This window comes from Sorex araneus, chromosome 4 (genome assembly GCF_027595985.1).
Source record: "Sorex araneus isolate mSorAra2 chromosome 4, mSorAra2.pri, whole genome shotgun sequence".
NCBI classification, from domain to species: Eukaryota; Metazoa; Chordata; class Mammalia; order Eulipotyphla; family Soricidae; genus Sorex; species Sorex araneus.
In genome coordinates this window covers 176,903,317-176,975,405 of record NC_073305.1, presented here as the reverse complement: position 1 = coordinate 176,975,405, position 72,089 = coordinate 176,903,317, and the positions used below count along the sequence as shown (strand labels likewise).

Here is a 72,089-nt window from a genome sequence, read left to right as displayed (position 1 = left end):
GGGAAGTTATAGCCTGGAAGTTGTGAAGACCAACCTTGCAGAAAACAGGTACTAAGGTCAGATAAGACCCTCATCTGGTACCTGCAAGAGACCCAGATAAACGTCTATATTGTTTTCCAAAAGGGCTGAACCAGTCGGCATTCCCACCAGCAACGAAGGAGGGTCCCCTTCTCCCCACATCCACGCCAATATCAGTTGCTTTTGTTCTTTTGGATGTGTGCCAGTCTCTGTGATGTGAGATGATAACTCATTATTTTCTTTTCTTGCTGTTTGGGTCACACCTGGCGATTCACAGGGGTTACTCCTGGCTCTGCACTCAGGAATTACCCCTGGTGGTGCTCAGGGGACCATATGAGATGCTGGGAATCGAACATAGGTCTGCCGCATGCAAGGCAAATGCCCTACCCGCTGTGTTATTGCTCTAGCCCCGACATCTCACTATTTTTTTTATAATGTATGAGCACTGCTATTTATTCAGCCATTGATTAAGCTTATTTCAATAAGTAATGTGGGCATGAACTCCACATTACTTTTTTTTAATTTTAAAATTTTATAAGTTAGTTCACAATGTTTGATTACATTCAATTTTCAGACACAAATCCCACCACCATTACACCTTCCCAACCACCAAATTTGGGATGTTTCCATCCCAAACCCCAATCCCTGTCCCAAAGCACAACCGAAATAATACATTTCGTATTGTCTGTTATGAAGAACTGCCGAACATGCTTACAAAAAAGTGTTCATATAGGAAACAGTGTGAAGATTGATCTATTTTGGCAGGAGCCATTAAGACATTCTATAGGATACCACTAACATGTTAAAATTTGGGTGATGTGAGCTTTGGTATATATATCTGAAAATATGTATATATGCATATACATATATATATTTCCCTCTATGATTTGTTGCCTACTATCTGAACCCCATCAAATGTAGTGTGGTAATTATGGAGAATGGATAAGGAGTATCTTGTGTGTCCAGGAATATGTTCACTCATAAGTGAGGTTTGGCCCCAGCATATGGGAAGCGGGTTTGAGCATGGTGGTGGTTGGGCTGTGGAGGTTTTTGGCTGCCAGATCTGGGTCGTTGGGGCGGGGAGGGCTCTCACCCGCCTCCCTCTGGGGTGCCCTGTGTGAAACAGCCTGGCACAGAGTCCAGTGGCATGATTATGGGGGCCTCATGTTATGCTCCCTTTCGGGAGAAGCAGCTGTGTGATTTGGACAGTGGCCAATGGCGAGCTTATCTGGTGCCCACAGGAGATGGCTTATGGGCGGGCGTGTCCCTTGGGTCACCGGAGACTAAGGAAAGCGGGCAGGGGATCTCTGCTCCTGTTCCCATTGAGCCCAGAGTCCAAGGTACACAGAGTTCTTCGCTGTCTGGGTTCCTTAGGACTTCACTTACATGTGAAGCTCAGCCCCTGGGGAGTAGCCTTGAGCATGGCAGCGGTTTTTAGTTGCTGGAGCTTGGTCCCTTGGTGCAGGGAGGGCTCTCACTTGCCCCACTCTGGGGCGCCAAGCTGAAGACAGCCTGGCACAGGGTCAGGACATTCTGCAGTGCACTCTTTCGGGAGTTTTAGTTTATAGTCCCTGGGTCTTGGCCATTGATGAGATTACATGGCATCAGGAGCAGTTTGTGGGTGTAACTACCAAGCTACTGGAAAACTGGGGACCTGGGGGGAGGAGGCCCAGTTCCAATCCAAGTAGACCTGGAGCTCTCTGTCATGGGTTCCTGGTTACCTCTGTGCTATAGGCCCTAACTGCATCTTTTGATCTCTTTTGATATTTAATGGGTCTCTGAAATAAGGCCAGTAAATGAACTTATATAGCTGAGCTGGAGGTGGTTTGTGGCTGTGTCTCCCACATACCTAACTTTTGGCCATTTAATTTCTTGGTTGGGGGCTGGAGCGATAGCACAGCGGGTAGGGCGATTGCCTTGCACGTGGCCAACCCGGGTTCGATTCCCAGCATCCCATATGGTCCCCTGAGCACCGCCAGAAGTAATTCCTGAGTGCAAAACCAGGAGGAACCCCTGTGCATCGCCAGGTGTGACCCAAAAACAAAACAAAACCAAAAAAATTAAAAAATAATTTATTGGTTGTTGGGGTCTGCCAAAGGCACAACAGCAATTTTAAGGTATCTGGAAGTTTGAAGGCACCATCACTACTGATGAACTCACCCCGCAGGTACGGTACAGGTTGACCTGCTGGCGGCACCATACCCCCTTCTCGTTATTGTTTTGATCTGCATCTCCCTGATGATTAGTGATGAGGAGCATTTTTTCATGTCTTTTGGCCATTCGAATTTCTTCTTTGAGAAAGTTTCTATTCATTTTATTGCCCCATTTCCTGATGGGATTGGATGTTTTTTTCTTGTAAATTTCGACCCATGCCTTATATATCCTTGATATTAACCCTTTATCAGATGGGTATTGGGTGAATATCCTTTCCCATTCTGGTGACTTTCTTTGTATTCTGGTCACTGTTTCTTTTGAGGTACAGAAACTTCTTAGTCTAAGATAGTCCATTTGTTATCTCTATTCCACTTGCTTAGTCAGTGGTGTTTTATCTTTGAAGATACCTTTAGCTTCAATGTTGTGGAGTGTTTTGCCAATGTACCTTATGGATTCTGGTCTGATAGTGAGGTCTTTTTATTTTTGTTATTCACACCTGGTGATGCACAGGGCTTATTCCTTTATTCCTGGCTCTGCACTCAGGAATTACTCCTGGCAGTGCTCAGGGGACCATACGGAATGCTGGGAATCAAACCCGGGTTGGCTGCGTGCAAGGCAAATGCCCTGCCTGCTGTGCTATCACTCCAGCCCCTGATAGTAAGGTCTTTAATCCATTTTGATCTGACTTTTGTGATATGGTGTTAGGTAAAGGTCTGAGCCCTTTTTTTTTTTTTTGCATGTAGCTGTCCAGTTTGACCAGCACCATTTGTTAAAGAGGCTTTCCTTGATCCACTTCACATTTCTTGCTCCATTATCAAAGATTAGATGATCATATATTTGGGGGTGTGTATAAGGATATTCAACCCTGTTCCATTAGTCTGCAGCTCTGCCTTTGTTCCAATACCATGCTGTTTTAATTATTACCGTCTTGTAGTAGAGTTTGAGATTGGGGAAGGTGATGCCTCCCATCTTCTATTTCCCAAGGATTGCTTTAACTATTCGGGGGTGGGGAGGTTGTTTTCCCATATGAATTACAGAAGTGTTTCATCAATTTCTTTGAAGAATTTCATGGGTATCCTTATAGGGATCACATTGAATCTGTATAATGCTTTGGGGAGTATTGCCATTTTGACAATGTTAATTCTCCCAATCCGTGAGCAGGTGATATGCTTCCATTTCCTCGTGTCCTCTTTTATTTCTTAAGTAACATTTTGTAGTTTTCTTTGTACAGGTCCTTTACCTCCTTAGTTACGCTGATTCCGAGATATTTGATGTTTCGAGGCATGATTGTGAACAGGATTGCTTTTTTCATATAGCTTTTTTCTCTTTTATTATTTGCATATAGGAAAGCCATGAACTTTTGGGTATTGATTTTATACTGCGAGTTTACTATACAAGTCTATTGTTTCTAGGAGCTTCTGGACATTTCTCAAAAAAATTAGAAAATGAGTTCCCATTTGACCCAGCAATTCCACTTCTGGGAAATATCCCGGAAATTCAAAAAAATACGCTAGAAATGACATCTGCCCTTGTATGTTTATTGCAGCACTATTTACAATAGACAGGATCTGGAAAAAACCTGAGTGCCCGAGAACAGATAACTGGTTAAAGAAACCCTGGTACATCTACACAATGGAATATTATACAGCTGTTAGGAAAGATGAAGTCATGAAATTTGCATCTAAGTGGATCAACTTGGAGAGTATCATGCTAAGTAAAATGAGTCAGAGAAAGGGACAGACATAGAATGACTGCACTCATTTGTGGAATATAAAGTAACATAGGGAGACTAACACCCAAGATAGTTGAGTTAAGGGCCAGGAAGATTGTTGTATGGCTTGAAAGCTCACCTCACATGCTGGGGGAAAAGGCAGCTGAGATAGAGAAGGGACCACAAGTAAATGATGCTTGGGGGGCTTGCTCAGGATGGGATATGTGTACTGAAAGTAGACTATGGACCGAATATGATGGCTACTTAGTACCTGTATTGTGAAGCATAGCACCCAAAAGGAGAGAGAGTAAAGCGAACTGTGCCAGCCACAGAGGCGGAGTGGGGTGAAGGGATGGAGGGAGTGTGGTAGGGATACTGGCAACATTGGTGGTGGAGAATGGGTACTGGTGGAGGGATGGGTACTCAATCATTGTATGACTGAATAATAATCATGAAATTTTGTAAATCTGTAACTATATCTCATGGTGATTCATTTAAAAAAATAAAATTTTTTAAAAAGACCAGAGCAGCTCTAGCAGCAACAAAAGACCAGGAAAGGAATTTCAAAGAAGACCATCACCATTCCCAACCCCCTTGGTAACATCCTTATTAACAGATTTTGACCTAGGTAGAAACCCCACGTGGGGGCAGGTTGGTAAAACCCTATCCAGACCACCTTGAACAAAGGAAGGGCCTCATATGCTGCCCAAGCCCATGTGCTGCTTGCACCCATGTGGCTGAGCACATGTGGCGTCACATCGCCCCTCTTGAGATGTGGACTTTCATGCTTTCCTGTATAATGCCGGGATGTGTTTGAGGGCTCTCTCTGCCCTTGGAGAAGCCTGGTTTCTCTCATGAGCATGTTACTCTCCACTCTCTCCCACTTCCTCTTCCTCCTTCCCTTCAGAAAAACTCCAAATAAGTCTGTTTTACTTCACTGCTTGTCTAGTCCTAAAATTCTTTTCTTCAAGTCCAGATAAGAACCCAGTAACCTGGGTCTCAAGTAGCAGATGCGGATAGGGAGAAAGTGACTGTCTTTCTCCTCTCCACTTCACCTAAGCCACCGATGGGGCCCACCAACATCATCACTGCAGAGTAGATAAAACTGATAACGGAATCAGTGAACCCAAAGATGCGGTAAATCATGTCAGAGGGAAAGAAAAGGCAGGAGACAAATGGAATTGGAGAAATGAAGAGACTCTGAGGCATGTTATGGGCAGGAATCCTGTGATTCTGAAGGGAAACCTTCAGCATCTTAGGAATCGTGGAAGGAAAAGAAAGCGGAAGAAATAATAGGTGAGAACTTACCCCACCTAAAGAGAGAGATGGAAGCACTCGTCCAGGAGGCCCAGTGAGTTAAAACCAAACAGAAAAACATCAACACACATCATAATCAAAACACAGGAACCAAACACAGACTCTTTAAAGGAGCAGGAGAGAAGTCAAACCCAGTATAGAATGGGGAAAAGCGTAAGATTCACGGAGATTGTACTTCACTATCATGGTAGCCCTCACCCAACAGTAATTCCATAACCAAAGATTTATAATAGCTAAATAATTGACAAATAACTAATAGCACATATGTTAACATATAACTTAAATGACTTTTAAGCGAAATATCTTGTAAATAATTAAAGAGGCTATCATGAGGCAAATAGAAAAGCTGAATGTTTGGACACAGAGACAGGGACCCCTGGGACAATTGTGATCTGGTCCCCATGAACTTAGTAACAGAAGTTATGATGATGCTCCAGATTCCAAAAATTATGTTAACTCACACCCTAGTCCAATATGAATGTGTGGAAGCTTCTCCTTCTTAGGGTAACCCCCTCTCTCTTTTTCTCCTTTTTGGGGCCTAACCCAGCTGTGCTCAAGGCTTACTCCTGGCTCAGCACTCAGGGATCACTTCTGACAGATTTTTATGGGGTGCTGGGATGGAACCTGGGTCAGCTGCATGAAAAACAAGTACTCTAACCTCCTGTACTATCACTTGGCTCCAACCTTTATCTGAGCACATAACCACACTATTGTTGGAAGTTTCATTTTAGGGTTCCACCTGGTGGGGTCTTCTCAGCAGTGCTCTAGGGACCACATAGGCCAGTGAAGGAACCTGAGGATCCAATGTGTAAAGGCAGCCCAGTGACCTAGATCCCCAAGTCTGGAAGAAATTTAGCATTTCCTGGGGTGTTCAGAGATTCCTCTGAAGTGAAACCAAACCTCCCCTACCTTCTCTTCTCTGCATCTTAGTAGTGACTCAGTTCTTGAAACTTGGCCAAAAAAAAAAGTTCAGCACATTTAATTTAGAGTCAGAGGGCTAATACAGAGGTTCAGATGCTAGCCTTTTAGGCAGCCATCCCTATTTGGTCCCTGGTGACACCACATCCTAGAAACTGGGGCCACAGAGATAGAAGAGCAGACAGGGCACTTGGCTTGTATGCAGTTTATCCAAGTTCAGTTTCGGGCACTGAATATGATCTCACAAGCACCATCAGGATTGATCCCTGAGCTCAAAGCCAAATATAAATCGCAATGTGGCCCAAGACCAAATCACTGTCACTGTCACTGTCATCCCATTGCTCATCGATTTGCTAGAGCAGGCACCAGTAACGTTTCCATTGTGAGACTTGTTACTGTTTTTGGCTTATCGAATATGCCATGGGTAGCTTGCCAGGCTCTGCCATGTGGGCGAGGTACTCTCGGTAGTGTGCCAGGCTCTCTGAGATGGGCAGAGGACCCAAAACCAAATTAAAAAAATTAAAATCCTAGAAACAATAATGCAGCAAAAAAGCTGGCTAAAAAAATATTATACAAAAATTAATTGCAGAGAGTTCTGTTTAAGTTGCTGGTGACGCAGTGGCATGTGCCAGCTCTGGGGAAGGATGGCAGCTCTCCTTGCTCTAAACAGTCCATGGCATCATAAAATTTCTGCGTGAGTGAATATGGGTGCCCGGTGGATATTCTGTCTCAGGGAGAGCTCCATGAAATAAAATCAAGTGCCGTCCCAGACTGGCACACACAGGTGGCACAGTTCCTGCAGCCTCGGGCGCTATGGGTGCTGGCTATGGGTGTTAGAATTTGCTCAAGAGGGTAAAGAATCCAACAAGTAGAACCTAAATGCTGCTGCCTCTCGCAGGAAGCCCCACAGTGCTCAGCTGCCTCAGTTCCCCCTCCTCACCCACCCCCGACAGTGCCCCCTAGAGTCATTTCTATGGGTAAATAATGAACTAGAGGAGAAACAGATCAAAAAAGACTAATCCAAAATAGTGTCCAAAACAGCAAATGCCTAGGAATCAACTTCACAAAATATGTGAATGTCCTTTACCTTGAAAATTGTAAGCTGTTCATGAAAAGAATATTTTTTTAATTAGTGAGTCACCGTGAGGGTACAGTTACAGATTTATACATTTTCGTGCTCATGTTTCCCTCATTATTTATTTTTTACTTAGTCAACTGAAGTTACAAAGTGACTCTTGTCACCTCCCAAGACTATGGTACCTATTACAGTCGGGGGGAGCGCCTAGCCCGGGAGGAGGAGGGGGGAAGTGCATGACGCGCTGGGGGGTGGGGGATGGGGGTGCGGCCTCTGCCCGCACCCGTGGGAGAACAGCTTCTGCCAGGTCCTTCCCGCGCTCCCTCCCGCCGCCCCGCCTTCAGTTCGGCTCCCCAGGGCCTTTGTACCAGGGGCGCGACCACCACTCGCCAGGGCGATGGGAGCCAAACAGAAGGCGGACCCGCAGGTGCGCGCTGAGGCCCCACCCGCATCCCACACCGCGTCCGGCACATTCCCCCGAGATAGGCGCTCCGGGTCCCGGAACCCACGGGGTTGGGGGCGCTCAGCGCGCCCCTCCTACCCCTCCCCCTTCCCGGTCCCTTCTCCACGTGTTTCTCTAGTTTCTTTGCAGCCCCCATGGAGAGAACCCCCACCCAACACCCAGCCTCCGCACCCCCAATTTCCCCCCCACCCCAGCCGGTCGGGAACGGAGCAGGGGCTCGGGCGCCGGGCCGGAATTCCCGACACCCGCGCCCCCTCCCAGGTGTCCAGCAGCCCCGCTCCTGCCCCGACTCACCGTCAGGGACCGGCGCTGCCCGCAGGAGCAGCGGGACCAGGAGCCAGAGCAGGAGCTCAGAACCCAGCCTGGCCATCGGGGTTGGCGGCGCTACCCGCGCGTAAGCGACCCTGCCGGCAATCTGGAGGCGGCCGAGCTGGGTACCCTGTCACCGTGAGCGTCTCCCCGCCCCGGCCTTTGCGTCAGCCAGACAACAGCCGAGGGAGGAGGGCAGACCGGCCCTGGACTCCGCCCTCGGGGAGGAGGAGGCAAAGACAATCCGCCAAAGGATGATGATGATGATGATGATGATGATGATGATGATGATGATGATGATGATGATGATGATGATGATGATTAGTGAATCACCCAGAGTTACAGACTTACAAGTCCATGCTGGCGTTTCAGTCACACAATGTTTGAGCGCACCAAGAATTTTTGCACATTCCTGGGGAATGCCCGAACCAGCCCACACCCCCACCGGGCGCTTGAAATCCTGGCGGGTCATTGCGGTGGCGCCCTGCCTAGGGCGGTGGGAGCCTGCAGGCTGCAGTGAAGCCGGCCTAGGCGCCGGAGAGTGTTTGGGGAACCCGCCTCCCCGCAGAGCCGAGAGCGACCTGCCTGGCAGAGCAGCACCCTGCTCAAGGCGAGAGTCCCGTTTGTATCTGTTGCACTTGATTGGTCAGTGGCGTTTTATCTTTAAGGATGCCTTGAGCTTTCATATTGTGGAGGGTTTTGCCGACCTTTTCTTCAATGTACCTTATGGAGTCTGGTCTGATGTTGAAGTCCATTTTGATCTGACTTTTGGGCATGGTGTTAGGTAGAGATCTGAGCCCCCCCCTCTTTTTTTCCCCTGTATCTGTTTTTTCCAGTTTTGCCAGCACCATTTGTTAAAGGGGCTTTCCATGCTCCACTTAACAGTTCTTGCTCCCCTATCAAAGGTTAGATGATCATATATTTGAGGGTGTGTATAAGAATGGGCTGGAGCAATAGCACAGCAGGTAGGCATTTGCCTTGCAGGAAGCCCACCAGTGTTCCATTCCTCCGTCCCTCTCTGAGAGTCCCGCAAGCTACCAAGCTGCGAAGAGTATTGCTCCCGCATGGCAGAGCCTGGCAAGCTACCCGTGGTGTATTCCATATGCCAAAAACAGTAACAAGTCTCACAATGGAGACGTTATTTGTGCCCGCTCGAGCATATCGATGAGCCACGGGATGACAGTGATACAGTGACAGTGACAGTGTAAGGATATTCAACCCTGTTCCATTGCTTAGACCCTAGCCTCAGCCTCTTCCTACAAGCTGCTTTTTAAAATATCTGTATTAAAAAAAAATAGCTGTATTAAGCGAAACGATTTACATGTTTCAGCGGAAGCATGCAAAAAGTGTCCCATTGCTTTTAAAAGCTTGAAAAAATACTAACCTAATAGTGTGGTATTCATCCTTTCTTACATGAGGACATTTTCTGACTCGTTGTATATCAGTTTCTATTTTAGTTGACGCCCCCAAATCAACTCTCTTAAATTGGGAAGGGGCTTTTCTTCTTCAGACTTATAGGAGAGTGTAGAGTGAGATGTTAAATCCAGCCCTTAATACCTAAAAACAAAATCGCAAATGTCTTTGTAGCTTCAAATAATTTTATGAAAAAGGAAATAAATGAAGTTGTCATTATGTAATATAATAAGAAAGGTTTTAAAGCCAGTACCTAATTAAATCTTTCATTTTGGGCAGAGCTAATTAGTTGGTCATCTTTCTTTTTTGAATCTTTTTCTAATCAATCTGTAACTTGAGTTTTCCTTGCCCTTTCAAGGTAGCACTGTAGCACTGTCGTCCTGTTGTTCATCAATTTGCTCAAGCAGGTATCAGTAATGGCTCCATTGTGAGATTTGTTGTTACTGCTTTTGGCATATGGAATACACCACGGGTAGCTTGCCAGGTTCTGCCCTGCGGCAGGGATACTCTCCATAGCTTGCCAGGATCTCCAAGAGGGACAGAGGAATCTAACCCGAGTTAGCTTGCTGGGATCTCCAAGAGGGACGGAGCAATCTAACTCAGGTCGGCCCATGCAAGGCAAATGCCCTACCCGCTGTGCTACCGCTCCAGTCCCTTCCAAAGTACTACATTAAATTAGACAGGGGTGTGCTACTTTCATTCCTGTCCTATTTTAAGTGATCATGGTTTTCTAGGAATTTAAGGTTTGTTGTCAGCTAATTTGTCAAAAACTAATCTAGGCAGATGGAAGCTGATGCTCTAAGAGTCGTAGATTGTTGTGCTTCAGAAGGTCGTCAAACATGATCTATTTGAAATGCAAAGTAATAAATTGAATTCTTCAAGCTCTCCCCCTGTCTTTCTCCTCTGTCTCAGATGAAAACGACTGAAATACATGTTTACCGGAGGAACTTTCCTCGTCCTGCAGAGGCATCAGGAGACACATGTGTTGCTGGCCCTTGCGCGGGGACTTTGTCATTATCGTTCTGCCTTGATTTCCTTTCAAGTCGCCAAAACAGAGCTGAGCTGAGGCGCAAGGACAACACGCTGGGCTGCCAAGTAAGCAGGGAGCAGTGGTGGCGGGGTGGCCAGGAGCGAGGGGGCGAGCAATCAGCGGCCAGCGCCCTTGCTGTGTGCTTCGGGTCTGCTGCCTTCTTGGGAGCCCCGCCGCGGCCACCGGAGCAGCACCCACTGCGCTGCAGACAGCTGGGTCCCTTGGTCCCACGCCAGCACTGACAGCCAGGACGCCCCTCGCTTCCCCGGACTGCAGCATGGTTTTCAATGGGAACAAGGGGCTTCGCAGAGACGGTGTGTAATGACGTCTTTTCTTGAACTACTTTAAATTTAAGCTCCCGGTTTTCTGGAGCTGTTTTACAGTTGTGGTGTTTGCTTTGCATGGACTGCTAAAAATAGGGCTAGAAAAATGATCTCACTTCGAAAAACAGCGTACGCAGGGCATTTGCTTTATCTTCGTATAAGCTGTCTTAACTATCGCTAAAAAGATCATTTAAAAATATTAAAAATTAAGGGGCTGGAGCAATAGCACAGCGGGTAGGGTGTTTGCCTTATGCGCGGCCAATCCGGGTTCAGTTCCCAGCATCCCATATGGTCCCCTGAGCACCGCCAGGAGTAATTCCTGTGCATCGCTGGGAGTGACCCAAAAAGAAAAAAAATATATATATATATTATTAAAAGATATATTTTATATTAAAAGAAAATTAAGATGCCCATCTGAACAATGAGAAAAAGCAGATAAGAAACTGAAATACACTGTTTTTACTTGGGGGGGAGAGAAGATTAAAATGGAATACCAGAAGAGAATGGGGATTAGCCAGATTAGCCTTCTATTTGGGGGCTGTATTTTTGTTTTGGTTTGGTTTTTCCAAACACTGTTTGAAATGTTTGCTTTGGTTTGATTTGGGGGCCATAGATGGTATTGTCCAGGGACTACTCTTGTAGGTTATGCTCAGGGGTCACTCCTGGTGGTTCTCAGGGATGCTCCTATGCAGTCCTGGGGTAGATCTAGCCTGGCCTCCTGCTTGCAACGAGTACTCCAGCCCGTTGAACACTCTCACTGCACTAGTAAAAAGTATTTAAAATAAATTTCAGCTTTAAAACTGAAATTTATTGTTTGTGAATTTGACAGATTGTCAGAATTTAATAAGAATATTGACACAGTTAAAGGAATAGATGTGTTATTTTTAAAAAAGATTTCTGAAGATGCTGTCTTAAATTGGACAATCCCTTAATTGTTTGATCCATTTACTAGTTCTGTGCAGTTTATATAAAGGATGCAAAAATCTAAGTAAAAATTCAGTACCGTTATAGTGATGTAGGCAGGTAGATAGGGAAAGGCCCTTGGTGATGAAACTTAGATTAGCGAAGTCTCTGAGAAGGAGACAAGACTGGATGAGACCTTGAACAGTGGACCTGAGGAGATTGGACCCCTCCCCATGAAGAAAATTCCTCAAATTCCCTCAGACTTCTCCCTTAATCTGATTAACTTTAGTGATTCAGCCCAAAGAAGCCCATCACCACTTCCAACCTCCCTGGTAACCTCCTTAGCAAGGAACTTTGGGGGCAGGTTAGAGAAACCCTATAAAAGCCACCTTGAACAAAGCAAGGTACAAGGCATAAGGCACGTGCCGTGCACACACAGCTCACCCCAGTTTTATTCCCCAGCTTGGTCCCCAGCCCTGCACCCGGTCCACCAAGCACTGCCAAGAATGATCCCTCAGCACAGAGCGCGTCTTGGTGTGTTTGGTTTTTTGTTTGGGGGACACAGCGGTACTCAGGGTCTATTCTTGGCTCAGGGACCTGCATATGCAATGCAAGGGATCAAACTGGGGTTATTCACATACAAGGAAAGAGCCTTAACTTTTGGACACTCTCTCTAGCACCCCACAAGCGTTCTCCTAAGTCTAAACTAAACTTTTTAACTTTTCCTCTATTTATTTTTATAACATGATTGACTCCTAAATATCACAAGCTTCTTAATCATTATAATTCATCCTATCTCAAATACTATCTCAAAATACACTCTCAAAATCACATCAGTATGCATTATACAGAATAAAAACATTCTCAATTAAATTGGCATGTTGCCAACTATAAGATGCATTAAATTATAAAATGTAAATATTAAAAACGAATGAGAAAAGGGTTTTTTGTTTGTTTTTGACCATACCTGGCTATACTCAAGGCTGACTGATACCAAGGCCCAGGGATCACTCCTGACAGGGTTCAGGGACCCATACGGGGTGCCGAGGACTGAACCTGGGCTGGCCATTTGCAAGAAAAGCACCCGAACCTCTATGACTATCTCTCTGGACCTGTAAAACGTCATTTCTACTTTGTGTACCACCGTTGTCCAATCTCAGAATCTTATTTCCACATTTCCTTTCATTCTGTGTATTTAATGCCATGGTCTTTTTCACCTTAATGGCTTCCACTTTATATTGACAAAGACCTTTATCTATACAAGCTGTAAACAGTGAATTATACTCACAGAATTAGAACTAATTAGGGAAAACCTGAATCTTGAGGATAGATGCAAAAGAATAGCAAAACTAGAAAGCACCAGAATTTTGTGAAGAAAGAAAGAGCACATATAATTGAAATGAGAGACTGAGAAAAAGTGACTGGAACAGAGGAAGGGACAAAAACAGGGTCATGTAAACTGCCCTGAGACAAATGCAATATGAACAGCTGATTGAAGTTTTCAGCATGGAATGGCTTATTATTTAAACATTCCCTTGAACTTCTCTCCCTGCTTTAAGAAGATGTATATTTGGTCTGACTAGACTAACATGACATGACATGACATGAATCTAGCCTGAACTAACAAGCACTATCAAGAGAAATAAGCATGTTTCCTTCCTCAAAAATCACACACTGGGGGACCCTCTGCTCCTAAAGACTTTGATTCCAGAGGTCTTCTAATCATTTTGGCACCCAGAGCGGCTTCTTACAGCAATGCATTGGGACCGTGAGCTGGGCTGCAACTCCGCGCTGCCTGGGGATGGGTTTTTCCTCTCCATCCTGTTTTTCTGCATGGAAAATGGCGGCGGCAGCAATATCCACATGGCGAGAGCCACCTTCTAAGACTCCTAACCCAGAGGTACGGTTTTTGCAGTTTTGTGGCTCATAGGCAATCATGGGAAGCGGGCATTACCAGCACGCCCTCGGCCCAGATAAGATCCGGAGCTGCTGAGCGCGAAACGGACCCTATGCTTCAAAGACTTTGATTCCAGAGGTCTTCTAACCCATTTTGGCACCCAGAGCGGCTTCTTACAGAAATGCATTGGGACTGTGAATTGAGCTAAACTATCAGAAATCCAAAACTGCAAGGCCGCTGTCGTGGCCGTGTGAGTTTATGGTGTCTTCATTCTCTGCAATGAAAAGAAATTATTAAATGATGCCTTTTCAGCAGGCCTGATTGTTAGGGGAAATTCCAAACAATAATAGTGAGTTCTCTATTAAAATATTGAATGTATTCAAAGTATAGAGAGAATGAAGTGAAGATAATCAGCCACTTAGGTGGGGGCTGGGTGGGAGGGTGATATTTTGGGGTGTCTGGTGGTGGGACATGTGCACTGGTGAAGGGATGGGGGTTCAATCATTATATGACTGAGACTTAAACTTGAAAGCTTTGTATTTTTTTTACAGTAATTTTTTTTATTTTAATTTTTTTGGTCACACTTGGCTATGCACAGGGATCACTCCTGGCTCTGCACTCAGGAATTACCCCTGGCGGTGTTCAGGGGACCATATGGGATGCTGGGAATCGAACCCGGGTCAGCCGCATGCAAGGCAAATGCCCTACCCGCTGTGCTATTGCTCCAGCCCCTTCATGGTGATTTAATAAAATAAAAACTTTAAAAAAAATCACACACTGAGGCCGGAGCGATAGCACAGCGGGTAGGGCGTTTGCCTTGCACTCAGCCGACCCAGGTTCAATCCCCGGCATCCCATATGGTCCCCCGAGCACCGCCAGGAGTAATTCCTGAGTGCAAAGCCAGGAGTGACCCCTGAGCATCGCTGGGTGTGACCCAAAAAAAAAGCAAAAAAAAAAAAATCACACACTGGCACAAACTACCATGACACCTTCATGTCACCACCATGACACCTTCCCACCACTATATTTTGCATGTTTTCATCCCAAACCCCAATCCCTGCCCCAAAGCAGAACCAAAAATATTTATTTTGTATTGGTTGTTATGAATCAACCACGAAAACTGCTCCAAAAAACTTCTCCATTTTAATGTTAGTCTTTTTTTTTCCCTTCCTCCTACCAATTGTCTTTTTTTCATTTCTTTTGAGCGTCTCAGGTGGTGCTCAGGAGGCCCGGGCCATTCCTGGGTGGACGGTTGTCCACTCCCCGCACTGTTCAATACTAGTCCTGCTTGGGACCCGCGCACTCTTGGGCTCGGGGCCCACACGTGTCGATGCTCAGGAGGCCTGCAGCGCTGTGGATGGAGCCCTTCCCCTGTGCTCTCTCCCAGGCCCTGATGGTCAGCAATTAATATGTGCGTGTGTCCATCTTCAGAACGCTGTAGAGGCGCCGTGAGATGTTCCCCTGCATCCCAGTGTTGGGGTTTTCCTGTCAGAGCTCCCTGGCCATCTTTGAAGCTGAGCTCTTGCTGGGGGAAGCCCAGTCTCTGCCTGGAGGAGGGTACACTATTGTCAGGGCAGCTGGCATTCCCCAGCGATTAGCATGGCTCAATGGCCTTGCCACTGCCTGTGGTTGTGGTTTGAGATGAGGGAGGGTGACCCCTGTAGTGTGTGTGAAGCTTATTGCTGCACCTCTGCAGTTAGCTCAAGAAAACCCGTGACACCGCATAACACTCCGTCCTGTCTAGTCCATGTAAAGCACAGATTTTACCTTCCTCTTCCCACCTCATGATCCACACATAATGCACCTCTTTCTGCTCACATATAAGCACTGTCCTAACACAATAAACTTTATCAGATGACTGAGTCCAAGGCCCATGTGGGGACTTGGTCTTGGTCGCACCGCACGCATGCGTGCACGTGCACAGGTGCACAAGTCTTTGAGCGTTTGTTGCCCTGAACCAACGGACTGTCTCCTCTTTCCCAAAACTATATCCGAACACAGCACTGCTGGTGTTAAGAGATGCCAGCAGCATCGGAGCCCAGCCCAGTGAGTTCTGTGACCTTAGGGCACGTTGGCCACTCACGTAAGCCCCAGATCACTCTTCTCTCTCAAGAAACAACGGCAATCCTTTCCTTCCTGGTTGTGCTGAGCATAACTTGTTTATTCACATCCTTGCGCAATGCCCTTGGTTTTTATCACTGGTGTTCGTTATTTTTCCAAAAGAACTAGGCCACCCTGAATATTTTGTCACTGGATTCAGGTGGAATTTTAGGTTGTTAATTCAGGTATCTTGCCCAGGGAATTTGTTCCTTTCTGTGTTTCTCTCTTCCTTTGGGTTGAGTTATTATGGTGGTGTTTTGTTTTGTTTTGTGGAGATGGTGGTGAGCCACACCCAGCACCTCTGGAATCCTGGTTCTGCGCTCAGGGATTACTCACTGGTGCTCAGGGACAGTGCTTTGGTGCTGGGAATTAAACCTGGATTCTTTGTGTGAAGGAAAGTGCTTATTTTCTGTACTATCTTATTATTCCCTAAGGAGTATTTATTTATTTTTACTTTTTATATCTAAAACTTTGTTTAAACATTGTGATTTACAATGTTGTTCATAATACCATTGTCTCAGGCATTCAATGTTCCTACACCAATCCCACTATCAGTGTGACCGTCCCTCCTCCAATGCCCCCCCCATTTCACACCCATCCCCAAGACTTCCCAGTTAGCAAGCGCACAATAATTTACTTTGTATCACTTGCTGCAAAATATACAGTATAATTTACTTTGTATTGCTTATTACAAAGTAGAGGTACAATGATGGGGGTGTCACACCTAGCGATGCACAGGGGTTCCTCCTGGCTCTGCACTCAGGAATCACTCCTGATGGTGCTCGGGGACCATATGAGATGCTGGGGATCTAACCCCTGTCACCCGCGTGCAAGGCAAAGGCCCTACCCACTGTACTATAGCCCCAGCCCCTGATCTCAATAAATATTGTCATCTTGAGGCTTACTGAGCTGCTTGGTGCTAGTTGAAGCTTCCGTGTAATTGTTTTCGCTCCTTTGGCTCACCGGGCTTCTATGCAACTTCCCCAGCTAATTTTCCTGTGCGCCTCCTGGGATGTTAATACTGTGAAATTTGGAGGTGTCATGTGCTCCAGGAGCTAGGACCCGAGACAGACTCAGTAGCTTCAAGATTAGTGCAGGAGTGCTTTGCTACATGTGAGAGGCTGGCAGGAGTTAGGAGATGGGGCACATGAGAGAGGCTGGCAGGAGTTAGGAGATGGGGCAGCGGGTGAGTACTGTTGTCTGTCCCTGACGCCGTCTCTTTTTTCCCCCTTTATTTATTTATTCATTTATTTTTGTTTTTTTTGTTAATTTATTCTTTTATTGAATCACCATGTAGAAAGTTGCAAAGCTTTCAGGCTTAAGTCTCAGTTATACAATGCTTGAACACCCGTCCCTTCACTGGTGCACATGTTCCACTCCCCCTTTATTTAAATACCACCGTTTACAAAGTCGATCATGGTGCCTTTGTTACAGGCATTCAGTGTTCCACACCAATACCACCATCAGGGTGAATTTCCTCCACTGCTCACCCCATTTTCGCAAACTGCCTCTCAAGCCTGCCTCTCAATAAATATAATTTATTTAATATTGCTTATTACCACTGAGTGGCTAACGAAATTATTTTTTCAAAATACTCAAGTAAAAAAAATTTGTAAAAATTGTATTATCACACCATGGATGAGGATGCTCAGTCCTTGTCTGAGGGGTTGCTAAGCTGCTGCTGCGGGCTGAGCCTTCTGTGCTGGTGCTTTGCTTACAGAGCTTAGTTGGCGTCTGTGTTGCTTTCCCCTCTAATCTGGTGTGCCCCTGCTGGGGTGTCAGTACGGTAGAGTCTGGAGCTCCAGAAATTCCAGAATATTTAATCATGGGCAGTGAGTGTACATGCCAGCAGTTGTGGGATGTGGGTGTAACCACTGGGGGTCCTGAAGTATGGAGGGCTGGGAGAGACTGCCCGCCTCCACTTCTAGAACACTCCAGAGTTCTCAGCTTGAAGAGTTTATCTCTTCAAGAGTTTTTTTTTTCTTTATTTTTCATCTATTTATGTATTTTTAATTTATTTATTGAATCACTGTGAGAACAGTTACAAAGCTTTCAGGTTTAAGACTCGGTCATACAATGATGAAACTCCCGTCCCTTCACCAGTGCACATTTCCCACCACCAAAAACCCCAGTATACCCCCCCCAGCCCACACCTTCCCCCTACCTGTGTGGCATATGATGTCCACATTACTCACTCTCTACTTTGATATTTCAGTACTTCAATATTTCAACACCGGCCCCACCATTGTTATTTGACTTAGATCTGCCAACTTAGATCTGCGGAAAAGGCAACATTAGACACTTGGTTTTCTATTGCTGATTATGAAAAGCATATGATGGCATTCTGGAATTTTAATAATTAAATCTTGAGGGATTTCTGCCAAAAGCCACTGGATTTTGAGATTTGTTTCTTAGTCTCTGGGATCATGTCAGTTCAGCAACTCAATCAGGAGCCAGAGAGGCCCTTCGAGGGCAGACACTCAGTGTCTCGTTTGGGCGGGGGCGGAAAGGGCCGGCCCCACCCCAGTCCTGTGAGGCCCCACGTGCCTCCTCACAGCGGGTCCAAACCTGTCTGCCCACTGGCCTCTGGAAGATGGCGGCCCCTGAGCCGCCAGGGGGAAAAGGCGGTGGATTGGCACCTTTTCCCACTTGGGGTGGCCCAGGGCCGAAAACCTAATTCAGAGTCCAGACGCATTTCTGCCAAAAGCCGCTGGGTTCCAAGATGTTTCTCAGTCTCTGGGATCATGGCCATTCAGCAACTCGATCAGTAGCCAGAGAGCCTTCAAGAGCTATCTTGAGGAGTTATTAGAACTGAGATAAATATCAAAGGACACCCAAGGCAGACAGATATTTCAAATGCCTGGTACAAGTCCAGGTTTTCAACTCTTCTGACCTACCAGCTATATAGGTTGGACTTTCTAACAATCCTTTCTAACAATTCCTTGAATTCCATTACTTTGCTGGCGTGTTACTAAAGAATACCACAGACCAGAATCCTGCTGCAAGGAGGGCCCAAGTTAGGTTTGTAGGACAAATGCGCAGGGTACTTTCGAATCCACCTGCTGACATATAAATTTGGGCATTTATCACTCTTTACCTGTTTTTTTTTCCTGGATTTTTGGGTCACACCCACCGATGCTCAGGGGTTTCTCCTGACTCTGCACTCAAGAATCATTCCTGGAAATGCTGGGGGACCATATGGGATGCTGGGAATTGAAGCCAGATCGGCCACGTGCAAGACAAATGCCCTACCCGCTGTGCTATCGCTCCAGCCCTGATCTTGGGATCTTTTAACAGGATTGTTACTAAACTTCCTTGCACTCAAAAAAAAAAAAGGACAACTTTCTATCTTTTGAATAACTTGTCATTTTTTACTTCTCATTGATATTTCCCAGTGATTTGGGTAATCAGACATTCCCCAAACAATTTGTAGAAGTCCTTCATCAAGTTTATATACTCATTCTTTGTCCATGACGATACAACTATAGAGAATTTTTTTTTTTTTGGTAAAGACTCCCATGCATAGAAAAGGGTGAGTCACTGGGTAGAGAAAGGATAGGAAAACAATGACTGGGACTGAGGTATCTGTGGAAAGAACAGTAAGTGTCTCATGTGTGTATCGGGGTATCAGGATAATGTTGGAGAGAAGCAAATAAAAGCCGGATTGTCAATTCACAAATGATCCTTAAGTTCCATTTCTATAGGAAAACAAAGGATTTAGAAGTACATTTACTCTATAATATGGAGAAAGTGTGAACACTACATTAATATTGACTTGAAGAACAATCTGAAACAGCTTAAAAATTTTATTGATATTATAATTGAAATATTATATACCTAAACGTTTAACATAATTAATCTAAGATATGGGCTGGAGCATAAGCACAATGGGTAGGGCGTTTGCCTTGCACATGGCCAACCCAGGTTCAATTCCTCCGTCCCTCTCAGAGAGCCAAGCAAGGTACCAAGAGTATCTCATCCGAGTGGTAGAGAGTGCCCAGCTCCCCGTGGTGTATTCCATATGCCAAAAACAGTAACAACTCTCACTTAGAGACGTTACTGGTGCCCGCTCTAACATATCAATGAGCAACAGGATGACAGTGATACGGTGATACAGTAAATCTAAAATATACAGTATAATAATGTGTTAGTGCATTATTGAGATACAGTAAATCTAAAACATACAATATAATAATGTGTTAGTGCATTATTGGGATACAGTAAATCTAAAATATACAATACAATAATGTGTTTGTGCAATTTGAAAAATAAAAAACATCACAGAGATTTTGCTTATTTAGAATTTGGTTGGACTTGATGAGAACATGGCATCCTCAGGTTCCACAGATTCACATCAGGCTTTACTGGTGACACCATTCCCAGTAAACAAGGTCATGCTGCAGAGACATAATCTGATTTCCACAAAATGGAAATGGTCTTTTCATTCTCCACCTTCTCTTTCCTTTTGTTATTGCTTTGTTGAATGGATCACACACTTGATTGTAATGCTAAGGCACCTGAGTTGTGGTGTTCTCCAGGGGGTTCACACTTAGTTGCTGAGCTTAATTACATGGTGTGACTCTACTGCAGAAAGACAGGTCTCAGGCCAAAAATGTTGAATTTTTTTGTTCAAGTAGTAGGAAGTCTAAGTGAAAAATTTCCAACAGCACCCAAGAGGAAAAAGGCACAAAAAAGGAGGTGGTGGAAGGGAGGGGAATCGAGGACAAAGGAATCAAGTGCATGAGATGCTACATTAGTTAGGCCATCCACATCTCCCAGAGGTGAAAACATCTGCTAGGATGGAAAGTCTTCATGGTCAAGATGGGGATGGAGCCCCACCAAAGGAACGGTTGTTGGAGACCATACTCTCTGGAGCTGCATGGCAAAATCTCTGTCAGCAGAAAAGAAACACATGTCTGTTTCAGTGACTGAGGAATCCTGTGTCAATTCTTCTGGGCTATGCTGATCCAACACCACCACCATCTCCAAGCCCCACACTGTATTTGTCCCACCCTGTGTCCTGCAGCTCTGACTACCCCTTCCTCCTTATCTACATAACAACTTCAGCATCAGGTCCTTGAGCTCAGGAGTCAAGGTGCAGTGACTGGTCTATCCTGATTCCAAAGCTCCAAGGAGAACGTCTGGCCCCTGGTTCCTCTCACCTGGGAGAGGGCTGTAGACAGAGGTCTTCTCTGCCAACTCTGTGCGACAGTCCCTGAATTCCCATCATTCCTGATACAGCTCAGGTGTGTCAGCATCCAACAGTCAAGGCAGCTCAGCCCCCGTCCTCCCTGGTCACCTCTGATCAAGGCATCACCTGGGGACTTTGTCACACCTGATTCTGATCCTGAGGCCCCATGGAGTCATGACTTCCATCTGCCTCATTCTGGACAGTTTCCACAGCTTATTTTCCACCTGACCCACCATCATCCAAGTCAGTCCTGTCCAGTGAATTTGTACACTCTGCTAGATTAAATGGATGCTCACTCATATTTAAGTTTCTTTACATGTACATTTACTTGTGAACCAGACACCTTTACCACATCTGTTTCTTGGCTACTTTTCCTATTCTTTACTTAAAGGTACACAATATATTTGGAATTTGGTTGTGCTCAGGTATAATCCAGACACAGTGCTCAAGAGACCACATGGTGCCTGCGATTGAACACGGGCCTCTGGAATGCCTTCATGTGCTACAAACCTTTGAGCTAATTCCCAACACCACAATATATTTTGAATCACAAGTACTGTGTCATGAGATACTGTGCTTACTGCGGATCCTGTATAAATATATTGATAGCAATGCAGTATGAATTTCAGCCTGCAAATACATTGTTGGAAACTGTAGGATCAGGATCCTGAATTCTGCTTTGTGAGTCTGCCTGCAAAGTGTTCCAACCCCTTCCTGGGATTACACCTTGGCCCTTCTCTTAGACTGGGCTAGTCACCTGGCTTATTTTATGATGAACGGGATAAATGACAAGAGGAGAAGTGGGTAGGAGATTCACCTTTTCCCTTTTGACTCCAATACACCTTTCCCTCTACTTTCTCGGTTCCACCCATAGTACCTGTCACTCTAAATGACGCAGTACTGGAAGACAATCATGACCAATGCGGGCACAATGAAGATCCAAGAATTGAGATTCAAGGTTTCGGGTTTAGAAGGAATTGCTCCTCCTAGAGCCGTGCTGTTGTCAATAACTGTCCCACCTGGGACTGTGGTCTTGGACATAGCTTCCTGACATGATGGATTGGTTGGCAGGGCTGAAATACAAACACAAGAGTTGAAACCTTTGTCCAAACCCCAATGTGAGGAGATGACACCTCTGCCTCTTTAGCATCAAATGATCCAAAGCTGCAAGTCTTCTCCCCTTTGGTTGTAGCCCCACTATGCCAGGTCCTGGGATGGAACAGAGAGGAGCATGGGAGACTCTCCCCAAGAGTCTCATGGTTAATGGGGGAAGCAAGGTTACTAACTGAACATCCTGCAGAGATACAAGAGGAGACAGTCCATGATGGAGACAGCAGAGAAATTCTTTCCTGGCCTGGTTTAAAAGTATAATAGCAGAATTCCAGAAATAGAGAAGATGAGTTGAAAGGAGGATTAATGCCAAAACAGACACAGTAAGAAGAAACATTTGGAAAAGAATGAAGCCATCAAAAAAAGAAGAAAAAAGTAAATGATCTAAGTTCTGTGCAGAGAGAAGTCAATCAGTAGGTGAGAAGGGAAAGAAAGGTGATAGAACACCTATCGCCAACGCTCAATCCCTCAAAGACTCACCACGGATGAATGACTTTCACATGCACGTACTCACAATATACACATCTCAAGAGAACTATCTGAATTACCTTTTGTCGTTGTCTTTTCACAGTTTACCAATTCAGACAAGGCATTACAGTGTTCACTTAAGATCTTCTCGTATGTCATACTCAAATGCTTGTCTTTGCTCAGTATCTTCATTAATTCTCTGCCCACAGGATCAACCATTCTCCAGTGTTTCTCCCTCATGTAACGATTGAGGTAGATCTTTTCAGCGAAGCCAAATGTCAAATTTCCATGAATGCTTCCATTGGCTTCGCTCTGACACTGCAGGGAGAAAAGGTCTGCCCCAAGGAAAAAACACAGACTCAACAACACTGAAAATGAGATTAAGATGCAACCATGAGAATTTTGTAATGTGCTTTTAAGGTGACAAGTGGGGGTGTGGGTGGTGGTATCACCTTGAATATTCTATTCCACCAGTGTTACCATATTCTGTCATCTTGAATATATTCAAGAAAGGAAGTTGAACTATTCTATGCCTAAAACTCAACTGCCAATTGTAAGTCATGGTTATTAATTATCACTGTATCCCTTTGCTTATCATTTTCCTCGAGTGGACACCAGTAACATCTCCATTGTGAGACTTGTTGTTATTCTTTTGGCATATTGAGTACGCCACGGGGAGCTTGCCAGTCTTTGCCATGCGGGCGGGATACTCTCAATAGCTTGCCGGGCTCTCCAAGAGGGACGGAGAAATCGAACCCGGTTCAGCCATGTGCAAGGCAAACACCCTACCTGCTGTGCTATGACTCAAGTTCACCTATCACTGTCACTCTCATTGTTATGCCATTGCTCATTGATTTTGCTTGAGCGGGCACCAGTAATGTCTCCATTGTGAGACTTGTTACTCTTTTTGGTTATTAATTAAAAATTTTTAAAATTTAAATCCCTTTCCCAACAGCTATCCATCCCTTTTGTCCCCTTAACTCCTACCCTGCTCTGTTATCCATATCCAATAGGAACTGCTGGGTGTGTACAGGGAAACCATCTCCAGTTTGTATGCAGACACCATATCTCCCCAACATACCACATCTTCCTTTTTAAACTCGCAGCTTGTTGTACCAGGCCCAGCACAGGACACTGATGTGAATCCCGCAGCAGCTGCATAGGGAGGGTGCCTGGTACTCAGGGTCACCATCATGCCCCCCAGGTCAGGATTGGCCCTGCCCACAAAGAGCGTGGCCTCTATGCTATGCCTCACGGCCAGGCATTTCTTCCTTTCTGCAAAACTCACTGTGATCACACAAAGACATCCTAACTGTGGTACCCAGCCACACAAAAACCAACAAGATAAAACCCCAAACTGCAAATGTCACAATGAAAAAAACAACACAGAACCCTACCAGGCTTAGTAAGTGAAGATGCTCGCCTGGAAGACTCAACTAGTAATAACAAGCTATAGTAACCAGTAATAATAACCAGTCAACCAGTAATAGTCAACCAGTAATAACAACTAGTAATAACCAGTAATAACCTCTCTGACAAGGAAGTAAGATAGAAATTGTTGAGGGTGTATAATGAATTCAACGAAACAATGCAACAGACCACCCATAAATTACCAGAGGATATGAGAGCAGATTTGAGGAATTTACAGAAGAAATGACAACATTGAAAAACTTTGTAAGTGAAAGAAAAATTACAGGAGACAACAACAGTGAGCTCTGATATGTAGGGGGCTGGAGCAATAGAACAGCAGGTAGGGCATTTGCCTTGCATGCAGCCAACCCGGGTTTGATTCCAAGCATCCCATATGGTCCCCCGAGCACCTCTAGGAGTAATCCTGAGTGTAGAGCCAGGAGTATCCCCTGTGTATCACCGGGTGTGACCAAAAAAAAAAAAAAAAACAAGGCGCTCCGCCGAGATTCGACCGAATGGCCATGCGTTTGCATGGCTGCTTTGCTGCTGAACCAAGATCCAGAGCCAGCTACATTACTTCTGGTCCCAGCAAGTGCTTGCAGCCATGTCTCCAGACTATGAACTAAGCTTTTGCTCCATGCTGCCCCAGAAAGGGAAATGATGCAATTTCCTACATAAATCTCCCTGGCTTAATTACTAAAATACAGAATTCCTAAACTGTGCGACTGCTACTGCGGCCGAGCGACTTTATTTCTCTTCATTCTCATCAGTGGAAAACTAATTATCAAATGCTTCCTTGTCAGTAGGGCCGTATTTTGGGGGGATAAACTCCAACAAGAATAGTGAGTTCTGTGTTGAAACTCCAACAACAATAGTGAATTTTGGGTTGAAATATGGAATGTAATCAAGGTAAAGAGAAAATGAAGTGAAATTTATCAGTTATGCAGGGGAGTTGGGGGTTTGGGGGGTGGGAAGTATACTGGGTTTTTTTTGTTGGTGGAATATGGGCACTGGTGAAAGGACGGGTGTTTGAGCATTGTATAACTGAGACATAAGCCTGAGAACTTTGTAACTTTCCACATGGTAATTCAATAAAATAAATTTAAAAAAAATAAAACAAAACACAAGATGAGGTGCAAGAAACCTCCAGAAAACAGCAGAAGATGAAAAAGAGCTTCAAAATAAGCAGCTGACAAGAGATTTGGGGGATGAATTCAAGGGGGACAATGTAAAAATCATTGGGGTCCCCAGAGCTGAAGGCAACCTGAGGAAAAAATAACAGTCAAAGCCATCATTGGGAGAAGTCCCAGAGCTGAAAAATGCATGTTCCCAGATCCAGGAGGCCTGAAGGGTACCAGTTAAAAGAAATCCAAATAAAAGCACTCCAAGACATATCCTAATTTAGAGTGACAAAAACCACAGAGAGAGAATGATGAGAGCAACGAGATCAAAGAAGGAAATTAGATTCAAAGAAGCACGCTTAAGCGTGCTTAATCTTAATCTTAAGAATCTTAAGAATCTTAAGATTAATCTTAAGAATCTTAAGATTAAGATTCACTGCTGATCTATCACAGTAAATCCTCTGGGCCTAAAAACAGTGGGATATAGTGGGTAGGGAAACTCAATGAAATGAACAGCTCACCAAGAATACTTTTCCAGCAAGACTCTCATTCAGATTTAAAGGAACAGCACACAACTTCACAGAGAAACAACTAGAAATTTTATAGCCTCAAATTCATATGTACAAGAAGAACTAAAGGGACTACTTGAAGACAAGTCCCCGAAACATGCCATATTCCTGCAGAAAGATGGTGCAAAACTTCACGACAACAATCTCTCTCAATGTCATCTTACTACTTGCAGACAACATGATAATTTTTTTTTTTTGCTTTTTGGGTCACACCCAGCGATGCTCAGGGGTTACTCCTGGCTTTGCACTCAGGAATTACTCCTGGCGGTGCTTGGGGGACCATATGGGATGCAGGGGATCGAACCCAGGTCGGCCGCGTGCAAGGCAAACGCCCTACCCGCTGTACTATCACTCCGGCCCCAGACATGATAATTTTTTAAAGAAAATCATAAAGACCTAAAAGAGAGCTGCTAGAAACTATATATCTGTAGAGTAAAGTGGCTGGCTACAAAATCAATACACAAAAGTCCATGGCATTACAATACACAAATACAGAAAGGGAAGAAAACGATTTGACATTAAAGCTAAAAGCATCTTCAAGGACAAAACACCACAGACCAAACCAGTGGGAACAAAGATAAACAAGTAGGAATCATTAAACTAAGAAGCTTCTGCACCTCAAAAGAAACTGTGACCAGGATACAAAGGATGGTTTTGGAACATTGAATGACAGAAAACCAATAATGAACAACTTGTAACTCTGTGTCACTGTCACTGTCATCCCGTTGCTCATCAATTTGCTCGAGCAGGCACCAGTAACGTCTCTCATTGAGAGACTTATTGTTACTGTTTTTGGCATATCCAATATGCACAGGTAGCTTGCCAGGCTCTGCCATGAGGGCTCCATACTCTCGGTAGCTTGCCAGGCTCTCTGAGAGGGGCGGAGGAATTGAACACGTGTCAGCGTCATGAAAGGCGAATGCCCAACCGCTGTGCTATTGCTCCAGCCCTAACTGTGTGTATCTCATGAAAATTCAATTTTTTAAGTATAAACAAAAAATAAAACTTACAACTTGTTCCATAATGCTTTGGATCAGTTTCAAGGAGTGGCTTTTTGGTCTCACTAGCCATATCTTCCATAGACGCCTTCAGCTCTGTCACACAGGAGCTGGCTGTAATATCCTTTCCATCCAACTGCATTTTAACACTATATGATTCTCCAGTTCTGCTGCGAGGAGTGATGGTGATGTCACTGGTGAGGTAGTGAACATCTGTGGAGGAATATCTCAGGAAGTATGAGATTGGAAGAAGAGGATCCACAGAAACCCAAGCCCCTTACAACATCTGTGTAGCAAAAAGAGAATCTTGAAGAGCCAGAGAGGATGCAAAGCAAGGATGGTCCTGGCTCAACTTTGCCCCCTCAGCTGGTAAAGGCTGTGTGCCTCCCTTACTTGATGAGGACAAAAGGACCTCTGCCTACAAAAAGCATCCATGTTCCCCAATTGTCCCCTGTGTCAACAGGTAATACCAAGAATAAGTCACCCCATGACCAACTCCAAGCACCCCCACAGAACTACTATGCAAACAAAAATCTAGATGCCAAAGCACTGTTCAAAATTAGGTCAGTTTCCTGCTAAGAAATGGACAGGATGTGGATGTTCTTGAGTAATTAATATCAAAGTGGAGCAACTGAGACAGACTCCAAAGCTGGAATCGAACGAGAGATTCCAGTCAGGGAGCCATAGCATTTAGCAAGGGTTGGGAATTAGCGCTCATCACTCATCTACTCTAAGTATAAGTCCAAGAAGCTTGGAAAAAAAGATGGTCCACATTACACAGGATAATGGGATGTCAGGAACTTCCATGGCAGAAAGAAGAGAGTAAGTAGCTTAGTGCTTAATTCACCAAAAGGGTAAATATCTTAGTAATCTTAAGTGCATAGTTCAGAACGGATAAAATACGAAAACCCATGGCAAAAAGTCAGAAAATTTCTACCAGTTCTGCTCCATTGGAAGCCAGGTGGAGCCTCTTTACCCAGTGAAAATGGACTCCCAGTGAGAAGGTCACCAGTTTGCTCAGAAGCTCCAGGGGAGGGTGTGTGTTCAACCTGGCAGTAAAAAGGGCTTTAGAACATGTCTCTCCAGACTAATTAGAATTAAAATCCTGAATTATTGGACTTGGTATAAAGACAGTCAATTGCCAGAAACTGGGAAGATGCAGTGACTGAAATAATCAGAAAACTGAAAGTCCTGTAAGGAACCTGATCCCAGACTCCTTGGCTCATAGAACAGTCCTCCTAGAGGAAAATATGAAAAGTCAATACAGAGACAGCTGGCTTTTTTTTTTTCTTTTTGGGTCACACCCAGCGATGCTCTGGGGTCATTCCTGGCTCTGCACTCAGGAATGACCCCTGACCATGCTCAAGGGACCATATGGGATACTGGGAATAGAACCCGGGTTGGCCACGTGCAAGGCAAACGCCCTACCCGCTGTGCTATCACTCCAGCCCCCAGAGACAGCTGGCTTTAAATAATTTCTAATAACTTTTAAAATAACCTTTTAGCAAGACTGACTGTTTTAAGGAAAGGAAGTAGACTGCATGATGTCTCCCAGCAAAAAGCACAGACCCTGTCTCCAGTTTCCAGAAGTGACCCACTTCTCAGCTCTGGAACTCCTCACTGCTGGGAGAGGCCAGGTTCGAATCAGGAAGGAACCTTTCTACTGAGAGCAAGTCCAGGGATTCCTCGGCCTCCCCTGGAGTTACATGGCCATTCACTTGGCTATAGTGGGAAGTAGAAAGTGCCAGATTTAGGGGCTAGAATGCTAGCACAGCGGGGAGGGCGTTTGCCTTGCATACGCCCGACCTGGGTTCGAATCCCAGCTTCCCATATGGTCCCATGAGCACTGCCAGGGGTATGAGTGCATGAGCCAGGAGTGACCCCTGTGCATCACCGGGTGTGACCCAAAAAGCAAAAAAAAAAAAAAAGTGCCAGGTTTAAATAATGGATCCAGTGTGTGAGCTACATTTGCCCTAGGAACGGAGCATGATCAAAATCCCCTGCTGTAGAAGTGCTGCATGGGGTAAGGGAGGGGTGGTGGGGAAGGTGCAGAATTAATACAACAGGCAGGGTGCTTGCTTGGCAAGTAGCCAACTGGGTTTGATTCCCCTGGCATCCTATATGGTGCCCTGAGTCCTGAGAGAAGTAACCCTTGAGCACAGAACCAGGAGTAAGCCCTGAGCACAGGCAAGTGTGGCCCCAAAAGAAACAAACAAAAATGTGCAGCATGGGGGGGAGGGAAGAGACAGATAATGGTAACCCAGGCCCTGCTCCCAGGGGTGACGTTTGGTTCTGGGGCCCCTGCAGTGATTAGTTCACATCCCCTGAATTTGGAACAGGAATGAAAAATCTTAGTTTTTGTGGTCACCAAGAGGGAAACCAAGTGCCATCATCTGGGCCTGTCCTCTCTTTTCTCAAAATAGAATGGGGGCTGGAGGGATAGTACAGCGGGTAGGGTTTTCGCTTTGCACGTGGCGCACCGGGTTTGATCCCCAGCACCGCCAGGAGTAATTCCTGGGTGCAGAGCCAGGAGTAACTCTTGGGCATCTCTGGGTGTGGGTCCTCTCCAAAACAAAAAAAATCAAACTAGAATGAAAACCCGGCGCGTTATATGTATGAAATGACAGGGGTGAATTCCCACCTTCCAAGGTGAATGGGTGTGAACACTATCTTGTCACCTCCCAAGACTTCCTGCCTATGGTACCTATTAGAGCCCGGAGCACCTAGCCAGGGAGGAGGAGAGGAGAAAGAAGTGCGTGACGCGCTGGCCGGTGGGGGTTGGGGGTGCGGCCTTTGCCCGCACCCGCCGGGAGAACAACTTCTGCCAGGTCTGTTCAGAGGGTCCTTCCCGCGCTCCCTCCCGCCGCCTCGCCTTCAGTTCGGCTCCCCAGGGCCTTTGTACCTGGGCGCGACCACCCTTCGCCAGGGCAATGGGAGCTGAACAGCAGGCGGACCCGCAGGTGCGCACTGAGGCCCCACCCGCACCCCCGCACCGCGTCGCCACATTACCCCCGAGATAGGCGCTCCGGGTCCCGGAACCCACAGGGTTGGGGGCGCTCAGCGCGCCCCTCCTACCCCATCCCCCTTCCCGGTCCCTTCTCCACGTGTTTCTCTAGCTTCTTTGCAGCCCCCGTGGAGAGAACCCCCACCCAACACCCAGCCTCCGCACCCCCAATTTCCCCCCACCACAGCCGGTCGGGAACGGAGCAGGGGCGCGGGCTCCCCGCCCGGAATTCCCGACACCCCGCCCCCTCCCAGGTGTCCAGCAGCCCCGCTCCTGCCCCGACTCACCGTCAGGGACCGGCGCTGCCCGCAGGAGCAGCGGGACCAGGAGCCAGAGCAGGAGCTCAGATCCCAGCCTGGCCATCGGGGTTGGCGGCGCTACCCGCGCGTAAGCGACCCTCCCGGCTCTCTGGAGGCGGCAGAGCTGGGTACCCTGTCACCGTGAGCGTCTCCCCGCCCCGGCCTTTGCGTCAGCCAGACAACAGCCGAGGGAGGAGGGCAGACCGGCCCTGGACTCCGCCCTCGGGGAGGAGGAGGCACAGACAATCCGTCAAAGGATTATTTTATTATTATTATTAGTGAATCACCCAGAGTTACAGACTTACAAGTCCATGCTGGCGTTTCAGTCACACAATGTTCGAGCGCAACAAGAAGTTTAGCACATTCCTGGGGAATGCCCCAAGCCAGCCCACATCCGCACCGGGCGCTTGAAATCCTGGAGGGTCATTGCGGTGGCGCCGTGCTGGGGGCGGTGGGAGCCTGCAGGCTGCCGCCAAGCTGGCCTAGGCGCCTGGAGAGCGTTTGGGGAACCCGCAGCCCCGCAGAGCCGAGAGCGGCCCGCCTGGCAGAGCAGCGCCCTGCTCGAAGCCTGAGTCCCATTTAGGTCTGTTGCACTTGCTTGGTCAGTGGTGTTTTACCTTTGAAGATGCCTTTAGCTTTCGTATTGCGGAGGGTTTTGCTGACCTTCTCTTCAATGTACCTTATGGATTCTGGTCTAATGTTGAGGTCTTTAATCCATTTTGATCTGACTTTTGGGCATGGTGTTAGGTAGAGGTTTGAGCCCTTTTTTTTTTCCTCCTGTAGCTGTTTTTTCCAGTTTTGCCAGCACCATTTGTTAAAGGGGCTTTCCATGCTCCACTTAACAGTTCTTGCTCCCCTAGCAAAGGTGAGATGATCTTATATTTGAGGGTGTGTTTAAGAATGGGCTGGAGCAATAGCACAGCAGGTAGGGCATTTGCCTTGCACGCGGCTGACCCGTGTTCGATTTCTCCGTCCCTCTCGGAGATTCCCGCAAGTACCAAGCTATGGAGAGTATTGCGCCCGCCCGTATGGCAGAGCCTGGCAAGCTACCCGTGGTGTATTCGTATTTGATATGCCAAAAACAGTAACAAGGCTCACAATGGATACGTTATTTGTGCCCACTCGAGCATATCGATGCGCCACAGGATGACAGTGATACAGTGACAGTGACAGTGTAAGGATATTCAACCCTGCTCCATTGCTTCGCCCCTAGCCTCAGGCTCTTCCTACAAGCTGCTTTTTTAAAATAGCTGTATTAAAAAAACATAGCTGTATTAAGCGCAACGATTTACATGTTTCAGCGGGAGCATACAAAAAGGGTCCCATTGCTTTTAAAAGCTTGAAAAAATATTAACCTAATTGTTTGGGATTCATCCTTTCTTCCATGAGGACATTTTCTGACTCGTTGTATATCTGTTTCTATTTAAGTTGACGCCCCCAAATCAACTCTGTTAAATTGGGGAGGGGCTTTTCTTCTCCAGACTTGTAGGAGAGTGTAGAGTGAGATGTTAAATCCAGCCCTTAATACCTGAAAACAAAATCGCAAATGTCTTTGTAGCTTCAAATAATTTTATGAAAAAGGAAATAAATGAAGTTGTCATTATGTAATATAATAAGAAAGGTTTTAAAGCCAGTACCTAATTAAATCTTTCATTTTGGGCAGAGCTAATTAGCTGGTTATCTTTCCTTTTTGAATCTTTTTCTAATCAATCTGTAACTTGAGTTTTCCTTGCCCTTTCAAGGTAGCACTGCAGCACTCTCGTTCTGTTGTTCATCAATTTGCTCAAGCAGGCACCAGTAATGGCTCCATTGTGAGACTTGTTGTTACTATTTTTGGCATATGGAATACACCAGGGGTAGCTTGCCAGGCTCTGCCCTGCGGCAGGGATACTCTCCTTAGCTTGCCGGGATCTCCAAGAGGGACGGAGGAATCTAACCCAGGTCGGCCTGTGCAAGGCAAACGCCCTACCCACTGTGCTATCACTCCAGTCCCTTCCAAGGTACTACATTAAATTAGACAGGGGTGTGCTACTTTAGTTCCTGTCCTATTTTAAGTGATTGTGGTTTTCTAGGAATTTAAGGTTTGTTGTCAGCTAATTTGTCAAAAAGTGATCTAGGCAGATGGAAGCTGATGCTCTAAGAGTCGTAGATTTTTTTTTTCTTTTTGGGTCACACCCAGCGATGCACAGAAGTTACTCCTAGCTCTGCACTCAGGAATCATTTCTGGCGGTGCTCAGGGGACCATATGGGATGCTGGGAATTGAACCCAGGTCAGCTGCGTGCAAGGCAAACGCCCTACCCGCTGTGCTATCGCTCCAGCCCCAAGAATCATAGATTTTTGCGTTTCAGAAGGTCGTCAAACATGATCTATTTGAAATGCAAAGTAATAAATTGAATTCTTCAAGCTCTCCCCCTGTCTTTCTCCTCAGTCTCAGATGAAAACGACTGAAATACATGTTTACCGGAGGAACTTTCCTCGTCCTGCAGAGGCATCAGGAGACACATGTGTTGCTGGCCCTTGCGCAGGGACTTTGTCATTATCGTTCTGCCTTGATTTCCTTTCACGTCGCCGAAACAGAGCTGAGCTGAGGCGCAAGGACAACACGCTGGGCTGCCAAGTAAGCAGGGAGCAGTGGTGGCGGGGTGGTCGGCAGCGAGCGGGCAAGCGATCAGTGGCCAGCGCCCTTGCTGTGTGCTCCGGGTCTGCTGCCTTCGTGCGAGCCCCGCCGCGGCCGCCGGAGCAGCACCCACCGCGCTGCAGACAGCTGGGTCCCTCGGTCCCACGCCAGCACTGACAGCCAGGACGCTGCTCGCTTCCCCGGACTGCAGCATGGTTTTCAGTGGGAACAAGGGACTTCGCAGAGACGGTGTGAAATGAAGTCTTTTCTTGAATGTGGCTTCAGATTTAAGCTCCTGGTTTTCTGGAGCTGTTTAACAGTTGTGGTGTTTGCTTTGCATGGACTGCTAAAAATAGGGCTAGAAAAATGATCTCACTTCGAAAAACAGTGTATGGAGGGCATTTGCTTTATCTTCGTATAAGCTGTCATAACTATCGCTTAAAAGATAATTTAAAAATATTAAAAATTAAGGGGCTGGAGCAATAGCACAGCGGGTAGGGTGTTTGCCTTGCGCGTGGTCAACCCGGGTTCAATTCCCAGCATCCCATATGGTCCCCTGAGCACCACCGGGACTAATTCCTGTGCATCGTTGGGTGTGACCCAAAAAGCAAAAATATGTATATATATACATATATATAAACAGATAATTAAGATGCCCTTCTGAACAATGAGAAAAAGCAGATAAGAAACTGAAATACACTGTTTTTTACTTGGGGGATCGGGAGAGAAGATTAAAATGGGAATACCAGAAGAGAATGGGGATTAGCCAGATTAGCCTTCTATTTGGGGACTATATTTTTGTTTTGGTTTGGTGTTTTCAAACACTGTTTGAAATGTTTGATTTGGTTTGATTTGGGGGCCATAGCTGGTATTGTCCAGGGACTACTCTTGTTGGTTGTGCTCAGGGGTCACCACTGGTGGTTCTCAGGGACGCTCCTATGCAGTCCTGGGGTAGATCTAACCTGGCCTCCTGCTTGCAACGGGTACTCCAGCCCTTTGAACACTCTCACTGCACTAGTAAAAAGTATTTAAAATAAATTTCAGCTTTAAAACTGAAATTTACTGTTTGTGAATTTGGAAGCAGGAGTTAAAAGATAAGGACTTCAGGGGCTGTAGCGATGGCACAGAGGGGAGGGCGTTTGCCTTGCACAGGGCCGACCTGGGTTCGATTCCCAACATCCCATATGGTTCTCTGAGCACCGAGCACCGCCAGGGGTGATTCCTGAGTGCAGAGCCAGGAGCAACCCCTGTGCATTGCTGGGTGTGACCCAAAAAGCCAAAAAATAATAATAATAAGGACTTCTGAGGGCTAGGGAGAGGGTAGGAAGATTAAGGCACTTGCCTTGAATGTGGCTCACTTAGATTTGTTCCCCAATACCACAAAAGGTCTCCCAATGTCACCAGAAGTGATCCCTGAACCTTCAGCCAACCCTCCCCCTACACACCCTCACCAAAACACATATAAATATGACCGTGGAAGCTACAAGAAGAAATGTAGAAATTTAACTCCTAAGTATACAAAGATTCTAATATAGTTATTGCTCTAGAGATAAAAAAAAAACAACCTGATTTGCAAATTATCCTGAGCAGTCCTTCTCCCCAATAAAATGTATAGGAAATAGATTAATACTGGAAGGAATAAGCATGGGGATGGAAATCTGAGCAATAGAACAGTTTCTGTAACAGAAAGTAGTTTGTTATAATGTGCATTTTTATGCAATGTAGCACTCTTGTTCTGTGGTTCATCAATTTGCAGGCACCATTAACATCTCCATTGTGAGACTTGTTGTTACTGTTTTTGGCATATCCAATAAACCATGGGGAGCTTGCCAGGCTCTACCATGTGGGCGGGATACTCTTGGAAGCTTGCTAGGTTCTCCAAGAGGGACATTGGAATCGAACCCAGGTTTGCCACGTGCAAGGCCAATTCCTTACCCGCTGTGCTATCACTCCAGCCCCATGTATTTTTACAATTAAATTTTAAAATAATTATTTTAAAATAATCTTAAAAATAAATGTAAAAACAGATTACAACAGTTAGGCATCAAAAGTTAGCAATATGTATATTTAAATCATAATCTAGCACTAATCAGAGAAGTGTCTGGTCAAAAACACTGAAGCATAGCATTCCAGGATTTGGTCAATGAAGCATAAGAATTAAATCAGAAAATCTAGGTTTCTAGGACATTCAGTGAATTATGATGTTAAAGAATATAACCACGGCAAAACTATTGTTTTAAAACTTAAATGAGAAAACAAATAGAATACATAAAAGAATACTGACAAAGATCTATGAGAGATATGCCATAAACATTTTGTCTACAAATATAAACACGCAGTTCTTTATATACATTGTTTACATGTCTTAACATATCCTCTAATACAGTCCCTTTAATAATACATTATACAATGAACACCGATGACAGTATTAAAACTTGGACAGACATATCCTATGGAGAAATTTCTTTTGATGTTGCATGCTTCTGGCTGAATCATGAGTATTGCTGTACATACAAGGCAAGCCCTGAGCTATTCCCTCTCTCATCAGCAACAGATGGGCCCTGTTTCTCATCCAGGTGTCACCTGATTTGCAGTACTCATCGTGCTAAGACACTGTTAGCTTCCGATTACTTGGTGGAGTGTGTGTGGAAGCCAGAACGTGTGAACCTGTCAGACCTGACCAAGTACACGTAGGCATTATCAAGTCTTCCTTCAGTGATGTTACTCTAGTAACTTAAAAATGATCATTGTGAGCCTATGTATACCACAGAAATGGACAAATCATAGTCTTTTTTTTTTAAATGAGAGTTCTCATTATTAAATATTTCCTCATACAACATTAATCGGAGGAAATGCATGTTCTGTTATGTGTGCTAATGCTCCTTCAGATTCAGGTAAAAGAAACTTATCCTAATGAAGTAAGCAGAGGCAACCTATTTCCAATTTTTTCATTTTTTAAATAATTTTTTAAAGTTTGGGAGTTTTTGTTTATTTTGTTTTGGGGCACATCTGGCAGGGCTCAGGGTATATCCTGGCTCTGTGCTCACTCACTGTAGTGCTCGAGGGAACGTAGGTGGTGCTGCGGATTGAGTCTGGCTGGTTGCATGCAGGGTGAACACCTTCCCCACTGTCCTATCTCTCCAGCCCCAATACTTAAATTTTAATGACAAAAGGCAAAATAATTCTGTTCTGTTTTTCATTACTTAAGTATTCATTTAATAAGATATTTACAGTATCCATGCAGAAAACTACACAACACTGAGCAAAAGACAGGGGCCAGAAAGACAGTGTAAGGTATAAGGCATAAGGCACGTGCCTTGCACACACAGCTCACCCCAGTTTTGTTCCCCAGCTTGGTCCCCAGCCCTGCACCCGGTCCACCAAGCACTGCCAAGAATGATCCCTCAGCACAGAGCGCGTCTTGGTGTGTTTGGTTTTTTGTTTGGGGGACACAGCGGTACTCAGGGTCTATTCTTGGCTCAGGGACCTGCATATGCAATGCAAGGGATCAAACTGGGGTTATTCACATACAAGGAAAGAGCCTTAACTTTTGGACACTCTCTCTAGCACCCCACAAGAGTTCTCCTAAGTCTAAACTAAACTTTTTAACTTTTCCTCTATTTATTTTTATAACATGATTGACTCCTAAATATCACAAGCTTCTTAATCATTATAATTCATCCTATCTCAAATACTATCTCAAAATACACTCTCAAAATCACATCAGTATGCATTATACAGAATAAAAACATTCTCAATTAAATTGGCATGTTGCCAACTATAAGATGCATTAAATTATAAAATGTAAATATTAAAAACGAATGAGAAAAGGGTATGTTTTTGACCATACCTGGCTATACTCAAGGCTGACTGATACCAAGGCTCAGGGATCACTCCTGACAGGGTTCAGGGACCCATACGGGGTGCCAAGGAATGAACCTGGGCTGACCATTTGCAAGAAAAGCACCCGAACCTCTATGACTATCTCTCTGGACCTGTAAAACGTCATTTCTACTTTGTGTACCACCGTTGTCCAATCTCAGAATCTTATTTCCACATTTCCTTTCATTCTGTGTATTTAATGCCATGGTCTTTTTCACCTTAATGGCTTCCACTTTATATTGACAAAGACCTTTATCTATACAACCTGAATTATACTCACAGAATTAGAACTAATTAGGGAAAACCTGAATCTTGAGGATAGATGCAAAATAATAGCAAAACTATAAAGCACCAGAATTTTGTGAAGAAAAAAAGAGCACATATAATCAAAATGAGAGACTGAGAAAAAGTGACTGGAACAGAGGAAGGGACAAAAACAGGGTCATGTAAACTGGCCTGAGACAAATGCAATATGAACAGCTGATTGAAGTTTTCAGTATGGAATGGCTTATTATTTAAATATTCCTTTGAATTAGTAGAAATAAGTACCAGGAGGTTGTCCCCATGGCTTGGAAGCTGGTCTCTCATTCTGGGCAACTCAGAGAAGGGAGCACCAAGTAAAATGTGGTCAGAGGTCATGCGGGGGAAGGGTGATGCATGCCGAATATAGACTAGAGACTGAACACAATGGCCACTCAACACCTTTATTGCAAACCACAACACCTAATCAGAGAGAGAGATCAAAAGGGAATACCCTGCCATAGTGGCAGTGTGGGGTGGGGAGAGACGGGACTGGGGAGGGTGGGAGAGATGCTGGGTTTACTGGTGGTAGGGAATGGGCACTGGTGAAGGGATGGGTTCTTGAACTTTGTATGGGGAAAACACGAGCACAAAAATGTATAAAACTGTAACTGTACCCTCACGTTGATTCACTAATTAAAAATAAATAATTTTTAAAAAATAAATAAATAAATATTCCCTTGAACTTCTCTCCCTGCTTTGAGAAGATGTATATTTGGTCTGACTAGACTAACATGACATGACATGACATGAATCTAGCCTGAACTAACAAGCACTATCAAGAGAAATAAGCATATTTCCTGTCCTCAAAAATCACACACTGGGGGACCCTCTGCTCCTAAAGACTTTGATTCCAGAGGTCTTCTAATCCATTTTGGCACCCAGAGCGGCTTCTTACAGCAATGCATTGGGATTGTGAGCTGGGCTTCAACTCCGCGCTGCCTGAGGATAGGTTTTTCCTCTCCATCCTGTTTATCTGCATGGAAAATGGCAATATCCATGTGGCGAGAGCCACCTTCTAAGACTCCTAACCCAGAGGTACGGTTTTTGCAGTTTTGTGGCTCATAGGCAAACATGGGAAGCGGGCATTACCAGCACGCCCTCGGCCCAGATAAGATCAGGAGCTGCTGAGCGCGAAACGGACCCTATGCTTCAAAGACTTTGATTCCAGAGGTCTTCTAATCCATTTTGGCACCCAGAGCAGCTTCTTACAGAAATGCATTGAGACTGTGAATTGAGCTAAACTATCAGAAATCCAAAACTGCAAGGCCGCTGTCGTGGCCGTGTGAATTTATAGTGTCTTCATTCTCAGCAATGAAAAGAAATTATTAAATGATGCCTTTTCAGCAGGCCTGATTGTTAGGGGAAATTCCAAAAAATAATAGTGAGTTCTCTATTAAAATATTGAATGTATTCAAAGTATAGAGAGAATGAAGTGAAGATCATCAGCCACTTAGGTGGGGGCTGGGTGGGAGGGTGATATTTTGGGGTGTCTGGTGGTGGGACATGTGCACTGGTGAAGGGATGGGGGTTCAATCATTATATGACTGAGACTTAAACCTGAAAGCTTTGTATTTTTTTTACAGTAATTTTTTTATTTTAATTTTTTTGGTCACACTTGGCGATGCACAGGGATCACTCCTGGCTCTGCACTCAGGAATTACCCCTGGCGGTGCTCAGGGGACCATATGGGATGCTGGGAATCGAACCCGGGTCAGCCGCATGCAAGGCAAATGCCCTACCCGCTGTGCTATTGCTCCAGCCCCTTCACGGTGATTTAATAAAATAAAAACTTAAAAAAAATCACACACTGGCTCAAACTACCATGACACCTTCATGTCACCACCATGACACCTTCCCACTACCATATTTTGGATGTTTTCATCCCAAACCCCAATCCCTGCCCCAAAGCAGAACCAAAAAAAATTATTTTGTATTGGTTGTTATGAATCAACCACGAAAACTGCTTCAAAAAACTTCTCCATTTTAAGTTAGTGGGGTTTTTTTTTCCCTTCCTCCTACCAATTGTCTTTTTTTCATTTCTTTTGAGCGTCTCAGGTGGTGCTCAGGAGGCCCGGGCCATTCCTGGGTGGACGGTTGTCCACTCCCCGCACTGTTCAATGCTAGTCCTGCTTGGGACCCGCACACTCTTGGGCTCGGGGCCCACACGTGTCGATGCTCAGGAGGCCTGCGGCGCTGTGGATGGAGCCCTTCCCCTGTGCTCTCTCCCAGGCCCTGACGGTCAGCAATTAATATGTGCGTGTGTCCATCTTCAGAACGCTGTAGAGGCGCCGTGAGACATTCCCCTGAATCCCAGTGTTGGGATTTTCCTGTCAGAGCTCCCTGGCCATCTTTGCTGCTGAGCTCTTGCTGGGGGAAGCCCAGTCTCTGCCTGGAGGAGGGTACACTATTGTCAGGGCAGCCGGCATTCCCCAGCGATTAGCATGGCTCAATGGCCTTGCCACTGCCTGTGGTTGTGGTTTGAGATGAAGGAGAGTGACCCCTGTAGTGTGTGTGAAGCTTATTGCTGCACCTCTGCAGTTAGCTCAAGAAAACCCGTGACGCCGCCTGACACTCCGTCCTATCTAGTCCATGTAAACCACAGATTTTACCTTCCTCTTCCCACCTCATGATCCACACATAATGCACCTCTTTCTGCTCACATATAAGCACTGTCCTAACACAATAAGCTTTATCAGACGACTGAGTCCAAGGCCCATGTGGGGACTTCGTCTTGGTCGCACAGCACGCATGCGTGCACGTGCACAGGTGCACAAGTCTTTGCGCGTTTGTTGCCCTGAACCAATGGACTGTCTCCTCTTTCCCAAAACTATATCCGAACACAGCACTGCTGGTGTTAAGAGATGCCAGCAGCATGGGAGCCCAGCCCAGTGAGTTCTGCGACCTTAGGGCTCGTTGGCCACTCACGTAAGCCCCAGATCACTCTTCTCTCTCAAGAAACAACGGCAATCCTTTCCTTCCTGATTGTGCTGAGCATAACTTGTTTATTCACATCCTTGCGCAATGCTCTTGGTTTTTATCACTGGTGTTCGTTATTTTTCCGAAAGAACTAGGCCACCCTGAATATTTTGTCACTGGATTCAGGTGGAATTTTAGGTTGTTAATTCAGGTATCTTGCCCAGGGAATTTGTTCCTTTCTGTGTTTCTCTCTTCCTTTGGGTTGAGTTATTATGGTGGTGTTTTGTTTTGTTTTGTGGAGATGGTGGTGAGCCACACCCAGCACCTCTGGAATCCTGGTTCTGCGCTCAGGGATTACTCACTGGTGCTCAGGGACAGTGCTTTGGTGCTGGGAATTAAACCTGGATTCTTTGTGTGAAGGAAAGTGCTTATTTTCTGTACTATCTTATTGTTCCCTAAGGAGTATTTATTTATTTTTACTTTTTATATCTAAAACTTTGTTTAAACATTGTGATTTACAAAGCTGTTCATAATACCGTTGTCTCAGGCATTCAGTGTTCCAGCACCAATCCCACTATCAGTGTGACCGTCCCTCCTCCAATGCCCCCCGTTTCCCACCCATCCCCAAAACTTCCCACTTAGCAAGCGCACAATAATTTACTTTGTATCACTTGCTGCAAAATATACAGTAGAATTTACTTTGTATTGCTTATGACAAAGTAGACGTACAATGAGTTTTTGGCTGGGTGTCACACCCAGCAATACACAGGGGTTCCTCCTGGCTCTGCACTCAGGAATTACTCCTGGTGGTGCTTAGGGACCATATGAGATGCTGGGGATCTAACCCGGGTCACCCTCGTGCAAGGCAAAGGCCCTACCCACTGTACTATAGCCCCAGCCCCTGATCTCAATAAATATTGTCACCTTGAGGCTTACTGAGCTGCTCGGTGCTAGTTGAAGCTTCTGTAATTGTTTTTGCTCATTGAGCTCACTGGGCTTCTATGCAACTTTCCCATCTAAGTTTTCTGTGCTCCTGCTGGACTGTCAATACTGTGAAAGTTGGAGGTGTCACGTGCTCCAGGAGCCGTAGAGCTGGGACGGACTCAGCAGCTTTAAGGTTAGTGTAGGAGTACTTTTATACTTGATATTATTTCTAGCACTGGTTTGTTGGTTAAGCCCCTTTGCAAATTTTAAAAATGATCCTCAAGTAGATCAAAAACAGGCCTGCAAAGGTGACTCAGTGATGGAAGAGGGAATGGCAGTGAGGTGGAGAGAGACTGGGAGGAGAGATGGGAGGGGACAATGGGTGAGGATTGCCTGTCACTGACTTTGTCTGTTTTGATTTATTTTCTTTTACCCCTTTATTTAAACACTGTGGTTTGCAAAGTTGTTCATGATGCATTTGTTACAGGCATTCAATGTTCCAACACCAATCCCTCCACCTGTGTGACTCCCCTCTACTACTGTCCCCATTCTCCCCAGCACCTCCCAAGCCTGCCCCATTAACAGGCACAGAATAAATTTATTTTATATTGCTAAGGGAATTGTAAAAAAAAACAAAAACAAAAACTTCAGGGCTGGAGCAATAGCACAGAGGGTAGGGCATTTGCCTTGCACCCGGGTTCGATTCCCAGCATCCCATATGGTCCTCCGAGCACTGCCAGGGTTAATTCCTAAGTGCATGAGCCAGAAGTAACCCCTGTGCATCGCCAGGTATGATCCCAAAAAAGAAAAAAAAAAACTTCAGTAGAAGAAAATTTGTAAAAATTTTATATCTCACCAGGGGGACATTCAATCTTTGTCTGAGGGTTTGCTAAGCTGCTGCTGCTGCGGGCTGAGCCTTCCGTGCTGATGTTTTGCTTATGGAGCTTAGTTGGCTCCTATGTTACTTTTCCATCTTATCTGGTGTGTTCCTGTTGGGGTATCAGTACTTTAGAGTTTGGATTTCCAGAAATTCCAGAATCTTGAACTGGGCAGTGAGTTTACGTGCCAGCAGTTGTGGGATGTGGGTGTGACCGCTGGGACTCCCCGAGGTACAGGGGGCAGGGGGAGTCTGCCTGCCCCCACTCCCAGAAGACTCCAGAGTTCTTAGCTTGAAGAGCGACTTATCTGAAGTTTGGGGTAGTTTGAGGTCTCTGCAGAGCTGGGTTTTGAGGTGTCAGACTGATGCCTTTGGCCTGGTGACAGCTGTGGGTGTATGTGTGGGGCTGCCCTGGGCATTGCAGGGCAGAGACAGGCCCATCCGCCTCCTGAAGGTGCCTCAGAGTTTTCAGCCCAGAAACCAGAGCACCTGTGAATTTTTGCGGCTACTTGATCTGCCCTGGGGTTTAGTCATGAATCTATAAAACTGGGTGGATGAGTGAGCTGCATACTGGCCTTGGTGGGATCTCACTGACTTATTCTTAGAGCATCCCGAAGTCCCATAAGTCCTCATGGAGATCATTTCTGGGGCAACAAAGTTCTAGTAAAGGATTCTGTCCCAATGCATCACTGAGCAGGAAGAAGATTCCCACATCAATAAAAATTCTCTAGGCACCAGCTGGCTGTCCTTTGATATTTATCTCAGGACTGACCAGTTAATTGCCAGTATATATATATATATATATATATATATATATATATATATATAAACAGATTTCAAGTGTAACAGGAAAGCAATTAACTTGCCTGTTTGTTTTTTTTAACTTGGTGAAATGTTTATTGATGAGTAAGTAGGTAAAATATGAATGGATATAACACAATAATTTTTAAAATTTAATTGGAAGAAAATTTTGACTTGTGAGAATGAATCTTGAAAACATGGTAAGGGAATAAGTCAGTAACAAAAGGACAAATGCCACATGATTCCACTTGTATAAGATAAGAAGAAAGTCAAATTATTATTATTTTTTTTTGAAAGTCAAATTCTTGATACAGAAAATTAAAGTGTTTTTTACCAGGGGCCAGAGAAGGAGGAGACTGAGCTATTGCTTCATGTATACAGAATATCAGTTTTGTGAGAGGAAATGAGTTCTATACTGAATGGTGAAAAGGTTGTACAAAAACGTGAAAGTACTTAGTACCACTGAAGTTATTGTTTAAAAAATGGCATACATGACATATTTTAAACCTGATTTCTTGAAATGATAAGCAAAATTTTAAAATTCCTGCATTTACCAATAGAAGAGGAGAGAGAAAGGAAGAAAAAAATCAGTATCAGGAATGAAAAATGGAACATCTGTATAAACAGTACAGGACTTAATAGAATAGTAAGATTATATTATGAACAAAATGAATTGTTTATTATTATCAGTAATCTTATGCTAACAAATTTTAATAAGATAAGTGAGGGAAATTAGATGAAAAATTCAAATATCAAAAACGTCTCAAGAATAAAGTTGTCATTTAAACATTATGTGCATTTTACTATAATTAGAAATGTTTTTGAAAAATAATGTGAAGAACACACATTGTATTAATGTTCAGATTTACTAAATATAAATTCATATTTACTAAATAGGAATTCTGAATCTAGAATTTTTTAAAACTATGCAGGTGATTTTGATAGAAAGTGTTTTGAGAATTATTGCTTTATCATATCTCTTCAAACATGCAAAGTATTTTAAAATTTTTTTATAAATTTTTAAATAAAGATTCTGTGGTTTACAATACTATTAATAATGGTTTCTTTGCGTATAATTCCAATTTTTGTTCCATTTCTCTGAAAGAAACCAAAAGTATAAAATAAAATAATTTCTAAAGGCCTAACCTTGACTGGAATTTTTTTTTTTTTTTTTTTTTTGCTTTTTGGGTCACACCCGGCGATGCACAGGGGTCACTCCTGGCTCTGCACTCAGGAATTACCCCTGGTGGTGCTCAGGGGACCATACGGGACGCCGGGAATCGAACCGGGGTCGGCCAAGTACAAGCAAACGCCCTACCCACTGTGCTATCACTCCAGCCCCTTGACTGGAAACTTTTTTTAAAGGATTAATTTTTCCTTTTGGAAACTAGTGTTATAGTATTTGATTATATATGAATATTGAATACAGAGAAATCTCTGCAGACGAAACAAAATAAATCTTAAAGTGCACAAAAACTAATGCTATTTTAAAAAAACCCTAAAGCTTAAGTTAGTACATTTGGATTACTGTAATAAATTATCAGTGATTGGGTGATCTATAAACAGCAAAAACATGTTCTTCACGGCTTTAAAGGCAAACATCATGGACACATCATTTTTTTTTTCCTAAGCTATATACAGGACAGAAAGAATGATGGATCACTAGAGTCTCTGTAATAAGAGTATTAATGCCAGACATGAAGCTTCTGCATTCATCACCTTATCACTTCTCTAAGGCACCTCTTTCACTACACCATCACTTTAGGCTTTAAGATTTAGCACACAAATTTTGTTCAGAACATAGCAGTTATCTTTGGGCTTTTTAATTTTATTTTATATTATTTTGGGGGTTGGATGGACGGACATCCAGCATTGCTCAGGGCGTTCTCCTGGCTCAGCTGGGGATGAAGGCCAGAGCCGGAATGTGTAAGACAGACGCCCTGCCCACTACACTATCGTGCTGGCCCAGCATCTCTGTCTTTTAAGGACTAAGGTCCTGAAATATATTAATATCTATAACAATATTAGGATTTTAATTTTATCAGTGAGGATTTGAAGGCTTTAAGACATTGATACCTTGACCAGTGTCTCAGAGCTCATAACCAGGGGAAACTGTTGCTAAAATTTTCAGTCTTTTCTATACTACCCTTATCTGCACAGGTATACTACATACTTCCATAGTTCAGTGGAGTAGTTCTCAGTACTGCAATTTTATTTTTGTTTTTGTTTTAGTTTCTGTTGGTTTTGGGACCACACCTAGTGGTATTTACTGGGTTACCTGGGTTACTCTTGCTCTACACAAGGAATTATTCCTGGAAGTGATGAGGGGACCATAAAAGATGCCAGAGATAAAGTCTGGGTCAGCCTCCTGTGAGTCTGCCACTTTACTGTGGCCCTTCACTATTGTAAGGTTTAAAATAAGAAAAGGGCCTCTGGAAGACTATTTATGATGGTCATACTGAAATTCTTTCATATTTTAATTTGATGTTCATGTATAAGATAGAGATATCTTTGAAAAATAGATTGGAGAATGCAAATAAGAGTTAACATCATAAAAATGTGAGAAGGAGTAAAAATCTTGATTAGCAAGAAAGTTTCCTAACTTGCCTGGTTTTTAACTTTTCTTCTGACCTATCAGCTATAGATGGGACTTTCTAACAATCATTTCCTTGGATTCCATTACTTTGCTGGTGTGATACTAAGGATCAACACAGACCAGAATCCTAGTGCCAGGAGGGCCAAGTTAGGTTTATAGGACAAATGCCCAGGGTACTATTGAACCCACCTGCAGACATATGAATTGGGGTGTTTATCACTCTTTTCTTGAGACTTCAAAGTATTCACATGGCTACTTTGCGGCCCTGCTGGTGGACTGGAATCCTTAACAGAGTTTCAGTAATGTGCCCACTTTTTCTTGTGCCCATGAAAACTAAGGTACTGCCAAGAAGTATTAAGCATAAGTTAAAGGCGTCAAGAGAGGTAAAGCAAATACATTCCTTTTAATTCATAGTAAGATGGAATTTAGTGTTTGCTGAAGATCATAAGTTGAAGGGTTATTAAAATCTGTATGAGTGAAACATACACAGTTTAAGTAGTGAGAATTATTTGCTTAGTGTATTTAGTTTCATGTAGAAAATCTATGTCCTGAAAATAAACTCCAACTTTTCTAAGAACACCATTGTTTTGTCCAGGACCTTCTTGCCCTTTTATATTGTTTTTTTTCAAGTGTGTGTTTTATTTGTTTGTTTGTTTGTTTGTTTGTTTTGCTTTTTTGGGGGGGTCATACCTGGCGATGCACAGGGGTTAGTCCTGGATCTGCACTCAGAAATTACTCCTGGCTGTGCTCAGGGGACCATATGGGATGCTGGGATTCGAACCCTGGTTGGCCACGTGCAAGGCAAATGCCCTACCCGCTGTGCTATCGCTCCAGCCCTGCCCTTTTATATTATTTATTTTTTCAGGGAGTCAGACCTTTAAAGAATCATTTACTTGGATTTACCTGAGGGTGGGAGGGACTGTACAAGCCCATTCCTATAAGAATTGCTCCTCTGGCCCTAGTTCCTCAGACATCTATCAGAAAAACCCCTCACATCTCACCCCCCCACCCCCTACCCCCGACTCCCCACTCTGCATGTGAGCAAAAGGGACGGAGACATGCATCCCGCTGGGGACCAACTTGTGGCTTTGCTCGCTGCTGACACATTGGTGCTGATAACCTCTCGACTTTCGCTTCCAACCTTTCGAGGCTGAAGGTCTGTACACAGTTGTGGTAACTGAAATTCTTCAGGGAAAGGCTCAGAGTACTCAGGATAACAAAAATTCTGACATCTCTGCATTGAGTGAAAAAAAATTATGAACTAACCTTAAAGCCCAGGAGCCACCTCCCAGCCCCCGCGGCTTTCAAAGTTCCCAAAGGTTAGCTGATTCTCAAAGGTGAACTTCCTGAAAATGTCGCCAGAATTGGGTTTATTTAAAATAATCATAAACATAAACATCATCATCATCATCATCATCATCATCATCAATCTAAGCAGCTGGGGCTCAAGTTTCTTCTTTCTCCTATCACAGAAGCGTCCATTCCCGAGGCCAGGTCCTCCACGACCAGTGCTCCAGGTCGCATCATGGTTAAGGTCGATTACACACAACAGCACAGGAAAAGGAAATCCCCCCGCCCCCAGCAGAAGTCAAAAAATAAATCTGCTCTATTAATGTGCAGGGAGGCACGGGGAAGACCAGGGGAGCAAAGCACTTTCCCCTCATTCTGGGGGCCCGCTGACCTGTGGAGCTGGCGCCTCCCTCCCTGGGCCAGCGCTGTCCACGCCGGGCACACCCCCTTCCCTCAGCCCCAGGAGCACGTGTGTAACTGGGGGGCTGGGGGGGGCGGGGGGAGTGGGAAGCTTTACTCAGCAGGTTGGGGGTGGGTTGCCAGCCGGTCTGGGATGGTGCCACTCTGCCCCTTCCCCGGCTTCCCTGTGCCCGGCTCCTGGTGGATCCTCCTTGCCCTTTATTATTATTTTTAAGCAGATATATCAGAACGATTCCTCAGATACAATGGAGGCATCTCCTTTTCCCTAGGTTGTCAGTCAGTAAGTTATGCGGTAGTGACGAACTTCTGGAACACCCAGAAATAACCAGAACATAGAGTCTTTATGGGTCCCATATGAACTATTAAGAAGGTTAAGCATTTTGTTGTTGTTGTTGGGTTTTTGCACCTTTTATACTCCTTATGCTCCTCCCACTTCATGGTTAAGTGTTTTTAAAGTTACACTCTCTCATGAAACCAGAATAGGGCTAACTGTGTATGTCATAGGAGAAAGTATTACAGAACTTCTTAGGATTCTAAGATTACTTAGTTATTTACTTCCTCTCCTTTCTACCTCCTGAAGTTTCTGAGAGTTTTATTTTTGGCAAGTATTTTTTTCACAACAGGTTTAATACATTGCCACAAATAATATTCCTTTACTCATTTTTTTCATTTTCTTAAAGTTACGACTAAATTTGACTTAGGATTTGGCAACAAAACAGGCATAACATAGTTATTTTATTCTATTTTATTATTTATTTATCTATCTTATTTATTTTATTTTTTTTCTCTTTGGTTCACACCCAGCAATGCTCTTGCTCAGGGATTACTCCTGGCTCTGCACTCAGTAATTATTCCTGACCATGCTTGGGGGACCATATGAGATGCCAGGGATTGAACCCAGGTTGGCCACATGCAAGGCAAACACCATACCCTCTGTTCTATTGCTCTGGACCCATAGTTGTTTTAATAATTTTTTTTTGCTTTTGGGTCACAACCGGTGATACACAGGGGTTACTCCTGGCTCTACACTCAGGAATTACTCCTGGCGGTGCTCAGGGGACCATATGGGATGCTGGGAATCGAACCTGGGTCGTCCGCGTGCAAGACAAACGCCCTACCCGCTGTGCTATTGCTCCAGCCGCTTTAATAATAAAATTTTTATTTCCTAGGCAGACCGTATGGCAGAGCCTGGCAAGCTACCCATGCATATTGGATATGCCAAAAACAGTAACAATATATCTCTCAATGAGAGACGTTACTGGTGCCCGCTCGAGCAAATCGATGAGCAACGGGATGACAGTGACAGTGACAGGCAGACCGATCTGCAATTGAACTTAAAGAAACAAGCTGGGTACTGAACTTTTTCCCAGTGAACATCAAAAAGAAGATTTTTTTAGCCTTTATTTTGAAGTGTCTTTCCACCCCCTCCCCCACTTTAGGCAGCTAAAGCAGAGTCGTAAGTAAACTCATCAGAGGTCCTGAGGTGTGAGGCTTTTTAGGGAACGGAGAAGGGAGAAAACCTTCAGAACTTCTTATTTGATTCTAATAGTAAGGACTAATACCTACTTTTTATCATAAATTTCCATTTATTAACTTTTAAAAGTTAAAAAAATGTGTCTATTCATAATAATCTCCTAAACTTCTACTGGTCTAGAGCAATAGCACAGCAGGTAGGGCATTTGTCTTGCATCGGCCGGCCTGGGTTCGATTACTCCATCCCTCTCAGAGAGCCAGGCAAGCCTGCACGGCAGAGCCTGACAAGCTACCAGTGGTGTATTCGATATGCCAAAAAACAGTAACAAAAAGTCTCACAATGGAGACATTACAGGTGCCTGCTTGAGTAAATCGATGACCAATGGGAGGACAGTGCTACAGTGCTAAACTTCTACCAAGACACAGTGCTATGGCTACTTTTAAGCATATGTCTACTCAATAGAAGTACTGTCTTACAATTTCAGACCATGATACAGTCTGAAATAACCCAGTATTTACTTTGTCTAGTTAGCTCTAGAAGTTTAAATTCCCAAAATCCCAGAAATCAAATATTCTAAATAGTTTAACATTTTGGCTTACTCATTTGTCTGTCAACCTGGTTATCTTGACTTGTAAATTGTTAGTTCAGAGACAGCCTAAGCTCCTGATGTATGAATCTGAGCAGAAGCAGAGACATACTTTCCATCATACTGAATTAACTTCACAATTGTGACTGGAGAAGCTGGGATGACAAGTTCAGGAATCATGTGAAAAATAGAGTGCAGATTCTATGCTATCTGGACAGAAGGCATTGCAAAGGCATGCAATAATAGAGTCCTGTTTTAGGGTATAAGGAGAGATGAGTAGGGCTGACTCTTTGGTTGTCCATTTGCCTCCTTCATGTCTCTCTCTATCATGTATCTCTTCAACAGCAGTTGCTGCCCCAGATATTAGATAAGCAAGTTAAGAATTATGGGTAGCATCAAAAAATGGGGCGAAGAAATGAACAGAAACTTTACCAAGGAAGAAATACGAATGGCCAAAAGGCACATGAAAAAGTGCTCTGCATCACTAATCATCAGAGAGATGCAGATCAAAACAACTTTGAGATACCACCTCACACCACAGAGACTAGCACACATCCAAAAGAACAAAAGCAACCGCTGTTGGAGAGGATGTGGGGAGAAAGGGACCCTTCTTCACTGCTGGTGGGAATGCCGACTGGTTCAGCCCTTCTGGAAAACAATTTGGACGACTCTCAAAAAATTAGATATTGAATTCCCATTTGACCCAGCAATACCACTGCTGGGAATATATCCCAGAGAGGCAAAAAAGTACAATTGAAACAACATCTGCACATGTATGTTCATCGCAGCACTGTTTACAATAGCCAGAATCTGGAAAAAACCCGAATGCCCCAGAATGGATGACTGGTTGAGGAAACTTTGGTACATCTATACAATGGAATACTATGCAGCTGTTAGAAAAAAGGAGGTCAAGAATTTTGTAGTCAAGTGGATGGGCATGAAAAGTTTCATGCTGAGTGAAATGAGTCAGAAAGAGAGAGACAGACATAGAAAGATTGCACTCATCTATGGTATATAGAATAACAGAGTGGGAGACTAACACCCAAGAACTGTAGAAATAAGTACCAGGAGGTTGACTCCATGGCTTCGAGGCTGGCCTCACGTTCCGGGGAAAGGTCAACTCAGAGAAGCGATCACCAACTACATTGTAGTCGAAGGCCATGTGGGGGAAGGGAGTTGCGGGCTGAATGAGGGCTAGAGACTGAGCACAGCGGCCACTCAACACCTTTATTGCAAACCACAACAGCTAATTAGAGAGAGAAAACAGAAGGGAATGCCTTGCCACAGTGGCAGGGTGGGGTGGGGGGGAGATGGGATTGGGGAGGGTGGGAGGGACACTGGGTTTACGGGTGGTGGAGAATGGGCACTGGTGAAGGGATGGGTTCCCAAACTTTGTATGAGGGAAGTATAAGCACAAAAGTGTATAAATCTGTAACTGTACCCTCACGGTGATTCTCTAATTAAAAATAAATAAATTTAAAAAAAAAAAGAATTATGGGTAGCATTTATAGATCAGTTAAGTAGGAAAAAATACGGGATGGCCCAGGTGCTATTACAAGAGAGGAATAGGGGTGGCATGCTGAATGCTAAATAGGATTGGATGAAAACAATGGTAACCAAGACATGTACAGTTGGTGGGGGCTGCAGGGTTAGCCTAGGAGAATGTCTGTCAGAGTGAATGACAGAGCTAACTGTTGTTTTATTTCATGCAAAGGGAACAGCTTTAGGCTTGTATTATTTAAACTGAGCAGCAGTTTTGAGGGATAGATAAAAAAGTTAAGAGTGAGGGAACAATACAAAGAATTTGAAAAAAAAGTTAGACTGGTCAGTACTACTGGGCTTTCTTAGACAACAGAGTTGAAGAGTGTCATTTAAGTTTAATATTTATCAAGACAAGTTCTCGCCACTCTCCACAGGCTTGGATGAGTCTCACCCAAGAGGGAATGAGCCTCACCCAAGAGAGGACAGGCAGAAAATCCCAGGTATGCGGGAACCTGTTACTGAGATCTCCAAGCCCCCTTGGTTCGGGACTAGACCTCCTCCACCTAGCTCCCCAGTTTTCCAGTCGTTTGGCAATCACACCCACAAACTGCCCATGGCACCATATTATCTCATCAGTGGCCAAGACCCGAGACTATAAACAAAAGCTCCTGTAAGAAAATGATGCAGCATTTCCTGGAGTGCGCTTACACTCTATCTCTTACACTCTATCTCACTTACTTATCAACAATAAGACACATTTGTCTCATTTTAACATACTCGCTTTTATTCTCTCGTCTGTGGACTTCAATGGCTCCAGAATGATATACAGCAATCTTCCTTTTACTCGGTGGTAGGATTGGTGTTTGAATATTATCTGTAATGAACTATTGTGGGTGACTTTTATGAAAATAATATATAATAGAAAAGGTCTCTATTAACCCAAACTGTACATACTGTCACTATGGTATTTAATTGAATTTATTCATCAGGAAAAATGATCTGGACATGTCTAGTGGCATGGATGGAGGCCAGCAGGTGAGAATGTCAGAGTGAGTGACCGAGCTGGCTCCTGTGGTTCTATTCCATGTAAAGGAGACACAGGAGCAGGGTCTGGAAATCTAAGGACACCAACCCAGCAACCAGCATGTTGCTGCTGGGATGAGTTTCAACTCTCACCGCCTATTTAGTGTAGTGGAGATAGGCTGTGAACTTTGACCCTGAAGTGTCACTTGGAATAAGGAGTGAGGAGATTTCAACTTGTGAAAATTTAAGAAGTTTAGGGAGGAATTTGCTGATAGCCCAATGACAAATTCCTTCACTTTGGTGAAATTTACTCCAGGAAGCACATTCAAGTGCAGAATCATTGATGTTTTGCAGGATAAAGGGAGATTTTTTTAAAAAAAGGGAAAAAAAGGACTCACAAATCTCAAAAGAGAGCAACAAGCTGTCGAGATACCTCCAGACACTGCACCAGGCTGAGTCTCATCTAGGTCACCCTGGGGGTGGGGGACAAGCCCACCAGCCACCCCAACAGAGACCCAGGAGCCATAAACTTCAGAACCCAATCGCTGCCATGCTCAGGGCCAATCTCCATAGGCTCAGCATTAGCCTCACCCACAAGAATGAATCTGCTGGAAAAACTCAGGTGTGCAGGTTTTGTGACCAAAATCTTCAGGATCTCAAGGAGTTGGGAATGGGAAACCTCCCCTCAGCCTCCTGTTCTTCCAGGGTCACATCCAGAACTGCCTCTGGTGCCATATAAGCTCATTAATTGCTCTGATCCAGAGACTAACAAATAAATCTCAGAAGAGAGCAACAAACTGCAAAGATACTTTAGGACCCAAAGTCACCTCCAGTTAAAAATTAAATTCCAGCTCTATCACTATATTTAAATTTTTAGAATTCCTGGAGTGCAACATCTAATACTCTGCACCACTGATATACCATGAGTAGCACACCACACTTGATAGGGTGTAAAGTAGAAGGCAACCAGTCTGGATCAAAATATATACTCTCTCTACTGCTGCACTACCGTGGCCTTGGAGGCCAGCTAAACTACTTTGGGCACCAGCAGCTTCTTGCAGAAGTGTCAATAGACTATGAACTGAGACACGGCTGCCATCGTATGATGACCACAAAAGGGAGGTATGAGCCTGCAGCAATGGGACGCGCGGGTGATCTCGGGATGGGGGTGGTACCGGTGCCACCCTCCGCCAAGATATAACCCCAGCAGCCACATGAGTGCGGCCTCTCCGATGCTGCATGACCATGGCCCTGGAGGCCAGCTAAGCTACTTTGGGCACCAGCAGCTTCTTGCAGAAATGTCTCTAGACTGTGAACTGAGCCCTGGCCGCCATCTTATGATGAGCACAAAAGGGAGGTATGAGCTTGCAGTGGTGCAGCTTCTGGCAGAAATTTCCCTGTACTTAGCTACTAAAATACAGAAATCCAAAACCACGCTGCCGCTATCACATCCACGCTACTTTGTATCTCTTCACTGTCAGTAATGGAAAACAAATTATCAAATGCTTCCTTTTCAACAGGTCTGACTTTTGGGGGGAAAACTCCAAAGTATAATAGTGAGTTTTTTGTTGAAATATTGAATGTAATCAAAGTAAAGAGAAAAGTAAAGTGAAATTTATCAGCTACACAGGCTGAGGGGTGGGTGGGAGGGGAGGTATACTGGGGTTCCTGGTGGTGGAATATGTGCACTGGTGAAGGGATGGGTGTTTGAGCATAGTATAACTGAGACTTAAGCCTGAAAGCTTTGTAACTTTCCACATGGTGATTCAATTAAAAAATAAAAAAAATGTTGCATTCAAATGTAAATATATATATTGTAAAATATATATATTAGCACAGAAGGCTCAACCTGTAACATGTTAGTAATCTCTTATCACTGTATCACTGTCATTCCGTTGCTCATTGATTTGCTCGAACAAGCACAGGTAACTTCTCCATTGTGAGACTTGTTACTGTTTTTTGGCATATTGAATATGCTACAGGGAGCTTGCCAGGCTCCTGCCCATGGGGTCAAGATACTCTCATTAGCTTACCAGACTCTCCGAGAATGTGGAGGAATCCTACCCAGGGTGTCCACGTGCAAGGCAAATGGCCTCTGCTGTGTTATCACTTCAGCCCAGTAATCTCTTATAAAAGGGCTAAATGGCTCTAAGGCAAGATACAACAATCTTCACACACTTTCCTCTAAGGAAACTTTATTGGATCATTTTATTAAATTATTCATAAAAAGCAATACAAAATAAAGTATTTAGGATATTGCTCTGGGCAGGCTTGGGCAATGGTGGAAAATTCAAAATAATGGTGCTGAGAAGGTGCATGGTGGTGGGATTGATGATGGAATATTGAATGTAACAAATTATTGTGAACAATGTTATAAAAATCAAACAACATGAAAAAGAGATAAAAAGCCTTTGTGAGAAAGCTAAAGGAGAAATTAAATTTGGAGAAAGACAAAAGGCAGTCAGTGGGTAGACACCTCCTTTGAATGACACAAGGTTGTGGGCACAGGAACTCCTGTCCCTGCCCTGGAGCAGTCTCCCGCAGCTCACCCACAGGAGGAATTAAAAGACAGCTGAAGGTACAGGGGTGCCAGCCATCACCTGCTGGAAGAACACTGTTTGGTCAATGGGAGTTGCAGAGGTGAGGGAGGGCCGCTGCCCTGGGTTGCTTTCTAAAGGTGTAGGAGCAATTGCTGGCATGGGGCGGGCTTTAGAAGCTTGAGATGTTTCCAAGATTCTATTCCTACAAGTTTGGTGGTGGTTCTGGAGTAGTGAGAATAATGGGATAGGGCTCTGTCCAATGGGGTATAGAAGCTTGGTGATTTTGGATGATTTTTTTATCCCTTACTCTTATTTTTAGTTAATTAAAGAACTGTGTTTTATGAAGTTATTGATAGTTGAATTTTAAGCATATTTCAACAGCAGTCCCATTACTAGTGCCAGCTGACCTCTACCAGAGTCCCCATGTTCTCCCTCCCACCCCCTACCTGCCACCTTCACATGCATATTACAAAGTTTGGTGCTTGAAACTTAGAACTCATGTTTTCAGTGTTGTTGAGTCTGTGCTTTGGTTGTATAACTATACCACATTCCCACATCAGTATAACCTAAGCCCTGAACCCTCTTCCCCCACTACTTCCCTTTCTCACCTTCTTCCGCTCTCCTTGATTTCTTTCCTTCTCTCTTTCATGGAGGGGTTTTAAAAACAAGACCCTATCTCAGGTGGCAAGAATATCTCAGGAGATGACTTCCTGGTAAGTCAAGTATAAGCTAAGAGGGGAGGCTCGGTTGGTGGCTGTGGCACAGCCAGGGAGTCCTACCTGCCCGCTTGCCGCTGTACTTCAGGAATCCTTGGCAGACAAACCCATGTTTCACCACCAATGCCATGGAAACTTACTAACTAGTTAAGTATTCTGGATTTTCTACAGCAACATCTCCAAACTCTACAATACTAACATTGCAGTAGGAACACAGCAGATAGGATAGAAACATAATACAGAAGCCGACCAAGCTCACTTAACAAAAACTTCAACATAGAAATTCAACTAGAAACAACAGGTTAGTGAACCCCCTCAGACAAGGACTATAATATCCCCATGGTGAAACATCACAATTTTCACAATTTTTCACTGAACTTTTTTTTATTTTATTGAATCACCATGAGATAGTTAAAAGCTTTCGTGTTTGGGTTACAATCACAGAATGATCATACACCCATCCCTCCACCAGTGCACATTCCCAACACCAATATCCCCGGTATACCCTCCCCCTTCCCACCCTCCTCCTGCCTCCATGGTAGACAATATTCCCCATACTCTCTCTCTACTTTTGGGCATTATGGCTTGTAACACAGACACTGAGAGGTCATCATGTTTGCTCCACTATCTACTTTTGGCACACATCTCCCATCCCGACTGATTCCTCTAGCCGTCATTGAAATATTTTTTAACAATTCCATTAGTAAAAATAATTTGGGGCCTGTTACAGGGCCAGGCTTGAGAGGTAGTTGAGAAAATGGAACAATGGTGGAGGGAAGGTCAAATCTGTGTTTGGATTGGGGTTGGAGTATTGAATGCCTATAATAAATGCATCATGAACAACTTTGCAAACCTTGGTGTTTAAATAAAATGAGGGGGGAAGGGTGGTGTCCTCCCATACATGGAATCAAAGGCTGGTAGGAATAGAGGGACCCGTGGTGCAATGTGGAGGCAAACTAGAGCAGTGGGAAGCTCAGATCACCATTTAAGTTATTCCATGCTCAATTACGCAAATTGCTGTAATAAGGTGTTTATAAATGCTAGGTGATATTGGAACCTTTTATGTTTTGGCATGTGCACAAGATAAGTATTTACTTACATTGTCTATTTAGTTCAGGTACACAGTTCCCCCTTCACTGAAGAGGAGAGCACCTTACTTAAGGCCTTAAGTATCCTGGCATAGCAACAGTCCCACAAGATGGGGCAAGCCCTGAGAATTTGTTCTAATTTGGTTTCTAGTTTCGTAACTACAAAGTATTCTGAAAACATTGTTATTGAAGTTTGATGGGAGGATTGTTTGCCTACATGTAATCGAGTCTGAGAGCAGCTCAGATCAATGAGGCAAGAGTTTGTTGCTTTATTTTTTTGAGAATGAAAGAAGAATATAAAGTGGAGGGGAGTATAAGTGACATCCCCTTTAGTGTTGCTCTTTTGTTTTGGGGGCCAGACCTGGCAGTGCTCAGAACTTACTCCTGGTTCTGTGCTTAGGAGTAACACTCTGTGGTGCTTTGAGATCAAAGTGGAGTCAGTCAAATTCAAGACAAGTGGGGGCTGGAGTGATAGCACAGCGGGTAGGGCGTTTGCCTTGCACGCGGCCAACCCGGGTTCGAATCCCAGCATCCCATATGGTCCCCTGAGCACTGCCAGGGGTAATACCTGAGTGCAGAGCCAGGAGTAACCCCTGTGCATCGCCAGGTGTGACCCAAAAAGAAAAAAAAAATTCAAGACAAGTGCCTTAACCCCTGTTATCTCTTCAGCCCAACACTTTGGTCATCTATATTTCAAACCAACAACACAGGCTTTCCCTGTGTGGACATTAAGCAATCAATCAGGAATGTTCTGTGTGTCCCTGTTTCTGTGAATTTACAAATTTGACATTATCCCTTGTGCCTTAGCTGAAGCAGAGACAAGCCCTGTGACCTGTAAGGCCCCCTGCACATTCTCATAGTCTTATCTTGAGTGGATCCATTGGCAGTAGATACTGTTCCTGTCAGTTGATGAATGTGTGGAGTAGAAGGTCTTTGCCTATTTTTCCTCACTGAAATGATTAAGAGTCAATGGATGGGAGTAGCATAGGATTCCTGAACCCGTCTGTTCCCCATATCAGAGTCTGTTGCCCCATGCAACCAGCAGAGACTGAGCCCTCATCTCTCCCACATGAAGACAGGAACATGATTTGATTTTCCTCACCGGGGATGATCATATTGATGAGCTAAAGAGAAGTGAGATGAAACCCATGGAGTGAGGGATGGTTTGACCAGACCTGCTTTTCCAAATGAGGTAGGAAGCCCTCCCAGCTCTTGTATACCTGTTTGATGCCTGAGCATAAAAAGAATTTCAAGAGCCTGGTTCATACTCCCAGTGGTGGTAATTAAAGTAATTTATTTTGGGGGAACGGATTGAGTAACTGCATGTAACTGATGTAAGTGATTTCATATCACTGTGAGGATCAGGAAGTGATAGTGAGTTTGTACAACTCCTGTTTGATGCTGAAGCTCACAAAGAATTTACAAGAGCTTGGTTCACTGGGCCAGTAGGACAATTAAAGTAATTCAATTAGTGAGAACTGAGTAACCGCATGTAATAGACCTTTTATTGTTTAACTGATGCAGGAACATATTATGTCTAATTGTGAAAAATATAAACGCGCGCGTGTGCGGGAGGAATGCGATATGTGTGTGTGTTGTGTTTGCGGGCTCTTGGGGTAGCTCTCCCTATTGTCGTTCGCATTCAGTGTTCTCAAGCCGCTGTGTATGGACCAGCTCAGGATGGCTCCTCCTTGTGCTCTGCTTCTGTGTGCTGCTGTGCTCTCTTCTCTCTGTCTCTCTATCTCTGACACTGTCTCTGTAGTCTCTCCTCTGGTCTCTTCTGACCTCTCTGTCTCTGTCATCTCTCCTCTGGTCTCTTCCAATCTCTCTTCTTCCGATCTCTCTCTCCAGAGTCCTTAGGCTTCTCTCTCTAGAGCCCTTCTCGCTCTCACTTCTGACTCTGTCTCTTACTTCTGACTCTGACCCTGACTTCTGACTTGCTTCATGCTCTTTCTTTCCCCTCCTTCTGGCTCCAGTGATTCCGATTCTCTTTCGCTTTGTGCTCTGCTTCTGTGTCTTCTCCCGCTCACTTCTCTTAGAGTCTTAGTTTATATAACAATCACATAGGGTGGTGACACAAAGTTGGGTTGAACATTAACAAATCAACAAAGGGGGTAAGACCACTCATCCAGGAGATTAACAAAATCTCATCTAAGGAGATTACTCCAGATTACTAAAAGATTCACTTAAGGGCAGAATCCCTTAAGCGAATGGGTATGTTGCTTCCTTCTTTCCTCAGCTAGTAATCCACCTAATTAGTTGTAGTAAATCTACTTCTAGTATTTCTAGCAATGCCATTCTGTATGAGCACATTAAGAGATACATCAAACTTAACATTTGGTTCTTCCTGAGGACATTCACTATATATTCCAGACCACACTTCTCAGGCCAGGTTAGTCTTTCTAACCCCAGCAGGGTCCTAGTCTCGTCATTGCTTTTGGATCATGATAAAAAAGACAGCATTTGTCTATGATCATGTCCTCAACTTATAGTTCATTATAGTGGCACTTTGGCCTGGCCCATTTCAATGCCAGGGTAGCTCACAGCTTGCCCTGGGTCTATTCCGTCCCTTATCAGGACCCTGCTTTTGGGGTGCTAGGAACTAAGGGCAACTAAGTCGAGAAAGCAAATGCTCAGGAGTAAATATTATTGGAATCAATCACTCCCAAGTTACAAGAGCATAATATTAACTGTCTTCCGGTGTCCATACAGAAAGGACATTGCTTTAAGGTAAACTAAGTTCCCTGAGGCAAAGCTGAAAGGCAAATCCAATGTTATCCTACATCTAATGTTATAAACACTCTCTTGATTCAATTCTTGCATGTGTTTGGAATTTTCTTACTCTTTGGCTAAAAGGGAGTTTAGAAATTTCAACTCGGACTATTTTAGGTGCTGTCTGTATTGTATATTTTTACAGGGCCACAATTGGCAGTGTTCAGGGCTTACTCCTGGCTCTGTGCTCAGGGATCATTCCTAGCAAGGCTTGGAGACCATATGTAGCGGCAGGGATCAAACCTGGGTTGACACGTGCAAAGGAAGTCAACCAGTGTACCATCTCTGGTCCCCAGTGTTCTTTATTCTTTCTGGAAGGTGGGATTTTTATCCTTTCATAGAATTCAGTATATGTAGTTTAGGAAGATCAAATTTCTTTATTTTTTAGTAGACAATCGCTTATTAAATCTCTTCAAGATACTTACAAAATAAGAAACAGACAAAAGGTTTAATTCCGGATACAGAAATGTAGCATAAAAACATCAAGTACACGTACCAGTTTTATATTATTATGTTTGCAAATCTCAATTTTTTAAAATTTATTCTTTAATTAGTGAATCACCGTGAGGGTACAGTTACAGATTTACACATTTTCGAGCTTGTTTTTCTCTCATGCAATGTTCGCAAACACATCCCTCCACCAGTGCCCATTCTGCACCACCAATAAACCCAATATCCTTCCCACCCCAAAATCCCATCTCCCCCTACCCCAGCCTGCCTCTGTGGCAGGGTATTTCCTTCTGATCTCTCTCCAGTTGTGTGTTGTGGTTTGCAATAGGGGTATTGAGTGGCCAATGGTCATTATGTTCAGTCTCTAGTCTACTTTCAGCACACATCTCCCTTCCCGGGCATGGTCTCCAACCACATTCTACTCTTCTCTATCTGAGCTGCCTTTTCCCCCAGCATGTGAGACCAGCTTCCAAGCCATGGAGCCAACCTCCTGGTACTTATTTCTACTATTCTTGGATATTAGTCTCCTACTCCGTTATTTTATATTCCACAGATGAGTGCAATCTTTCTATGTCTGTCTCTCCCTTTCTGACTCATTTCACTTAGCATGATACTTTCCATGCCGATCACTTATATGCAAAATTCACGACCTCCTTTTTTTAACAGCTGCATAGTATTCCATTGTATAGATGTACCAAAGTTTCTTCAACCAGTCATCTGTTCTGGGGCACTCGGGTTTTTTCCAGATTCTGGTTATTGTAAACAGTGCTGTGATGAACATATAAGTGCAGATGTCATTTCGACTATACTTTTTTGATTCTCCGGGGTATATTCCCAGCAGTGGTATTGCTGGGTCAAATGGGAGCTCAATTTCTAATTTTTTTGCGAAGCATCCATATTGTTTTCCAAAAAGGCTGAACAAGTCGGCATTCCCACCAGCAGTGTAGAAGGGTCCCTTTCTCTCCACATCCTCTCCAACAGCGGTTGCTTTTGTTCTTTTGGATGTGTGCCAGTCTCTGTGGTGTGAGGTGCTATCTCATGGTTGTTTTGATCTGCATCTCTCTGACAATTAGTGATGTAGAGCACTTTTTCATGTGCCGTTTGGCCATTCGTATCTCTTCCTTGGGAAAGTTTCTGTTCATTTCTTCGGCCCATTTTCTGATGGGGTTGGATGTTTTCTTCTTGTAGAGTTCAACCAGTGCTTTATATACCCTTGATATCAACCCCTTACCTGATAGGTATTGAGTGAATATCCTTTCCCATTCTGTAGATTGTCTTTGTATTCTGGTCATTGTATCTTTTGCGGTGCAGAAGCATCTTAGTTTAATGTAATCCCATTTGTTTAGCTCTTTTTCCTCTTGGTTGGTCAGTTGTGTGTCATCTTTGAAGATACCTTTATCTTCAATATCGTGGAGGGTTTTGCCCACCTTGTCTTCAATGTACCTTATGATTTGTGGTCTGATGTTGAGCTCTTCAATCCATTTTGATCTGATTTTTGTGCATGGTGGCAGGTAGAGGTCTAAGCCCATTCTTTTGCATGTCCAGTTGTGCCAGCACCACTTGTTAAAGAGGCTTTCCTTGCTCCACTTCACATTTCTTGCTCCCTTATCAAAAATTAGATGATCATACATTTGGGGTTGTGTGTAGGGATATTCCACACTGTTCCATTGGTCTGAGGCTCTGCCTTTGTTCCAGTACCATGCTGTTTTGATTTTTACCGCTTTGTAGTAAAGTTTTTTTTTTTTTTTTGGTTTTGGGTCACACCCGGCGATGCACAGGGGTCACTCCTGGCTCTGCACTCAGGAATCACCCCTGGCGGTACTCAGGGGACCATATGGGATGCTGGGAATCGAACCCGGGTCGGCCGCGTGCAAGGCAAACGCCCTACCCACTGAGCTTTTGCTCCAGCCCCTGTAGTAAAGTTTAAGGCTGGGGAGGGTGATGAGTCCCATCCTCCTTTTCCCAAGAATTGTTTTAGCAATCCGTGAACGTTTGTTGTTCCATATGAATTTCAGGATTGTTTGATCCATTTCTTTGAAGAATGTCATGGGTATCCTTACAGGGATCGCATTGAATTTGTATAATGCTTTGGGGAATATTGCCATTTTGACAATGTTGATTCTCCCTAGCCATGAGCAGGAGATATGTTTCCATTTCCTCATGTCCTCTTTTATTTCATGGAGTAGCATTTTATAGTTTTCTTTATAGAGGTCTTTTACTTCCTTGGTTAAGGTGATCCCGAGGTACTTGATTTTCTGGGGCACAATTGTGAATGGGTTTGCTTTTTTCATGTCCCTTTCCTCTGTCTCATTGTTTGCATATAGAAAAGCCATGGATTTTTGGCTATTGATTTTATAGCCTGCAACTTTACCGTACAAGTCTATTGTTTCTGAGTTTCTTAGTAGAGGCTTTAGGCTTCTCTAGATATAGTATCATATCATCTTCAAATAGTGAGAGTTTGATTTCTTCCTTTCCTATCTGGATGCCCTTGATATCTTTTTCTTGCCTAACAGCTATCGCAAGTACTTCCAGTACTATATTGAACAGAAGTGGTGAGAGTGGGCATCCTTGTCTTGTCCCTGATCTTAGAGGAAAGACCCTTAGTTTTTCCCCATTGAGGATAATGTGGAAGTCTCAATTTTCTAAAGAAACAAAATTGATTAAAATTGTTCCAGAATATTAAAGAATACTACTGGGAGTATCCCGCCTGCACGGGAGAGACTGGCAAGCTACCCATCGCATATTGGATATGCCAAAAACAGTAACAAGTCTCACAACAGAGACATTACCGATGTCCGCTTGAGCAAATTGATGAACAACTGGATGACAGTGCTATGACAGTGCAGTGAAGTGCAGTTATAAACACATGAATGTAGAAACTCTTCTCACTCTGACTATGGTCAGTAAAATTGTGTACGCTATTGTTGATGACCCAGACGAAAAAATGAATTTAGACTGAGGAGGTCAGTACATTAGAGGTGATGTTTGATTTTCCAGCCTTAAATCAGGAAAGATCAAGGGAAAGGAAGAGCAACTGGCAGAATGAACTAGAACAGGGAGCCTGGACACAGGTGTGTGAGGAGCGATGGATAGTGATCCTCTCTAGAAGAGAGGAGAGAAGGAACATATCAAGACAGAGGTGAACCGGGTAGGATGTTTCAAAATTCCTCTGGTATCTCAAATTCTGGCAGAAAATGGGTCAGGAGCAAACACACACACATGCAGGCGTACATAAGCATCTTAGGAATTGAGCTCACCTCTGACAAACTGTCTCTGGCTTCCCTCTTAGCTCTCACAAACACTGTGTGGATAAGGAGTGTGACTATGAGTTTGTACAACTCCTGCTCAGTGCCCGAGCTCACAAAGAATTTGCTAGAGCCTGGTGCACTGTGCCAATGAGGGTGAGGAGGGAGAAGTGAAGAACTAGAGATGCCAAGCACAGAGAAATGAAAACCAGGAAACGCTTGACTTCTCACAAACAGCAGGTTCTGAGGGGAACACCATGAGGGCATACTACTTTCTCACTCCCACTGGGTTTGTTGAGGTATTTCATTCCTATTGTTGTTGTTGTTGTTTGTTTTGGGGTCACACCCGGCTGTGCTCAGAACTTAGTCCTGGCTTTGTGCTCAGGGGTCACCCTGGTGGAGCTCAGCTGACCATATATGGTGTCAGGGATCAAAATCAGGCCAGGCACAGCAAGACAAGTGCCTTCCCTGCTGTACAATCTCTCTGGTCCTCCCTTCTCATGGAAACCAGGAGAATGATATTTTTCACACTCAACTTTAATAACTTCAACAGTTACCATTAAGAAGAAACAGTACCAATGAGAAGGAGTCAATGTAGGATTACTGCTACATATTGCAAAAAAAGAAAAAGTAAAACATTGAATCGTGGGGCTGGAGCGATAGCACAGCGGGTAGGGCGTTTGCCTTGCATGCGGTCGACCCGGGTTCTAATCCCAGCATCCCATATGGTCCCCTGAGCACCGCCAGGGGTAATTCCTGAGTGCAGAGCCAGGAGTAACCCCTGTGCATTGCCGGGTGTGACCCAAAAACCAAAAAAAAAACAAAACAAAACATTGAATCGTCTGAATCAGAATCGTCTGGAACTTTTTTCTCTTTCTTCCTGTGATGGAGAGATGAACAGCATATAGTAAAGAGGCTGTGAACAAAAGGGAGAGTGGGTGAGGAGAGCTCTTTGGCAGGGGCTACTTAATATCAATTTTAGACTTGAAAGGGCTCCAGGGGCTGGGGAAACTCCGGGTCTCCCCAGCTCTGAAGCTGAAGCCTGCTGTGTCACCATCTCAGAGGTCGTTCTTTATTTTTTTGTGTGTATTGAATCACCATGAAATACACAGTTACAAAGTTGTTCCTGATTAAGTTTCAGAACACAATGCTCCAACATTCATTCAGCCTTTCTCCAGTGTACATTTCCCACCACAAGGTCCACGGTTTCCTTCCCTGACAGCCTGCTTCTATGAGACACTTTCTTTTCCCCCTTCCTCTCTCTCTCTCTCTCTCTTTTTCTTTCTCTCTCTCTCATCTGATATCTGTTATCCTTTCAGGCACAGTGGTTTGCAATACTGCTACAGAAGGGTTATCATGAATCTCACTTTACGTCTCTTCAGAAACCAGATTTTGTCCAAAGTGATCACTTCCAACAATCACTGTCATAGTGATCCCTATTATTCTGCCCTAATTACACTCTTGCCCAACCCTGGCCCTTGTGGCAAGTGTCCTATCTTGGACCAGTTCTCCTGGCCCTCCTTTTTATTCAGAGTCCATTTGGGGGTCCTACAGTCTACCTCCCTCTGCAACCCATCCTGGGTCCTGAACTGTACAAACTCCCTCTGTCCTTTTCCAGAGTGGTCGATCCAGGGCATTGGTTGAGATGAGCTCAGGTAAAATGGGTTAGAAAGGATTATGCTGTTTTTCCTTTGGTCCTAACTCTCTCTTTAACAACAAAGCTGGAAATAACTGATGGGAGCTCTGATAGCCAAGTTTACATCCTAATGCTCAGCCTTGCAGGAGGTTTGTGGGTCAAAACAGCTTTCTTTGCCTTTCTCCCTGAATCCCTGGGTCAGCAGGACAGAGCCCTAAGGATGGCGGTCCCTGCTCCCTCCCCATCAGTCCTGAGCCAGCTCAGCTGTGAGCACCAACAGCCGGGCAGCATGCATCATCTCTAGGTCACATATGCTCAGTGAGGGGCTGCTCAGTGGCTCAGGATCGGAGGCTGGAGGAGGCAGCCTCCTGGGTGCAAGGACGGGCTCAGCCAGAACCGCCACTTGTCTCTCTCTAAGGTTTTTCTGGTCTGTCTCTCTGTTCACCATCTGCCACACCTGCTGTGACCCAAGGCCCTTTCTGTATGGACTCAACCCTGACTTTAGCCTGTAAGTCGGTCTCTCACCCTGCTTCCTCTCCAGGATGCTGCATTCCCTGTCCTGATATTTTGTGTGGAGTCACCATGATGCTCTTCTCAGAAGTAAGAGCTTTAGGACATGAGCCTCCCATCCTAGGCCTCCAACAAGGGAGACAGAGTGAACTTCAGAGAGAGACTGTGCTTTGAATCAGGCTTTATTTTGCCAGTGCCATTTGTTCAACAATCCACTTTCTTCTCACTGTTTAATGGTGAGACCTCAGCCCCCAGAATAGTGTGTCCAAGTTCTTTTCCTTTTGTGTCAGAGAGGTCAGGGAAAAACTGGGCTTCACCACTCTCTCATTCCCTCATGTAAATGACCCTCTCTGGAGGAAAGAGGTGCAGAAGTCTGACATCAAAGACACCCTCAAGGCACACAGAGAGATCAATTAAGATAATAAAATTATCACTTATAATTTTTCATTTATTTTATTTAAAAACTGTGATTAACAAATTCGTTGATGGTCGAGTTTTCGGTATATTCTATCTGAACAACAATCCCAAGAAAAAGTGTTATGTTTCTTCCAACAATAGCAAAACAAAATTAAAATGATGACTGTGGAAATGACAATGGCAACAATGGCATAATCGGGGATCTCAATTCTAGAAGAGCACTGAGTGGAGAGAGATGAATGTGAAGTTGTGTTCAATGATGCTGAGATGGAGACGTCAGTGCAATTCCTTGCTAAGACTCTCAGTGTAGGCTCATCAGATGGACTTGTTGGTGGAGCTGCAGAAACATTTGGAAAAGAATGAAGCAATCAAGAAAAGGATAAAAAAGTAAATGATCTATGTTCTGTGCAGAGAGAAGATGTCAATCAGTAGGTGAGAAAGAAAAGAAAGGTGGTAGAACACCTATGGCCAATGTTCAATCCCTCAAAGCCTTTCACATGCACATACTCACAATATACACATCTGAAGAGAACTATCTGAATTACCTTTTGTCTCTGTCTTTTCACAGTTTTCCAAGGTGGTACATTGTTCACTTAAGATGGCCTTATATTTTATATTCAAATATTGGTCATTGCTCAGTATTGTCTTTAACTCTCCACCCTCAGGATGAACCACACTCCAGTCTTTCTCATTCAAGTAACGTATGAGGTAAACGTTTTCACCAACACCAGCTGTCAAAGAACCGTGATTGCTTCCATCGGCTTCCATCTGACACTGCAGGGAGAAAAGGTCTGCCGGAAAGAAAAACCACAGACTCAACAACACTGAAAATGAGAACTAAACTGCCAGCATGAGAATTTTTTAATGTGCCTTTCAAGGTGACAGGTGGGGCTGTGGGCAGCAGAATACTCAAGGTGACAGAATATGGGAACACTGGTGGAGGAAGTTGAACTATTCTATGCCTAAAACTCAACTGCAATTACAAATCATGATTACTAATTAAGTTTTTTTTTTTAATTTTTATTAAATCACCATGTGGAAAGTTACAAAGTTCTCAGGTTTATATGTCAGTTATATATTCAAACACCCATCCCTTCACCAGTGCCCATATTCCACCACCAGAAACCCCAGTATACCCCCCGCCCCCACCCCCTACCCCCTACTGTATAACTAATGAATTTCACTTCATTTTTTCTTTACCTTGATTACATTCCATAATTCAACACAAAACTCACTATAGTTGACATAACTCTCTCTCTCTCTCTCTTTTTTTTTCTCTTTTTCCTTTTCCCTTTTTTTTTTTCTTTTTCCCCCTCATCCCCCTTCCTGCGCCTCATAGTATGGTGTACGCCACGCCACGTCGGCCAGCGTGGGGCTTTTGCTTAGTTCACAGTCCAGAGGTGGCTGCTACATTAAAAACCTTCAATATTTTCAACAAAAACTTACTGTTATTATTTGGAGTTTCCCCCCCAAGTCAGACCTGTTCAAATGGAACCAATTCACATTGCTGACAATTATAAATGTTAAGTCGCGCGGACGCAGCAGTGTCCGCGCGGTTTTGGATTTCTGTATAAGGTCCAGGGAGAATTCTGCCAGAAATTACATAGCCCAGCTCACAGTCCCAGTGCATTGCTGTAAGAAGTCTCTGAATTCAAAGTCTTTAGGCGCAGTGGGTCCGATTCGCGCTCAGCGGCTCCGGGTTTATCTGGGCCGAGGGCGTGCCGGTTACGCCCCCTTCCCATGAGTTCCTGGGAGCCCCCAAAGTAAAATCCGAATACCTGTGGGTCTGGAATCAGAAGATGGCGCCTGCCACATGGTGCCGCCAGCCCGCCGCTTTCCATGCAGGAAGACAGGGTGGGGAGGAAAAAAAAATCCACCCCCAGCAGCACCGAGTTGTAGCCCAGTTTGGTGTCCCAATGCATTGCTCTCGGGTGCTGCTGGGTTTATCTGGGCCCTACTAATTAAGTTTTTTTAAAAAGTTAAATCCCTTTTCCAACAGCTCTCCACCCCTTCTGTCCCCTTAACTCCTGTCCTGCTCTGTCATCCATATCCCATAGGAGCTGTTGGGTGTGTACAGGGAAACCATCTCCAGTTTGTATGCAGACACCATATCTCCCCAACATACCGCATCTTCCTTTTTAAACTCGAAGCTTGTTGTACCAGGCCCAGATCAGGACACTGATGTGAATCCTGCAGCAGCTGCATAGGGAGGGTGCCTGGTACTCAGGGTCACCATCATGCCCCCCCCAGGTCAGGATTGGCCCTGCCCACAAAGAGCGTGGCCTCTATGTTGTGCCTCACGGCCAGGCATTTCTTCCTTTCTGCAAAACTCACTGTGATCACACAAAGACATCCTAACTGTGGTAACTAGTCACACAAAAACTCAAGAGATAAAATCCCAAACTGCAAATTTCACAATGGGAAAACAACACAGAACCCCACCAGGCTTAGTAAGTGAAGATGCTAGCCTGGAAGACTCAACCAGTAATAACAAGTTGTATAACCTCTCTGACAAGAAAGTAAGAGAGGAATTGTTGAGGATATATAATGAACTCAAAGAAACAACGCAACAGACCACCAATAGATTACAAGAGGATATGAGAGCATATTTGAGGAATCTACAATAAAAATAACAACACTGAAATCTTGGGAAGTAAAATGAAAATTTTACTGGAGATTCAGCAGCAGTGAGCTCCAAGATGAGGTGTAGGGGGCCTGGAGCGACAGCACAGCAGGTAGGGAGTTTGCCTTGCATGCGGCCAACCCACGTTAATTTCCCAGCATCCTATCTGGTCCTCCGAGCACTGCCAGGAGTAATTCCTGAGTGCAAGCCAGAAGTAACCCCTGTGCATTGCCAGGTGTGACCCAAAAAGAAAAAAGGAAAAAAAAAGTTGAGTTTCAGGAAACCTCCAGAAAAGAGCAGAAAATGGAAAAGAGCTTCAAAATAAACAAACAGCTCACAAGAGATCTTTGAGATGAATTCAAGAGGGACAACGTAAGAATTATTGGGGTCCCCAGAGCCAGAAAGGCAACCCTGAGGAAAAAACAACAGTCAAAGCCATCACTGGGAGAAGTTCCCAGAGATGAAAAATGTATGCACCCAGACCCAGGAGGCCCAAAGGGTACCAGTTAAAGAAATCTCAATAAAAACACTCCAAGACACATCCTAATTTAGAATGACAAAAACCACAGAGAGGAAATGATGAAAGCAACAAGATCAAGTACTGAAAGTAGATTCAAAGAAGCACCTATAAGATTAAGATTTACTGCTGATCTATCACACAAAATCCTCTGGGCCATAGACAGCAGGATACAGTTTGGGGGAAAACTCAATGAAATGAACACCTCACCAAGAATACTTTACCCAGTAAGACTCTCATTTATTTGAAGGAATAGTACACAACCTCACAGAGAAACAACTCAGAAATTTTATAGCCTCAAGTCCATATGTACAAGAACAACTAAAGGGACTACTTGAAGACAAGGTGTGTCCCCAAAACATGCCATATTCCTGAAGAAACATGGTGCAAAACTTCATGACAACAATATCTCTCAATGTCATCTTACTACTTGTAGATGACACGATAATTTTTTTAGAAAATCCTAAAGACCTACAAGAGAGCTCCTAGAAACTATGTATTTGTAGAGTAAAGTGGCTGGCTACAAAATCAATACACAAAAAAACATGGCATTACAATACACAAATAAAGAAAGGGAAGAAAAACGATTTGACATTAAAGCTAAAAGCATCTTCAATGACAAAACACCACAGACCTAACCAGTGGCAACAAAGATAAACAAGTAGGACTACATTAAACTAAGAAGCTTCTGCACCTCAAAGGAAACTGTGACCAGGATACAAAGAGTCCATGAAATTGCAATAGTTATTTACCCAATAGCCACCTGAGAAGGCTATATATATCTAGGATATATATATTGCATACATCCTAGATATATAAGGCACTGGAAGAACTTTACAAGAAAAACAAATCCAACCCCATGAAAAATGGGAAGATGAACAGAAACTTTCTAAAGGAAGAAATACAAATGGCCAAAAGGCACATGAAAAATGTTCTGCTTCACTAATCATCAGGGAGAGGCAAATCAAAACAATGAGATGCCATCTCATAACAGAGACTGGAACACATCAAAAAGAACAACTAGTGGGGCTGGAGCAATAGCTCAGCGAGTAGGGCGTTTGCCTTGCACGCGGCTGACCCGGGTTCGATTCCCAGCATCCCATATGGTCCCCTGAGCACCGCCAGGGGTGATTCCTGAGTGCAGAGCCAGGAGTGACCCCTGTGCATTGCCAGGTGTGACCCAAAAAGAAAAAAAAATTGGAAAAAAAAAAAGAACAACTAGTGCTGGTGCGAATACAGGGAGAAAAAGACTCATTCATTTGATGGTGAGAATGCTGACTGGTTCAACGTTTTTGGAAAACAATATGGACCTTCCTCAACAAAACTAGAAATTGGGGCCGGAGTGATAGCACAGCGGGTAGGGCGTTTGCCTTGCACGCGGCCGACCCGGGTTCGATTCCCGGCATCCCATATGGTCCCCCAAGCACTGCCAGGAGTAGTTCCTGAGTGCAAAGCCAGGAGTAACCCCTGAGCATCGCTGGGTGTGACCCAAAAAGCAAAAAAAAAAAACCTAGAAATTAAGTTTCCATAGGATCCAACCACTATGCTCCTGGGAATATACCCTGGGGACCCAAAAATACACTGAAAAAATGTCATCTGCACTCCTATGCTCATTCACAATACCAGAACCTAGGAACAACTGAAAGGACTGAGAACAGATGAGTTGATAAAGAACTGTGGTACATCTGTACAATGGAATACTGTGCAGCCATTGAAAAATAAAATCTTGACATTTTCTTATTCATGAATGGACATGAAGAGTATCATGCTAAGTGAAATCAGTCAGAGGGAGAGGAATAGACAGAATGATTGTACTCATTTGTTGGATATTAAAAAAAAAAAACATACTATGAGAATTCTACCCAAAGACAGTAGAAATGAGGGCCTGGAGGACCAGTTCACGATATGTAGCTTGCCACAAGTAGTGTGTGTGTCGGGGGGTGGGGGGGTAGGATGGAGAAGGAACTATTGTGACGATGATAATTGGAAATGATCATTCTGAACCAGATCTGAGTGCTAAAAGGAGATAAAGGGTTAAACATAAAATCCTGTCAGTAACAGTATTGCAAAGGACAGTACCTAAAAGGAGAGGGGGAGACAGAGACAGAGAGAAAAGAAGAGTGTCTGCCATAAAGGTAGGAGAGGGAAACTGGGACATTGGTGCAGAAAATATATACTGGTGAAGGGACGGGTATTGGAACATTGGATGACAGAAACCCAATCATGAACAACTTTGTCACTGTGTATGTATCTCATGGCAATTCAATATTTTAAAGTATAATTGTAACAAACAAACAAAAATAAAACTTACAACTTGTTCCTTTATCCCTTGGTCCAATTTCAAGGAGTGGCTTTTTGGTCTCACTAGCCATATCTTTCAGAGATTCCTTCAGCATTTTCACACAGGAACTGGCTGTAATATCCTTTCCATCCAACTGCATTTTAACACTATATGATTCTCCAGTTCTGGCCCAAGGAGTGACGGTGACGTTACTGGTGAGGCAGTGAGTATCTGTGGAGAAAAAATCTCAGGAAGTATGAGATTAGAAGAAGAAGACCCACAGGAACCAAGCCCCTTGCAACATCTGTGTAACAAAAAGAGAATCTCTGAATGGCTAGAGAGGATGCAAAGCAAGGCTGGTCCTGGCTCAGCATTGCCCCTCAGCAGGTAAAGACTATGTGCTCACTTGATGAGAACAAAAAAACCTCTACCTGCAAAAAGCATCCACATTCCCCAATTGTCCCCTGTGTCCAACAGGTAGTACTCAGAATAAGTCAGTCCATGACCAACTCCAAGCACCCTCCAGAGCTACTATGCAAACAAAGATCTAGATGCCAAAGCACTGTCCAAAATTAGGTCAGTCTCCTTCTAAGAAATGGACAGGATATGATGGACTGTTCTTGAGTAATTAATATCAAAGTGGAGCAACTGAGATGGACTCCAAAGCTGGAATCAAACAAGAGATTCCAGTCAGGGGACATTGCATTTAGCAAGGCCTGGGAATTAGCGCTCATCACTCATCTACTCTAAGTATAAACCTAAGACACTTGGATAAAAAGATGGTCCATGTTACACAGGGATGTCAGGAACTTCCATGGCAGAAAGAAGAGAGTAAGTAACTTAGTGCTTAGTTCACCAATAGGGTAAATAACTTAGTGAATTTAAGTGCATAGTTCAGAACTGATAAAATACGAAAACCCATGGCAAAAAGTCAGTAAACTTCTACCAGTTCTGCTCCATTGGAAGCCAGGTGGAGCCTCTTTACCCAGTGAAAATGGACTCCCAGTGAGATCACCAATCTGCTCAGAAGTTCCAGGGGAGGGTGTGTGTTCAGCAACCTGGCAGGAGAAGGGCTCTAGAACACTGCTCTCCAAACTAATTAGAATTAAAATCCTGAATTACTGGACTTGGTATAAAGACAGTCAATCGCCAGAAGCTGGGAAGATGAAAGTTGTAAGCGTGCATCGCCCTGTCACTTGGAGCAGGAAAATCCACCCCATTTCAGTAGGTAAAGTTCCGCGGAAAGGAGCGTGAGAACAGAACTGGGCAGAACTTGTTCTCCGGTGGGTGCGCGCTGAGACCCCCTCCCCCGCTCCCCACCGCGTCCCGCACACTCCCCCAGGCTAGGCGCTCCGGGTCCCTTCTCCCCCTTCCTGGTCGTTCTCTAGCTTTGCTGACCCCGAAGGAGAGCAACCCAACTAAAGCCCCCGCCCCCCCAGCCCCCATCCCAGCCGATCGGGAACTGAGCCGAACCGGGGGAGCCCTCCCAGGTGTCCAGCCCCCCGCTCCCGCCCCGACTCACCGCCACAGACCGGCGCTGCCAGCAGACCAAACCCTAGGAACAGAAGGACCGGGGGGACCTTGAGTGCCGCGGCCCCCAGCCCAGCCATCGCGGTTGGCAGAGCGCCCTGGGCCGAGGGGAGCGAGCTTCCAGCCGCTGTCATTCTCTGTCAACCCCGCCCCTGCGCGCGCGCTCCCGGCGCACCCGCGCTCCCGGCGCACCCGCGCGCGCTTCCGGGGATCTCCGCCCAGGCGCGCCCACGTGACTTTACTGTCCCGGGGAACTACTTCCTTCAGAGGCTGGGGAACCCCCGGAGCTCCGCACTCGTCCGGCCCTCGGACTGTGGTGGAGAGGCTCCCTCCTGCCCCTGCCAGTGCCCCAAGCCCGGGGATCGTGCCCTGCGGGGCACAGAGGGGGCGCAGACATTTCTACAGTGCTTTTTTGCACCCACGGGGTATATTCCCAGAAGTGGTATTGCAGGGTCATATGGAAGCTCAATTTCTAGTTTTTGAAGGAATGTCCAAATTGTTTTCCAGAAGGGCTGGACCAGTGGGCATTCCCACCAACAGTGAAAGAGCGTCCCTTTTTCCCCACATCCATACCAGCACTGATTGCTTTTGGTCTTTTGAGTGTGATAACAAAGATATCTCATTGGGTTTTTTATTGCTTTTTGGTCTTTTGAGTGTGATAACAAAGTAACAAAGTGAGATAATAAAGATATCTCTTTTCTTTTTTTCTTTTTGGGTCACACCCTGGGATGCATAGGGGTTACTCCTGGCTCTGCACTCAGGAATTACTCC

The 72,089-nt window shown here is 44.5% G+C and overlaps 1 protein-coding gene across 1 annotated transcript; it reads right to left on the bottom strand.

Annotated features, from left to right (window-relative positions):
• Positions 1-20,324: 20,324 nt before the first annotated feature.
• On the bottom strand, positions 20,325-29,905 carry LOC129404443 (uncharacterized). The gene is made up of 5 exons (XM_055137148.1): positions 29,790-29,905; positions 26,511-26,711; positions 22,481-22,735; positions 21,700-21,895; positions 20,325-20,522 (listed from the first exon to the last, which is right to left on the bottom strand). Exons 1-4 carry the CDS (start codon positions 29,863-29,865, stop codon positions 21,708-21,710), a joined length of 720 nt encoding a protein of 239 aa, XP_054993123.1. The 5' UTR covers positions 29,866-29,905; the 3' UTR covers positions 20,325-20,522; positions 21,700-21,707.
• Between the last annotated feature and the right edge of the window lie 42,184 nt (positions 29,906-72,089).

Excerpts from the sequence above, each read along its gene's own strand:
- LOC129404443 (XM_055137148.1), bottom strand. The coding sequence starts at position 29,865 with ATGGCCAGGCTGGGATCTGAGCTCCTGCTCTGGCTCCTGGTCCCGCTG. Across the intron at positions 26,712-29,789 it reads GGCAGCGCCGGTCCCTGACG|ATGTTCACTACCTCACCAGT; the intron begins GTGAGTCGGGGC and ends ATTCCTCCACAG. Across the intron at positions 22,736-26,510 it reads AAAGCATTATGGAACAAGTT|ACCTTTTCTCCCTGCAGTGT; the intron begins GTAAGTTTTATT and ends TCCTTGGGGCAG.